The 54,974-nt window shown below is 35.9% G+C and overlaps 6 protein-coding genes across 11 annotated transcripts; 2 read left to right on the top strand and 4 right to left on the bottom strand.

Annotated features, from left to right (window-relative positions):
• The first annotated feature begins 6,261 nt into the window (after window positions 1-6,261).
• On the top strand, window positions 6,262-13,777 carry LOC113726862 (cationic amino acid transporter 9, chloroplastic). Of its 4 annotated transcripts, XR_011839226.1 has the most exons (10): window positions 6,262-6,762; window positions 7,813-8,219; window positions 9,204-9,380; window positions 9,498-9,722; window positions 9,805-9,981; window positions 10,319-10,555; window positions 11,399-11,488; window positions 11,586-11,675; window positions 12,060-12,172; window positions 13,304-13,777. XR_011839226.1 is itself a non-coding variant. In XM_072075354.1 (9 exons), the coding sequence occupies exons 1-9, from the start codon at window positions 6,516-6,518 to the stop codon at window positions 13,325-13,327; spliced, it is 1,674 nt and encodes a 557-aa protein (XP_071931455.1). In that variant the 5' UTR covers window positions 6,262-6,515; the 3' UTR covers window positions 13,328-13,777. The 4 variants fall into 4 exon arrangements, 3 of the variants coding, with proteins under 3 accessions (XP_071931455.1, XP_027106567.1, XP_071931456.1); XM_072075354.1 differs by lacking the exon at window positions 12,060-12,172; XM_027250766.2 differs by lacking the exons at window positions 12,060-12,172; window positions 13,304-13,777 and having other exon boundaries at window positions 11,586-11,973.
• Window positions 13,778-14,030: 253 nt separating this feature from the next.
• On the bottom strand, window positions 14,031-19,638 carry LOC113726861 (peptidyl-prolyl cis-trans isomerase FKBP20-2, chloroplastic-like). 2 transcript variants are annotated; one of them, XM_027250764.2, is made up of 7 exons: window positions 19,434-19,638; window positions 18,241-18,337; window positions 17,930-18,144; window positions 17,681-17,790; window positions 16,465-16,573; window positions 16,300-16,376; window positions 14,031-14,729 (listed from the first exon to the last, which is right to left on the bottom strand). In XM_027250764.2, exons 1-7 carry the CDS (start codon window positions 19,477-19,479, stop codon window positions 14,610-14,612), a joined length of 774 nt encoding a protein of 257 aa, XP_027106565.1. In that variant the 5' UTR covers window positions 19,480-19,638; the 3' UTR covers window positions 14,031-14,609. The 2 variants fall into 2 exon arrangements, with proteins under 2 accessions (XP_027106565.1, XP_071931457.1); XM_072075356.1 differs by having other exon boundaries at window positions 18,029-18,144; window positions 19,434-19,603.
• A 1,649-nt stretch (window positions 19,639-21,287) lies between these two features.
• Window positions 21,288-24,745, bottom strand: LOC113726860 (phosphatidylglycerophosphate phosphatase PTPMT2-like). Of its 2 annotated transcripts, none has more exons than XM_072075353.1 (6): window positions 24,584-24,745; window positions 22,996-23,118; window positions 22,545-22,638; window positions 22,149-22,231; window positions 21,946-22,035; window positions 21,288-21,846 (listed from the first exon to the last, which is right to left on the bottom strand). In XM_072075353.1, exons 1-6 carry the CDS (start codon window positions 24,602-24,604, stop codon window positions 21,472-21,474), a joined length of 786 nt encoding a protein of 261 aa, XP_071931454.1. In that variant the 5' UTR covers window positions 24,605-24,745; the 3' UTR covers window positions 21,288-21,471. The 2 variants fall into 2 exon arrangements, with proteins under 2 accessions (XP_071931454.1, XP_027106564.1); XM_027250763.2 differs by lacking the exon at window positions 24,584-24,745 and adding an exon at window positions 24,179-24,567.
• A 4,260-nt stretch (window positions 24,746-29,005) lies between these two features.
• Window positions 29,006-31,726, bottom strand: LOC113726858 (uncharacterized). The gene is made up of 2 exons (XM_027250762.2): window positions 31,470-31,726; window positions 29,006-31,290 (listed from the first exon to the last, which is right to left on the bottom strand). The coding sequence occupies exon 2, from the start codon at window positions 31,263-31,265 to the stop codon at window positions 29,529-29,531; it is 1,737 nt and encodes a 578-aa protein (XP_027106563.1). The 5' UTR covers window positions 31,266-31,290; window positions 31,470-31,726; the 3' UTR covers window positions 29,006-29,528.
• Window positions 31,727-32,777: 1,051 nt separating this feature from the next.
• On the top strand, window positions 32,778-36,713 carry LOC113726856 (actin-related protein 2/3 complex subunit 5A-like). The gene is made up of 4 exons (XM_027250760.2): window positions 32,778-32,971; window positions 33,069-33,141; window positions 33,287-33,387; window positions 36,406-36,713. Exons 1-4 carry the CDS (start codon window positions 32,880-32,882, stop codon window positions 36,539-36,541), a joined length of 402 nt encoding a protein of 133 aa, XP_027106561.1. The 5' UTR covers window positions 32,778-32,879; the 3' UTR covers window positions 36,542-36,713.
• A 1,092-nt stretch (window positions 36,714-37,805) lies between these two features.
• Window positions 37,806-41,581, bottom strand: LOC113726855 (homeobox-leucine zipper protein HAT4). The gene is made up of 4 exons (XM_027250759.2): window positions 40,933-41,581; window positions 40,180-40,460; window positions 39,983-40,062; window positions 37,806-38,762 (listed from the first exon to the last, which is right to left on the bottom strand). Exons 1-4 carry the CDS (start codon window positions 41,138-41,140, stop codon window positions 38,393-38,395), a joined length of 939 nt encoding a protein of 312 aa, XP_027106560.1. The 5' UTR covers window positions 41,141-41,581; the 3' UTR covers window positions 37,806-38,392.
• Window positions 41,582-54,974: the final 13,393 nt, after the last annotated feature.

Genomic DNA, 54,974 nt, shown 5'->3' with positions numbered 1-54,974 from the left:
GCCATCTCCTCTAGCATCGTTTCCTGGTTTCTGCTGATGCATGCAACCCCGCAATGATCATCAGTACCTCTGCTTCCCAGCCAGTTCTATTTTGCTCTCTCCCACAAATCCGCCTCACTAAATTGAATATCCAACAAGGCCACCATGATCCACAGAGGCAATACATCCCATGCCCTTCTTTTTACTCCCTTTCATCCGCTAAACATCCTAGTCTGGGTCATTGACTTCTGATGTTTGCACATAAGAGTTCAGTTATGTTGGAAGCCCGGAGTGAGTGGTGAGGTCACATATGGCTTCCTCTTCCTGTTTTAATCAACGACAGCATTGATGGACATTTTTAGCAAATAAAGGTTAAGTTTTTCCCAGATTCTTGATATCAAGGATATGCTTATAAGCCTCAAGATTCTTGACTCTGATGTTTATGCTCATAATTGTTGCAATATTTTCCATTTTATTTCTCAATTGAAACGCAAGAATGGCCATGAGGTTAGGGTGGGTGGTTTCATTGTTCATATACATTGCAAGTTGGGTTGGGAGCAGCGAGGCTTGAGAGAGATCCAGCTGTAACAAAAGAAAAAACGAGAGAAGGACATATTGTAAGGCTGGTAGAAATTAGTCAAACTTTAGGAAGGATAATCTAGACATTTTAAGTGGCAATATCTCCCGCTTTTATTTTTATTTTTTTTATTAACATTAAAGATATGTATCCAATGTATTTTAGTTATCTATGGTTGGTTTAACTTTTATTTGTGAAAATTATAATTTTACACCTGCAAACTACACATCAAGTTACTTTGAATTGTGAGTATTGAAACAAAACAATAATGATATTTGACATTATTATTTCCAGATTGAAGTATTTATTTCTTATCTCACATTAGGTCCATTCTAATCTTACAAATAGTAATGTCTAGACATTTCGATTGTGTAAAGTAAAGTCTTAGCATTATCCAAAATGGAACTTTTGCACTCACATCAACTTCTTTGTGTTGTTGTGTGCCTTTTAGCTATTTGTGAATTAGTGCCAATAAAAAAGTTCAATGAAATAAAGGTAAAAAGTCACGGACAAATAGAACTGTTAATGGAATCCGACCAGTATGAACTCGACCCACTTAACTCGATGAAAAACCTAATGAGCATAACTTTTCATTAGATGGAGCTGAGTTTGGATTTAAATATTATGCTCGAATTAATATGAGTCAAGGTTGGGTTTTATTAAACTCAAACTCGATATAGGCATGACCATTTAATCTGTACCTATTTATATAATTATCTATATAATACATTTATACCTTGGTATAAAAAATTGTATCCAAATAAATATATAATTGGTCAATACTAATACTTATATGTCAAAATATATTAATATACATACAAAATATTAAATATAAACAAATACCAGAACTTACAGACCAAAAAACTACGAAAGCTTTAATCCCTATGGTTTCCCCCCTCACCCACAGTCACAGCAGCCTCTACCTTTCCAATCTCTGCTCCACCTCCATGATTGTTGGTCTCTATAATCTCCAATCTCCACCTTCACAAAGCAAACGTTGGTGGTTTCAATGACAAATCATGTATTTTGTACACTTTACTAGTTTAATCTTTACTTGAAATATCACCATCATTGCTTGGTATATTTTCTTCTTTCCTGTAGGTTCTTATATGACTCATGAGACAAATCAATTTGTTTGCTTCTATTTAGATTCACATGTTGTCGTTCTATTAAAAAATGGGCACTGTTAATAAAGGGAGTGGACAAATATTAGTAAGAATAAATTGACAAAGGCTATGGAGAAGTTCCAACCTTTGAAAATCATATTTTATTACTATTGTCAAGTACTTTGAATGAATTAGATATAATTATTATTGAAATAGACTGCTACCAGTTCATGTATAGTTTTAGTGTTGTGGATGTTAAATTAGCTTTACAACTTAATAGTTATCGTAATTACATTAAAAAAAATTAAGGAGTAATAAGTGAATTTCGGCTAAATCCGAATTAGACTCAAAATTCGAATGCTTTGTGAGCCAAATATAAGTTTCACATTTATTAACTTGAAACTTATGTCATGAAACCCAAAATTGTTACTATTTTTTTTTCTTCTAACGGCAACATCCAAAACTGCTACTAATTAGATAAGTCGAATATGGACTTATTAAAATCTAATTCAGATGTCACAATTGACGGGTCTATGGACGAGTAGAGAACAAATTTACAGCAACTTAAGCATTTTTTAACAAGACGAACAAGAAAAAGGAAATAAAATTTTAAAAAATGGAAACTAGGGTATTAGGGACGATAACGGGTAAGGTAAAACCCAATACCTGTGGGTATCCAACTCGATAATTAACCTAATTTACACAACCAATGGGTTTTTCATTATGATTTGGTCTTGATGAGAAATTACCAACAGATAACCTAATAGGGTTTGGTAAAAAAATTCTAAAACCCCAATACTCAATACACACACACATATGAAGAATGTTGATTTAACTCTTCATTAAAAATTGATTTTGTTCCATGCAAAAGTTCTATGGGTTTACAATACTTTAAAACTCAATATAATGTGTCAATTTAATATGATGTATGTATTGATTTTAGTTTGGTAAATGTTAGTTTTCCTTTTTTGGACGGTTAAACTTAGTGGATAAGGGGTGTCCGATAAGTAATCCGAATCCACTAATGAGAGGGTTTGGTAATGAGAATTAAAACCCTATAAGGTTTGGTAAAATTCTTCTATATGTGAATTAGGGTTTGGTAAAAGAAATTTTTGAAGGTATCCAACCTGCTGTCATCCTTATAAGGTGTTGACCTTTTTCTTTTAAGATTTCGTTTTTAGTGTTCCCTTTTTCATTACGCCAAAGGTTACGTACCAATACTATGAAAACCATTGATCAAATTTCTGAAAGTCCATTCATGTCTAATGAACGCAAATGGGTGTAAATTTAATATGAAACTATAAAAACCATTGAGCAAATTTCTAAGAGTAAAGTCTATTCATGTGTAATGAATGCAAAAATGTGTAAATTTAACATGAAGCTACGTAGACTTAACCCACCCATGAATATTCATTTTTAAGTTGATTTCTAAAACTGAAATTTTCATAATCTGTAAGTAAATTGATAAATTGTTCACTATCATGTGACATTTGGATAAAAACATTGGTGCCATAAACACGTCTCATTATTAACACAAGTTGTACTAAACAGAACATATAAGTTTTGCTTATTCCACCAATAGAAAATAAAACCAACTTTCCATTATAGGTTCCTTGGCCTAAAATTCACTTGTATTTGGTGTATTTGTATATAGGGTTAATCATATTTTATCCCTTTAAAGAATACCTCATTTTTCAGTTTACCCTCTAACCTTTAATTTTGCTCACTTAACCCCATTTAGGACAAAATTGCCCTTGCATTATTTTGACTTTTCATTTACCTTATTTTCCTTTCTTTTATTTCTTTTTCTCTTTCTTCTTTATTTAATTCTTCTTCTTTCCCACAAAAATCTTCACCTTAATGATTGAAATTGAAAAAGAAGAATTGCAGAGATCTATCTTCTCATTAAATGATTAAAAATATATTCAAATCACTTTCGTAAAATACAATTTTTTTAGTCTTTCAATTCTTTTAATTTTAGGTTTTCGTCTTTCCTTTCTAGTTTCTCATTTTATTCCCAAGAAAATATCTTAAGATGAAATTGTGACCTGATTAATAATCATCAATTGAAATTTATGACACGTGGCATCATACAAAAAATCAAAATTAGTTTTTGATGTCTTTTAAACCTTCACCTAGAAATCTGCAATTACAAACTCAAAACAAAAATTTCGTTGAAATGAAATTTCTATTGGGAAGGATGAAAGAGAGAAGAAAGAGAAAAAAAAATAAAAGAAAGGAAAACAATTTCATCTTATGATATTTTTTTAAGAATAAAATGAGAAACTAGAAAGGAAGAGGAAAACCCAAAATTAAAAGAATTGAAAGGCTAAAAAAATTGTATTTTAGAAAAGTTATTTGAATTTTTTTTAATCATTTAAAGATAAGATAGATCTCTGCAATTCTTCTTTTTTAATTTCAATCATTAAGGTGAAGATTTTTGCGGGAAAGAGGAAGAATTAAATAAAGAAGAAGGAGAAAAATAAATAAAAGAAAGGAAAACAAGGTAAATGAAAAGTCAAAATAATGCAAGGGCAATTTTGTCTTAAAGGGGGTTAAGTGAGCAAAATTAAAGATTATGGGGTAAACTGAAAAATGAAGTATTTTTTAAAGGGATAAAATGTGATTAACCCTTGTATATATCATATCCATAATCAGTAAGTTACACTAAATTTTACACAAACACTCAAAAATATATACCATTAAAATGGAAATTTTTTTTTGGGAAAATCGTCCAAAACGTTCCTCATATTTTGTAAAATAACTTTTTTCGTCCCTCACTTTTAAAAGTGTAATTTTATATCTCTTACATATGAACATCGGTAAAATTTAGTTCCTAACTAGATTTCCGATCATTTTTTAGCCGGAACCCATCATGTGCAAGGCACGTGATCATTTTTGAAGGGTAAATTTGTCAAATTATATTCTACATAATCTGATCTATAGCCCTCCACATTTTATAAAATAAATTTTTTCGTTCCTCACATTTTATAAAATAATTTTTTTCATCCCTCACATTTCACAAAATGAATTTATCCATCCCTCACATTTCAAAAAATGAAATTTTCATTTCTCACTAATTATGTGTTAATACATTTTTTTAAACACATGTATATGTCTATTTGATTTTGCTTAATAATAATAGCATAAACACATGTATGTAATTGGGCCCAACTTGTGGGTTATCTTCTCTTTTTGTATGATTATGACTAATATTTACTAATAGAATCTTAATTTGCATATTCTTATTGTATTTTGACCGAAAATAACTTTATTGGCCAACTTTACAATGAATGCAAGATTTTTTACTAGCTAATACCAGATGAAATCAAATGATCACGTATAATATATAGTATTCTTATTGTTAAATGAAATCAAATAGACACATACATATATTTATACTATTCGTATTATTAAGCAAAATCAAATAAACATATATATGTGTTTAAACAAAATGTATTCACACACACATACACACACACATATATATATTTAGGATTTCCCTCACACACATAATTAGTGAGGGATGGAAATATTCATTTTTTGAAATGTGAGAGATGGAGAAATTCATTTTGTAAAATGTGAGGGATGAAAAAATAATTTTATAAAATGTGAGGGACGAAAAAATTTGTTTTATAAAATGTGGAGGACTATAGATTAGATTATGTAAAATATAATTTGACAAATTTACCCTTAAAAAATGATCGCGTGCCTTGCACGTGATGGATTCCGGCCAAACAATGATCAGAAACTTAGTTAGGGACTAAATTTGACCGATGTAAATATGTAAGAGATATAAAATTACACTTTTAAAAGTGAGGGATGAAAAAAGTTATTTTACAAAATCTGAGGGACGTTTTGGACGATTTTTCCTTTTTTTTTTTTTTTTTACAAATTATACATTAAAATTTTATACAAAAACCAAAAACCACACCAATGAAATGAACCCATTGATCGTGCCCTAATAATTACAAGGGATAATTTCAGAAATCTCTCATGAGGTTTCTAATAATTTAACTAGCCTCCTCTAAAATTTATAAAATTACACAAACCTCCCATGAGGTTAAGATTTTGATAACAAATTTTGTCCAATTAAAAAAAGTAACATTAAAAAAGTAGTTTAAGGAGAGAAATGAAAATTTTATTCCATAAATACCTCTTATGCATGTACACAAGTCGTATTAGTAAAAAACTAAAAATAATTAAAAATTAGAAACAATTAATACACACGTTTTACCACTCAAAAAGTTCAGATTTAATAAATTAGACAGCACAGATAAGTAACAAAACTACACTAATGATTACAAGATTCAACAAAATAAACTAAACATCTCTTTTAACATAATGTTTGTTATGATTTTTGTAATTTATGGAATAAAAGTTTCATCTCTCTCCTTAAAGTACTTTTTTAATATTACTTTTTTTAATTGGACAACTTTGTTATCAAAATCTTAACCTCAAGGGAGGTTTGTATAATTTTACAAACTTCAAAGGAGACTAGTGAAATTGTTAGGAGGTTTCTGAAATTATCCCTAATTACAATGGAATGGTACAAATAAAAAGGACTGGGTGCATCCTGAACATGGGATGCGCCATGGAATCACAGCACACAAGTCAAAATGGTTTGCGACAAAAGCGTGGCAAAAATCGCCGACAACCTGTTTTTCATTTTTTTTTTTCTAATTTTACTCATTTTTTGGTCAAAAAGTAAAAGGGGAAAAAAAAGAAAAAACTTTTTTTCGCGCAAGTAACGTACTATAAATGTACAAATTTGATGCAAAAGTGGCAAAGGTCCCTCTCATTTTGCTGTTCTCTGAATCTTTCCACCAAACTTGGGATTATTCATTCAGAATATGAGCAGCAATGATCTTTCATCATCTTCCTCATCGCCGATGTCATGCTTGGGTCACTTCTGCTCATCGGCTCTCAGAGCCAAACCTCTGGCTCCGCCGTCGTCGGAGACTTCCGTTCGTACAAACTCTGGCCAAGGCCTCATCCGTCGTCTCAGCCTCTTTGACATGATTCTCCTAGGCATTGGCGCCTCCATTGGTGCCGGCATCTTCGTCATCACCGGCACAGTTGCTCGCGACGCTGGCCCCGGTCAGTTCGAATTCAATTATACCGTACACTACTCTACTTAGTTGTCTCGCCTTCCTCAAATTTATTGGTATTTTTGTATTGATGTTGGCCATGAAAGTCGAAGCAAATACCAAAAAGATATTAGTCCAAGATCAGTTGGATAAGCATAAAGCCTGAAAGTTACATATAAATTAATGAAGCTAGTGAGGGATAGGAGCTAAGCTCGATAAAGTTTGCTTTCGGCTGACACATATAATCAAGTCAAGTTAAAACGCGATCTTAATCTCCTGAAAAAGTCGAACTAGATTTGAATACAATAGCGTTTCGTAAATCTAAATCTGGCAATTTGCTAGTGGGTACTAGTACATGAGTATATATAGCGCTTTGACGTCATTTGCGAGGTTATGTTTCCGCACTGTTTGCATTTTTTCTTCACATGTAATTTTAAAGGGTGTTGGCAGGTTAAATTGGGCTCAAGTCATTTGTGAGTGATTTACTTTGGTCCTCATACATGCTTCGAATCAAGAAATGGAGCTGCACTTCAAATTTTGGCTTATTTTCATGCTTTAATAGTTAAAAGGCCTTATTTATATCGTTGGCATGAAAAGGCTATCTTTCAATACGTCTGTTTTTTATTTGAAAGATTTCTTTGGACCTTTTTAATGCATAAAAGTATAAAGTTTTTGACAATAAGTGGAGCTTAATTACCTTGCAACTGTGGCTCTTAGCATGAAGTTCAAGCATTGAAATGAAGTCCCTGACGAGCTAATTTTAATGTGAATTGGATATAGTTGAGCCAATTATGTGGTTAAGAAGGTTTATAGCTTCAACACAATCTGATTAATAGCTTCACCTAGTTTTGCTGTGGGATCGTTTTGCATGATGGGTGGTGGACTTCAATTCTGAGTTTTGTTATAACGCTTGGGCTTTTGTAGTGGTGTCTATGTCCTATCATAACAGGCTTTATATTTGATGTAGCAGATCTCACTGCTTGATTGGAGCTGACTTAACTGATGAGTACAGGGGTCACAATTAGCTTATTGATGGCTGTTTTTCACTTCTTTCTCACAGGGGTCACAATTAGCTTCATTATTGCTGGAGCATCTTGTGTGCTTAATGCACTCTGTTATGCTGAGCTAGCTTCTCGATTTCCTGCAGTTGTTGGAGGAGCTTACTTATACACCTACACAGCTTTCAATGAGCTGACTGCATTTCTCGTGTTTGGTCAATTGATGCTTGACTACCACATTGGTGCAGCCAGTATAGCCCGTAGCTTGGCAGGTTATGTAGTTTCATTACTTGAGCTCATTCCATCTCTCAGAGATAATATCCCTGCCTGGGTGGGGCATGGTCAAGATATTTCTGGAGTATTATCTATAAATGTGCTTGCTCCGATTCTGCTAGTACTTCTGACTATAGTCCTATGCTGGGGCGTAGGAGAATCTTCTATTGTAAACTCTGTCATGACGGTCACAAAGGTTATCCCTTAAAACTTCATCTTCATCTTCTTGTTTTAAACAATAGAAACGAGCAATATAGGGTCAGTAATTTTCTTTCTACAATTAGATTTATATAATTGAGTAACCAAAACATACCTCCCTAATGTCTTTATTGTGGAATGGCGTCACTGCCATCTTTTTTCTCTTCAAAATGAATACCTGTGGATTACAAAATTTTTTACCTTGAACTTGATACTTCGAAGGTGAAGTTCATGTATGTGGTGTTCCATATAACGTCTGCACTTTAAATGGAAAAAACCCCAAAGTTCCTCGATCTAAGTACATTCAATATCAGTAACTTCACTATTAGTTAACTACAAGCTGAGATTTTAAGAAGGATAACATTTCTATGATGATAGTTGAGGGGTGCGTGAAACTTGAGGAGAGTGTGGGACTGAAGCTTTAGATAAATATCCAGTTAGTGATGATATCAATCATGACTAACCAGAATTTATATTTTCACCTGGGGACTTAAATATTTGAATTTCTGGGTTCTTCTTGAATTGATTAAAAACTCAAGGCAAAAGATAGATATATAGACTTTGTCTTTATAAAACTGTGTTGTATAATAGCGCTGTTGGTCTTGCTACATGCACCAACAGTGTTATATCTGCTTCTAGTCTCTAGCTTCTAGCTTATGGTGTGCATATTTTGACATTGAAGAGGTGGTTGCAAGCATGCTTTTGCACATGCTGGATTTAACTTTCAATTATGATATTGATACTGGCATGTGACTGAGCAATCCCTTCCTGTGTTTATGTCATGATAGCTTTAAGTGCTGTTTTCCATTTTTGCATTGGTATCCAACCCTTCTGGAATTTTGGGTCCAATTGGGCAGGCGGGGGAGGGGGAGGAGTTGAATGAGGAGGCAATTGGATGAGCACTTTAGCTTATGTTAATTGATGATTTCAATTATGTGAAAGTTAAGATTCCTTTGGTTCATTAAAGGTGAATTTATTGCAGGTAGCCATTGTTTTTGTTGTCATCATTGTTGGAGCTTTTAAGGTGGATGTTTCAAATTGGACGCCTTTTGCTCCAAATGGTTTTGGAGCAATACTGACTGGAGCAACTGTTGTATTCTTTGCATATGTTGGATTTGATGCAGTTGCTAATTCTGCTGAAGAATCGAGGAGACCACAGGTTTGTGTATATAGAATCCAATTGATTCTTTTTGTTCTGCTTTAGCCAAAGCTGATGTAGGTTTTATTTTAATAGCTTTCTAGTAATATATCTCTACTTTTTGAATATCATGTTTAGCGGGACTTACCATTAGGCATAATGGGGAGCCTTCTCGTCTGTGTTGTATTATATGTTGGTGTTTGCTTGGTGATTACTGGAATGGTCCCTTACCAATTTCTTGGAGAAGATGCTCCTTTGGCTGAAGCTTTTAAATCCAAGGGCCTAAATTTTGTAGCTGTCCTAATCAGCTTTGGTGCTGTTGCTGGACTGACTACCACCCTTCTGGTTGGGCTTTACGTTCAGGTAAATGGCAATCACTTATATGCAACTACGTTACTCATGTTATATGCATAATAACTAATTATAGATAAATGTTTTGTATTAGTCACGACTGTATCTTGGGATTGGAAGGGATGGCTTGCTTCCATCAATTTTTTCTAAAGTGCATCCAACTCGGCATACCCCCATTTATTCGCAAATCTGGGCTGGTATTATTGCTATGGTGTTGGCTGGGCTCTTAAATATACATGTACTCTCACATATTCTCTCTGTTGGTTCACTGGTAAGTTATTGCACAGTTCGCCTGTGTGTATTTATTGAGCTTCATAAACTGCCTTTTCTTATAAAGCTGGCTGCATATTCTGGGAATCTATTACTTTAGTGCTTTTATGTAATATAAAGCACGTGAGTAATAATAAAGCACATGACACTGTAGACTGAAACAAAAGGAATTGACATCAAAGTCAAAGGCATAAATGATGTGATGGCTATGTTAGTAGATGCATAAAGTTCATTTTTTGGGAGTGTATCTTTTGCATGATTAGATAATGTTTTCAGTGTCTCTGGTATTTTAGAACTTTATCATGTGCAAATGATACAATTCTACTGGTTTGTTTCAGACGGGCTATTCTGTTGTTTCAGCATGTGTGATAACTCTCCGCTGGAAGGATAAGAATACAAGTAGGTTTTCTACTAGGTGGATTTCAAAGAGAGGAGAAGGAATCATTTGCCTCGTAACAATAGCCTGTTGTGGTTTTGCTAGTGGTTGCATTTTCCGTTTTGGTGCTTCATTTATTTTTGTCATTGTAGCTGCAGTTATCGCAATCCTTGCTGCTCTTGCTCTTCACTTCTGGCAGGTAAGTAATTGATAGCAAATTGACCACAAATCAAATTGTCAAATATCTTTTAATTTTATTAAAGAAATCATAGAAGGATAGTTGTTTATGTCAAGAGTGATTGATGAGCACTGAAAATAGTGATAACCATGACTTGTCTACTTGTAATGCTTCTAGGAATAGAATGATTTCTATCTAGAACAGTTAGGCTACTTAGAGCTAGCCTGTTCCGGACCTCTTATGATTACTAAAACCTTGTTAATTTGCCTGTGATTTTTACCCGTATCAGACAAGAAAGTCATGTTATTTATTTCTTTTAGGGGATTGACTTTCATTGCTGTTAGGTCCAGGCAGGAGCAACCTGAACACATTTTACATGCGGTCCACTTAGTGTGAAACCGCAGTCTGCCAATGGACCGGTCAAAATGAGTAACAATTCATTTTCCTTTTTGATAGTCCTTTGTTGGCTTTGGTTCAATAAGACCATGACCTAGTCATTAGACCAGTTTGACCTCAGATCCAGGTTTAAAAGGCGCAAGTAATTTAAGGTTGGTTAGTTATAGCTAATGCTTGATATACTCAAGTAAGAACGTCTTTCGGAGTACCAGTGAGGTCACCTACGCTGCCTCAATTTTTAACCGACATCTGAGTTTACTGTTGTGTTCTGGGGTTATGTCAATCGCATGCCAGCATAGTGTCAAAAGTGATTCATTTTGGTTGATCTTGAGTACTTTTGTTCATGAAAGACCATAGCCGGTGGGCTATAAAATTATCAATGCATATCAGCGCATCTTCTTCTTATTTATCTATTGTCTGTATGATGTATTTTTCCACTCACCTTTCTTTTACCCCCGAATGGTGCAGATTTATACAGATCCACCTGGTTTTTCTTGTCCTGGAGTTCCTATTATGCCAGCTATATGCATTTTTCTCAACATTTTTCTGTTTGCCCAGGTTTGCATGCCATTATTTTATTATATCGAACACTCAAACTATAAGTATGATAATTACTTGGTACCATAAGTTAATTTCCCTTCCAATTTCTTTGCAGTTACATTATGAAGCCTGGGTCAGATTTGTTGTTCTGAGCATCATTATGGTTGGTATTTATGCATTCTATGGGCAGTATCATGCTAATCCTGTAAGTTCAGATACATCAATTGTCTATCATAGGGCCCCTGCAGAAGAAACTAAATAGCTCTCTGTAGCAGTCAAATTATTTTAGATGTATAGTTATCTCTTGTAATGTTTGCCTGTATATCCTGAAGAGTTCCTGTTGTACCACATAGCGACATTGCTTTCATCCTTCAGAACAGAATTTGTTGCATACATGAGGAGGTGTTGGATGAAAAGTACATAAGCTAGGTTTCTCCTTGTAATCACATGATTTTCCTGTAAACTACTGCGATTTTGATAAACGGATTTTATTCCATGTAGAACTATGCTGTCCATACTATCTTGTATTGTTAATTTTTGCAGATACATTAATGTCTGTGCAGTACTAAGGGGTAACTGTTGATTTCAGTGACATGATTCAACCAACTTGGTGGTCATACATTTTGTAGTACTACTACAGGAAATGTACTTTTGGGGCTTGGATGCTTTGCTTGTGAATTCTTAAGAACAACATATCTGCAGGCATATCTTCTATTTTGCTTTCATAATTGGTCCATCCTTCAGTCTTTATATTGGTAGAGAATAATAAGCAAAGACATTTGAACAGTCAAGATGGTAAGCCATATGTTAATTCATTATCTGTGCCTATCCTTTTGAAGAAGAAAGCAACTAATGATTGGACTCTATATATTGTACTTGTGAAGTCTAAGAAAACATAAAGCCTAACCTGGAAATCCATGTCTTTCTTCTGTGATAAGGTTCTGCACAAGAAGATTTGCTATTTTATCTTTTGTGCAGAAGGTGAAGTATTGTTTACTTGCTTGCGTGGTAGTTTTCCATCTTCTTATTCACTGTGAGAAAACAATGTGTTCTTGATTTTCTAGCTTAAGCCGGAATGCATAGCAGATGGAATTTGCATCAACCATCTATGATATTCTTACTGTGCTCTTAGTTGTCTTGCTTCCTGTAAGACCATGTTGCAGCTTTACTTGGCATCATCAAGGAATCCGTTCACAAGCTGGGTTTACACTCATTCGTGAAAATCTTCTTCTTCATTTTTTTTTTCTTGGTCAATCTGCAATTTCATTCCATTTAAAGCTTGACAGTCCAAGACCAGTTACAAAATAGAGCCATTGCTCTCCTATCTTCCTGGGCACATTCTTTAAGCCACAGGTGGAATCTAATTCCCAGCTAACATCATGCACAAGTGTAACAGCAAATTGTGCTAATTTATGAGCTACTCTGTTACCTATTCTATGGACAAATGAGAAGGAACATTATTCATTCGTGAAAATCATGTGAAAAGATTCGGTATGAGATCTTGGCTACACATGTAATATAACACATGGGAGTTTTATGAAGCCCGAAAGAGTTCTATTGGGCCACGAGAAGAAACACAATACCAAAACTAAAAGACATTCATAAACTTTAACCGTGATGGGCTGATAAGGCTAATAAACTCCAAAAATTATAGGATAACTTTCAAATGAGCGGCCCTTGTTAGTTATCTTCGATATACTGCAATCATTCTCATATTAAGAAATTTCTAGGATGAAAAATATGCTAATTCCATATATCACTGGTTTAAATCTTTGATCTTTATCATGTTTATTCACTTAAAGTACACTTAATATTTAATTTTTCTTTTTGCAGGAACAGGGAGTTTCACTCGTTTAAAGGCTTCTTGATCTCCTTTAAAAGCACTGACCACACTTCTACGTACTCTACTAGCTCAAAGGGAGGGATGTTTTTATGGCCCAACAGAGGAGCCGAAGAGATCTGTCAATTTTGGCAGTCCTGCCTTCTGTGCCCAAGGATCCAAGGCTGTGCAGCGTATGCCGTACTCGAGCTACTCTGGAAAATTTCTTGCTCCTGACTGCCAGTATGCTAATTAAGCTGATGGCCTCAAATGCTATTTCTGTTGTCTGTAATGGATGGACAAGTGAAGTCCCATGTCATTTTCAACAGGTTTTGTAAATACTTGTATGTGTTGCGAATATAACTATGATATGATCTATAGTCAATCTTGTCCACTCCCTTGTTGGATGTAGTCTGCGAATGCTTGCCGGGTTTCTGAAACTATAAAAACTGTCAATGGTGATAGAATTCACACCGAATATTTTGAGATGCCCTCTGTCTGAAAAGGAATTATTGCTGCAATGCATATGTTAAAATCACATGTTTTGGATAGCTGAATTTGGTTGCTTGTCCCTCCGTGTGGCTGCCTTGCTCAAATTGTTATTGCACATCTCTATAAAGTGGACTGAAGCTGGTTACCCATACTCTGAGAACGCCAAGGCCACAGTTAGCATCCAGAAGGACAAACCCAGACAGAACACTATGATTATACTGACATGGACAGAGAAACTCTAAAAAAGGATGAAGAAGCAGCAGCCATGTCCTGGGGCCATTTCAATATATGGAGAGTATTGCATGGAGGATGATACAGGTAACTAAATCATTCAACTTCAAAGTCCATCCTGCTCCCAGGAAGTGTGTGTAGCTGAATGCCTGCAGCCGGAGCTTGGCAACCTCACTTTCACATTTCCAAATTCCAAGTCCCAAAAAGAACGAAGCAACAAGGTTAATTGCACTATGCTTATTGGGTCAGAAAGCACATAATGTGAGCGAGGTGGATGCGGATGTATACGTGTGTGTTTGTTCAGGTGTGTCCATTATATAGGTGGATGCATGAATTGGTTATGTCTACACACATGGTAAAACAAGGAATATAGGCTACTATAAGCTGACAGGGGTAGCTAGGGACAAGCTAAAGCTAAACCTTGAAAAATGGGTCCGGCTTGGCATACGAACAGGTCTTAAGCACCCTATCGTGCTGTCTAATGTTTGCCCGCATGCCACCTTTTATACCCACGGTGTCAGGAACCTCTTTTTCTTATCGGTTGTGCAATGTCCAAAGGAAACATACCACCAACATTTGAAGGAAAAGCTTCATCATTCAATTACAAACAAAATCGGAGTAAAAACCAATTGTCCTCCTTGTGCAATCTTGAATGCTAACCAGTTCCACATCAAAAACCTCAAATTGTTTTGAGCTGAAAAAGGTGGAAGGTCCTACCTGTGTAAACGAGTATCAAGTAATAACATCATCATTGGTAGAAACAATAATGTTGGAACAGAATTTCTGAGACAGAAAAGAATGAGTAGAATGAGAATCAAAGCAAAACAATCTTTTTCTGCTAATTACTCAGAATTAAGGAACCCATTTAACCTAAAAATTTTCCAATTAAAAAAATAAAAATATGTTTAGTGTCAAATGGCTGCACAGGCATCCACAGAACATTCTGTGAGCAATGAGAACAGAGTACAATGCATAGCACCACTACGTTGTAATTAAAATTGATGAAAGTCAACCTAACTCATTTTGCCACTAAAGCTTGTATAAAGGTGACGTGTAGTTTTCAACACGCACATAGAAATTCATGACAAAGCAGAAGTTTTTTAGCAAATATTTTCTTGCAGAACTTGGCATTTGAATTGCTATGGAAGTAAGAGCAATTTAAGCTAGTTACAAACAAACGAAAACCTCCAACATCATTAACAGTTCAACATAATGTGAATGCAAACTGAAGCCACATGGTGTTTGCTATCTAGGGCTCTAAAAAGGTTTCTACTTGGGATTGATGAACTTTCTAATGGCATTAAAGAGATTTATTAACTGAAATGTCCACATTTTAATGAAAGTCTTAAAGGACACTTTACACCCATTGGAACTCTTTTTTTCAGATTGTTCCTTTACTAGCATATACAGATGCTAGAGGAACAAGGGAAAGACTACCAAGTGAAGCAATTCCTCAGATATTGCTAATGGCGTTTGGTAGGCTGGTTTTTTGCTTGTTTTTTATTAAAAACTGTCGCTAACTTATTAAAACACCCCAAGTTTAATCAACCCCAAAATACCAAAAACACACACCTCTTTCCTTGTTCCACTACCACTCTCCCTTACCATTTCACCTCCGCCCACCACTGCTGCCACTGTTGCCACCCACCTCTCCACCACCGCTGCCCGCCACTACTCTCCCCCTCACTTCCACCACCACCACCTCCTCCTCTCCCTTTTTGCAGCCACCGCCTCTCTTCCTCCTCCATTCTCCCTCCCTCCTTGCTCCCCCACTTTCTTGTCAGTGGGGGGCTAGGGAAGAGAGGAGAGAAAGGGGGGTGGCAGCAGAAAGAAAGAGGAGGAGGACGTGGTTGCGGTGGTGGGGAGAAGAAGAGAAAGAAGAGAGGGTGGCGGGTGGGGGAGGGGTGGGGGTGGTTGCTGGTGGCTGTCATGGCCCGGTGAACAGTGCGTGGAAGGTGACGGAATTTTATAACTACCCTCCAAATACTTCTAAATACACAAAAGGTTTTTGTAAAAATTTTAAAGTGAGCTACAATAAAGTTTTAGATAAACACCAAAAAAAAAAAAAAAAAACCATCCAAACAGTACACTAAAAGGTGAAGAAACTAAGGAAGCATCCCACACTTCGTCAGCATTAAAAGGTGGAGCCAAATCCTACATCCCAACTGTTCACCTTTACACATAAGAACAATGAACAACTAAAAAACATTGTGAACTGAAAAAAAGAAGGAAGAGGAAAAGGATTCAACCAACAAAATAAAATGCCAGCTGCATAACTGACACTTACTGGCGGTCCTAGTTCTGGGGGAATTACAATTCTCCTTTTTCCACCTGGTTTCATGTCCCGGATTCCTTCCTCAAAACCTGTGTCAGGTTTTCTCCATTTTAGCTCCTAGCTCATTCATACTTCAGAAAACAAGAAAAAAGAAAATATAATTATCTTCATTTTCACCTGGAACTAATGCATTAGTACCCATTCGGATTTTTGCCGGAGTACCCTGTACATATGAACTGTCAATGCGGCGGCCTGACTCATTATAACCGACATAGTGAAACGTCACCTGCCACAAACAGGGAGAGGGGACCTCAGTTTAAGTACCTTTCAGATTTTCACATAGATGTTATTAGACATTGTTAATGTAGCCTTAATAGATATATCGATTTCCTTATTTTTGTTTTCCTAATATTTTCCAACTTCATTTTGACATTCAAATTTGTGCACCTTTCACTACAAATTAAAACAAAGCTGAAAAACACACACACAAACAGACAGAGAGCACCAATAATGTGCCCGTTTCCACTCATATAACATAAAAATCATAGCATAGAACACTTTATTCAACTTCTGAGGTGTACCATTTTTCAAATCTTTCCCTAAATTAAGGATGCCAGCTTTTAAGGTAGAGATTGCCTTTTATTCCCTTGCAGATCAAAATAATCACTTGTTCATATGCTAAGAAATCACATGTTGGAAACTGACAGGAGGTGTGTTGGGGGAGTGGGGGAGAGGGTGTTCTATGTTACAATTTATACCCGTTCAGAACATGTTGGAAACTAACAGAAGGTGTGTTGAAGAAGGGGGGGGGGGAGGAGGTTGTGTTCTAGGTTACAATTTATGCCCATTGAGAATACATTCAGCACAGGTTATCAGAATGACAAGTAGGGAAAAGCTCAAAAAGAAATTGGCAGACTGACGTCTATAACTGGTGGTAATAAAAACTTTAAGCAACGTACCAATTAACTCAAGCATCACAAGAATAAGCTCAAGTCTTCCAAAGGAGAACAAATAAAAAGTTTCTCCATCCTAAGTGAAGTTCAAATAAGTCAAAACTAGTTCTTTTCTTTGTAGGATTGTCAAACTCTATCAGCTTAGTGAAGAGTTCAATTTTCAAACATGAGTTTCAATAAGTCAAGGCACATTCTTTTCCCTCTTAGAATTGTCAAACTCAGCATGAAATTTCAAATACGTCAAAGCAAGTTTTTTCTACTAGAATTGTCAAACTCCATCAGCATGTTGGGAAGTTCATACTTTCAAACATGGAAGTAGAAAAACTAAATAAAACTGAAGCAGAATGCTGGTTCACTAGCTGTTTCTTTTATCAGAGTCCGCTCATATTCATGCAAAATCAAACCAGCTCTTTTAGGTAAAAGTAAAACAAAAGGAAAACCTGCTGACCAGCCTTTGGAGAATCACCTTTACCAACAGCAATATCCCACACTACAAGACCTGAGTCACGCTTTACATAATTCTCTGATGCCACAACTTTTACAGTAAATCCTGTACCAGATCGAGCAACAAAATTAACTACTTTGCAACATTGTGAAACTACCTAAACAACTAGTAGACAACTTTTGAAACCCAACATCCATGGGAGAAAAAAGAAGAACAAGAAGGAAAACTGAATTAAAGTACCAACCTTCTCTGACAAAATTTGGGAAGTCTTCAGGTGCATTATTTTCTTTTTGTATGCGCCTGTTTTGCTCTAACAAACGTTTTTCATCATATGGGTTTTTACCTTTTGTCTTTCCATAAGATGGAAAAGCCAGAGGTATGCTTGAAGTAACTAGAACAAGTAGAAGATTTCTCCTCCTCAAGTTCTCCTCCGAACACAAGACATTTCTGTTCTCTTCTCTACCCATGCGAAGACAATATCATAAGCAACAAAATCAACTAATGCATGAAGTTCGTCAGAATTCCAAACTTAATGCTGAGAACTACTAGACCTACCGATGAGCTTGCAGGTAGCTACCAGCCTGGCACTGCACTCTGAACATTTTCTGGGTGGAAAATACTCCTCGAGCTTGGCAAGCAAAAAGAGTAGTCTCTGAAACAAATTAAAAACTTTTACTGGTCATAACAAGAAAAGCTGATGACTCCGTGATAAAAAATGAAAACAGGGAAAAATATTATCTACTGCCAGTTACATTTCTCAGTTAAAAGTATAAAGTTCATAATGAGTGTCATCTTCAATATATGGGTAGTCTCCTCATAGGAAACATTCAATAAATGGCAAATTTCAGCATTACTGCTTAAAGTTGTCTGCTTTCACATTATCAAGACAAATTCTTAGCATATAATTGGCATAGATTATGTGAAACATGTAGAAATTAATTCCAAGACCATTTTAGGAGCAGATGGCACGGAGTTAAACATACAGGCAACAAGAAAAACTCAACCGAAAAGCTATGCCAAAAAATTTGACCAGACCAAATTGAGCTTGAAGACTATGATACCAACTCATGAAAGGATTATGGGAACCCTTTACCCCTATTCCATTTCACCATTTTTACAGGAAATTGATACCACAATAGCTGATATTCCCGAAGTTAAGGTACCAAAAACGAGAAAAGGAAAAAAATTTAGGACATTTAGACCTCAAGCAGTGTCAGACATTTATTATCCAAGACAAGAAAAACTTCTTAAGAGGTACTAAACTAAATGACAATAAAAACTAAAAAGCCTTGCGCTGGTCCTTCGGGCCTCAAACCTCTGAGCTGGATAAATTAAGTCAAGGATGGTTATCGTTCATGAAAATTAAAGTCAATTAATCTTGTACAGGTACATAAGAATATAGTAAAAGATGGCTACATTTCGTATAAAAGCACTCCTATTTCAGCTCAATTTTCCCAAAAGCTGCATAAATGCTGTAATTACAAAAACAGCTGTGAGTATTTAATTGAGGTGTAATTTCCGTCCTGAGTGGCAAATACTATAGAAGCATTAAAATGTGCAACAAACAAGATATTCATGAGGACTTAAGGCATAATTTATGGGTTTTCTCTACTCCAATTTCTTGAACAGTTCAAAGATTTGATAATCTAAATTTCGGGTCACATAGTACATGTCAATATGTCTCTGTCTGTCTGTCTGTCTGTGAATTTGTTACACAAGGGAAAGAGAGAGGGAAAAAAGAGACTTGCCAGAAAAAGAGAGCTTTGCACGAAGAGGAGAACAGAGCAGCAGCATGGCTTTGTTCAAGTCAAGAAATTGAAGCCTTCAGACTCTGCCCGGCATAACTGCTTTGACCTCTTGTTTTCGCAGGACGACGGAGAGTTCAGTTGAAGATAACTGCTTTGAGCTCAGAAATAGTAAAAGCAGTTTATTTTATCATCAGCAGGTCGGTTGGTCATAGCCAAGAAATTTTTGTTTGACAAGGAAATAATTGCACTTCCATTTTTGTTAATGACTCTCTTACTAACATTTTAATCATATAGTTTTCATTCATCAAACTATATGATAAAATAAGTAGTATAAATACGAATAACAAAAAATAGAATGCAAATTACATTTTCTTTTTATTAAATGGAATCTATTTCCTTGTTCTTTTATTAATAAATGAGTAATTTATATATATATATTGTCAGTATATACACTGTCACAGTTGGATGTATGACATATGAGCAAATTTTAAATTTCAAATTCAAATTTTGCACATGTGTGATATATCTAATGGTGATAGTGTATACATTGACGGTTTATAAAAGATTAATCTTTAATAAATTGAAGCAAACTTGTCCAAGCGACCACTATTGCCGTTAGAGCTAAATTCCACCAAATTGACATTTAAATAATGAAGCGCAACTTAATTGATAAGATATTCCGCCCGTAAACATTGAAGCAAACTTGTCCATGCTACCACTATTGTTGTTAGAGCTAAATTCCACTAAATTGACATTTAGATAATGAAGCGCAACTTAATTGATAAGATACTCCGCCTGTAAGCAACAGATCATGAATTCGATGATTCATCAAAAGGTTAGTGTGGAATCAGTATTAATCCCCTTTAAAATAAATGATGAAAAAGAAAAATACTAAATTAACATTTACGCATCTTATGCATTTAAGAACTAAAAAGACATTTTGGTGGTCAACCTCAACAAGTGCCCATTCAGGGTGGAAACAAATGCTGTTGTTTATCCTCCTAGATTTTCAGTAGATACAAGATAGACAGAAAATGTTACAATTATCACTAACCTGTTTTGGATTTCCTATTTTGACGACTAATCTTTTTTATTTGGACATGGGCAAATGGAAAAAATTCCATCGACAATAATAACTGTTGCATACAATTGCAGGTGTAACTATCCAAAATCCTGTAGTATAACCAACCAAGTTGTGGAATCATATGCTAGGCTATATAAACTGCATTACCTGTCCTATGAGTTCTACAACAAAAATGTGCAAAGTGGAGAGGAAAAAATGGGAAAGCGGTATGAAGATACGCTTAGAATATGCTGGAGGTGCAAAATATTCCCCTTTCCATGTCTACAAATGGCTCACTTTCCGGACCCTTTACAGTCCAGGAAGCGTACGCTTCTGATTTGGTTCCGTGGTGGGAATGGTGTCATCTTCTTGTACATGCAAACCAAGGAAACCAAACGATAACAAAACACAATCTGGGGAATACCATGCCACCGGGGGCTGATGATGAAGAAACATCATAATGGAAGTGTACATCAACAGTTTCAAAAATGTTTCAAAGAGGCAAAAATATCAAAATTTGGAAACTCAGACAGGTCGGAATCAGCTTGCCAACAGACTCAGTTGTGATTGCCAGCAGGCTGCTGGAATGCCCTGCCTCCAAACAGGAAAGCCCATAAACCTGAAGAGCAAGCTCCGAGTCTTTAATACATCGTCTTGGGTTCCTCAATGTCAAATCCATCCATAGCAGATGGCTAGAATTAACTTCAAGTTGGAAGCCAATCTACAATTCCATGTACACTCTCCTAAGATACAAAATTTCATGTCTATACTGTTCAAAGCAAAGCCTCAAATTTTCAAACCAATACCATCTCATATAGAAACAGATTTTACATAGTTTTCCGGACTCGGAAACTTACAAGAAAGAAAAAGGCCGATGGGAAACCTGTTACTATTAACCATTTTATTTTTGCCACCTAAGGCCAGAAAATAGAGGCAAAAAACGATTTCAACTTCTCTGACTGGCACATGACATTCTTAATAAACATGGATGTCAACACCAATACTCTGTAGCTGACTGCTTGTCATGGAGCTTCCCAGCTTCTTTGACACTTTCTCACCTGTTTGAGAACGAACCCACAGACACGAAAGCCTGGCAACAGCTGCCTGACTAACAAACTGAAATCTACATGCTAGGTTTGACTCAGCCATAATACTCTTACCCACTACACCTGACTCGTGACTTTCATCATATCCATCAAGGTCGGATTTGGTCACTAAAACAACAGATCCATCATCAAAAGCTGAAGAGTCAAGTGTTGCTGGGAAACCTAAAATAGATATTGGTGATCTATCAACCACTGAGATGTCATTTTCAGTTCTCTTCAGATGGATGTAGAAATTCTCAACAGCCTGCAGTTTGACATTAAACCAAACATAATACTATAAGTTCAAAAGAAAAAGCCATTTGCAAGCATCTCAAATACCACCATGGCAATCAGTCGGTGATACCTGCCGCTGAGAAGAGGCCAATAGCACCCTTGGCCTAATGGACCTCACATGTTCATATGCAACTTTAGGTGTCATGTCCTTATGTTTAACCTGTAGAGAGAGAATCATTATCAGCAAGAAGTAAAGGAAGGGGACGGTCGAAGGAAGAAAATCTCATCAAAAGTAAGTCAATAATTTATGAGATCTGAAAATCTAGTGCCTACCATGTAACAAAGGACAATGGTTGTGCTGCGGCCCCGCCCTGCCTTACAGTGAACATAGGTGGTTTTCCCACGAGATGCATTTCCTTCACATCAGAGATGGGAGATAATGAGGAACAGAATATGCGATTAAAATTTAATCTGACAATTGAAAGTTCAAAAACTGCCAAGAAGAAGAAAAAACTGAAAACTAAAGACCAACTTATGTCAACTATTTTAAGCAGCTTCTTCCACCTAAATGTTAAAATCTAGAACGTTCATTCTAAGTTTTTGAAAGGAAGAACAGGAGAGAATGATGCAGCATACATCTTCCACTGCTTAAACAACATCAAATTCGAGAATTTGAGGCTGAATGGTTAACTTCAGAAAATCTTCAAACAACAGTAAAAACATACTTACCATGGATGAAGTCCACAGCTTGGCAAATGTCATCATTTGTTGGAGCAAAGAGATAATCTCTTGTAGGAATTACCAAGTGGTCAATATCATGGTCCTACAGCAAAAAGCAAGTCTTTCATCATCATAGATGATAAGGTAATTAAAGCAGTGATCTTGAACCAACAAAGTTTAGAGTAGTGGGAAGTGGTAAATCAAAACTGAATGCAGATTAACTCTTATATACATAAGTTGAATAACCAAGCTAAACTGTGTCGTCATTTATCAGCACAAAGGAAGAAAGGGCCAAATTTATGCATAGAGACCTAGTATGGCATGTGAGCATTCTTTGTAACACCCACAACTTTGATTACTTATAAACTATGGTGACCATCTCTTCCTTCCTTTTTTCACAATCAGAAAAATGGAAAAGGTAAGAAATTCATGCAAGAGCTGCGAAATAGTTTAAGCTTACATGATATAACGATGTTGGGACCAATGTTTCATATGGTTCGTTCAAGGTAACCACTCCACAGACACCTAGTTCTTTCAAGTGAGGAACATCAGCAGGAAATGGAACAGCTCCTAACAAAATAAACTGATGATACAAGGAAATGAGAACTGCAGTCATAACGACAATGTCAAATAAGATAACAATTTCACATTTAACATATTTTTCATTCTAAAGAACCAAACTTATGAAACTAAGAATGTTGTCATCATCTCAATCTGGGCCAAGAGATACTTCAACCATATTTGAGGTCAGCAAACTACAGTAATCATCTGAGAATCTATCCAAACCTACCCATCATTCAAGGATAGGAACACAAAATCACTGCCTATCTACTTTTCCTGTGTCCAAGTATCCAGGAAAAGAGCTCTACACGTATTTTTTTCACATAATGGTCTCAAGAGTGAAGCCTTGAAATATGACTTCTCCAAATTAATCTCAAGCTGTGCACAAAAATTACAAGGTGGTTATTTATATTTATTTATTCTTCTTCTGTTTCTGAGGAGGTGAACAATTGAAGTTTCAACAGTACAAGCTCACTCAAAGCTATCCAAATGCAATTTCAGTTGTGCTTACCAAGGCAGAAACATCTCACTGAATTTTACAGAATAAGCAAGTCTATGTCCATGTCAAATCAATATCACTGTAGTTAATTAAAATTTCAAAGTATCCAGCAGAAAGATGTAATGCTGAGCTATGTCTATACTGAGGAAAAAAGAAAGATCACATATAATATGAACCATAAAAGCCTTTATTAAATGAAAGAAAGAGTACTAGGAAGAGGTCAAGCTGCGGAATTTGACTGTATTTTAGTAAAACCTGGAAAACTCCAGCCCACATGCAAATTGTAAATAAAGCCAACCGTATCCAAAAATCAAAATAATACTTCTGAAAGTCAAGGCCTTAAAAGAATTAATCACACTAGCATCATTCCAACAACATCGTTATTAGGACACATACAAAATTGATCCTACCTTTGGCCTAATTTGTTAGCAAGCGTATGAATACATCATCCATTACAAACAGACTAACAAGCATACCTGATTATCAACTTAAGTCCTTTAAACAAGTTTTTGCAAACCAGATTTTGAAACTAGAAACAACTAAAACATGTAAATAATTGAGTGTTTTGCCAATATGTGCGTACCTCATCAACTTTGTCCCACCAGTGGAACTCGGATTCAATCTTATTTCTCACAACATTGTACAACAAGGTTGGATAAAAGAGAGCACGAGCACCTGCCCCAACCAAAGCCCTTTTTGCATCCAAAACAACAATCCTACCTTCTCTATAATTACCACAACCTTGTCCCTCCTCTCTATCAGATTCCCCCTCCTTCAGTTCCTCAATATGCATCTTTCCAAGTACAATTAGAACAAGCTAGACACTCTACACTTTAAATAATTAATCACCCAAATTACTCACAAGATTGAAAGATAACAAGAGCCTTTTAGGCCTGGCCTCTCAAGAATCAATAACTTAAACTAATAACCAAAGAAATCCATAAAGAAAAAATTCAAATCAAGATTGAGTTCAAACAAGAAAAGTTACCAACTTCACACCAAAAACCATCAAATATCCGCCGTCCAAAATCTTCCAAAACCTCAAAATCAAAGCCCAAAAAAAAACCAACAAAATCTTCAAGAAACGCCAAAAACCTTCTTATTTCTGCATCAACTCCACCTCAAAATAATGGAAAATAGATTCGATTCAAGAATGTAGCGAACCTCGATCAACAAAATAATATCAAGAACCCACCAAGGAAAGCAGAGGTTAATTTAATTAGCCAAGAAAGCCTGAAATTGAAGGGAATGGGCTGAAAAGTATATAGCATTGCCTAAAGAGCAAGGAAAAGCCAATGCAAAGAAAGGATCGATTCAAATGGTTGAGCTAAAGCGTGAAGAAGGCAGCTGGAAAGCCAGATTAGTTCTTCCTGGGGTTTGTCATGTAAAGTAAAGTAATTGTAACGTAATTTTGGTTGCAAAAAGCGCGTGAGTGTGTGTGAGAGAAAAAGAGTATGGAGCCATTGGTTGGCGTCGGTCCAGAATGGGGTAGAAGTAAATAGAAGAAATGGAATCTCTCTCCACCTTTCCTTATCTCTCAACCAACTTCAGAAAACGAGACCAACGCTACAGAGAGCTTCGAAATTTTAAAAAAAAAAAAAAAACACCCAATAAGGCAATCACCAGATTATTATATTGGGGTAAAAAAAAAAAACCCTGCATCTGAAACCGGGTAATGGCTTGGTAGCTCCTGAAACCGGTGGAGTCCCCTCGGATTTTTAGTAATGGGGGCTGACCGAAGGCCGATCTAATTGGACTCGGGGCATGGACGGTTGCAGGTGTAACCGTTTCTGGCAATTTTGGTCATTATCAACTGCGCGTAACTTTCCTTGTACATGGGATAACTTTTTTTTCACAAAATGTATTTTCACAACAGATAGTGGTGGGTCCCACACTTGATGCGGAAATCGAGTTACATGGTGTAATCTCAACCGCACAAAATTTTGAGGGCAAATCTTGGCCTTAACCATGCAGGGACGGTCATACCTGCCCCAAATCCGATCTAATTGTAGCTGCTACATCAGCACCTGATGGCTAAATAGAACCGTTAAATACTGTACAAAGTTGTCAACATCATCAATTTGGCCTAAACAATAATTAATTATCCTATCCTCTACATTGTGATAAGGTATTTAATTCGATTTGAGGCATGAAAAGCTCTGATTTTTAAAGTTATCCTATCCATTCCGTTATGTTCATATTTTAAAGTGATCAGGTGTTTAATTTGGATTCAAGCCATGAAAATTTTTAGAGAAAAGTCATATATGTATGTTCTCCCTTGTCTTAATCAGATCCGTTTGAATCAGCTGTTTTTGTGGGTGTTTTTGAAAAATTTTACTGTCATAGTATTTGTGAAAAATTTTTATTATAAATATTTGATATATTGTGTTGGGTTCTGAGAGAGCCAAACTCGGGGAGAATTTAACCATGAATTAGAATAGGAACCATAACCATGGGCTTGACACCACATCCAACCCAAAACCTTAAGGCATTGGATCTATGGATCATTCCCACTTATATGTTCCTTATTCTACTCATCTCTTTCCGATGTGGGACATTGATTCACACTTGATATCCCAACATATTGTATGAATGAAATATTTTTTAAATTATTTTTATTTGTATAATATTATATTTAAAAACTTATTTTTGACAAAATTGCCAATCCAAACAAACCGCTGATGACAATGTCAAAATTTCAGCAATAGAGAGGGTATTGAATGGCCTCCACGGGTTTAGTCACATAGTAGCAGCGTTCCCTTGGAACAATCAGGTCCCGGGTTCGAAACTGCACTATGAGGACGCTTGTGTACTTATCGTGCCTTGGTCGGGTTGGAGCGCCGGGCTCGGGTTGCAAGGGATTGGTCGGGTCCCGTAAGAATTGACCCGAACACCCCTGTGTCGACAAAACAAAAAAAAAAGAGGGTATTGAATGTGAGATGCTTTCTTTTAGTATTTATTATTAGAAGTTTGTAAGACTTTTAGGAGATTTATTTTTCCTTGGACATAAGATGGTTGGATTAAAAAAGATTTTTTTTTCATATTCCCATTTCTCCTTTACATTAAAAGGGTTTGAATTTAAAAATCTCAATAGGGGGATTCGATGGAATTGAACAACTTCTAGACTAGATGGGTGGATGATGCACTAGCTGATGAAATTCTAAACCATAATTCAAAGAATTCTTTTGAAGTATTGACCAATAACATTGCTGATAATTTTCGCTGATTTGGCTCTCAGTTTTTTTTGTTTTGTTTTGTTTGGGCTAAGTTAAACTAGTAATTTAAGGAACACCCGATGTGTATGTCTAAATTAAATATTGTAGCATCCCATTAAATATCATATTATTAATTGTGAGGATTATTACGAAATAAATTTTACCCAACTGTAAATATTTTAGTGGTAAATGAGAAGGGCCAAGAATAACTGCCTTATCTACATGCAAGTGATCTTTAAGCGTGGCTAATTACCACAGACTGATCCTGACACATTTCACACTCTTGACCATCAATACGTTATGTGGACCAAAAGAGCAGGCAAAGTGATTGGAATTTATGGCTTAGAATACCCTCTCAACCTCACCGATAGTGGCTGTAAATTTTTTTCGCGTTTGGATTGGTTAATTTTTGAAAAACATGTTTTTCATATATAATACTATGCTAAATGCACAAATAAAAATAATCTCAAAAATATTAAAAATACAAAAAAAAAATCTAAAAAGCAACCTCATTTACGGTAAAAATTTTTCACCTACATTGTTACAATAAAATATTTAAAAAACACTCCCAAAACCAATTACTCTTACACCATAAGCGTGCTTAAGCTTTATATAATGGTAAATCTGCATATGGCATCTGATTTGGATCGGTCTTTTAGTCATCTTCTGCAAAACTTTGGTTCCATTGTGGTTGTATCTTTTCAACTTCCTATCTAAGAAAAGGGGTGACAAAACACACAGCAGACAAAGAGCTGAATCAACGAAATTCACAGACACTTCTCATCTACTATCCTGCGATGCATAATGAACCAATCCAATGAAAACAGAAAAGGGTTCACTTAGCCCCTGTTGAATTTCTCATTTCCAGCACATTTCTCTCAAATGTCAACGAACTCCAGTGGTAGAATAAGCATTCGCTATTATTTTTTTTGAAGACGATAACTATTGTATAACCTATTCTATCCTAGATTAGAGGGGAAGGGGGAACTTGAATAGACTTGTGTTAGGGACTAACAGATACACAGACCTTATTAGATCAAAGAGATGCTTTGGCACCACTTTTAGATTTTTTTCGCTGCAGGTGAGATTTGAACCCCGCTTACAATCCAAGGAAGGATTTGGATCCCTTCTCCATAAGAATTCATTAGGACAACTCTCTTCTCAATACAAGGACAATCTAATTCTACCAAACTAAGATGGAAAAGACCTCGTTTCATACGCTACACGGAATTGGAAACACGAAAATGAACTAAGTAGTTGAAGGTGTTCATTTGTTGCAGGGAACTTCGGAAAAATGGATAAAAAAAGGGACGGGATGACAAAGGAACACCATATTGTAAGAGGGATGCAGTGCTACACGACACTCCCAACCGCCCTTCTGAAAAAAGCAAAAAAGACAAATAAGATAACCAAACAATGCAACGAATAAATGCGGCCATATTCAGCATAGGCAGAAACAATGAACATCTCCATGCAAGCAGGGCATAAACAATCAAAGGCATACAGGGCATTCTTTTGTCTTATAACATGAGATGCATAAAAAGTCTTTGTATTTGAGATTCTTACAGACAACTTATAGTTGTCAAATGTTTCATTTGATCACTAAATGATGCAGAAATCTCCTCCAATTCAGCCAGCTCATGTTTTAACAGTTGTTCTAGTAACCCAAACGAGGAATTTGCAAGCTTATGAGTTTATTGTTGGTGACAGGTGATCAAGGTCGAGGATGTTTTGCTGCTTGTTTTTGTTTGGTGGAAGAAATTTTCTTGCTTATATCAAACATGAGATGCCAACTATCCTCCCACTGCTTGCTTCCTTGTAATTGGTTTAGCATGTTAGAATGCATACACCCCAAAAGAAGCCAAAACCTTTTTCTTGCCACAGAATTAGATACTTGAATTAACCATTTGCACCGCTTTTCTCAGGACAAGCTTGCCTCCTATACTTTGGTAGAATGCACTTATAAAATGATAATGAATAAGAAAATTAGCCGTGACTGAAATTAGATTTTCAGTAGCCGTTCATCCAATATTATGATTGCTACGGCGCAACACTAAATTCTTACACGCAATGTCAGCTCAAAACCCAATTTATCACTTGGCCAAATATGATCGTAGAAAACATTATGCATTTACAAGGAGATCGAAAATTTGGAACCAAATGGAAAAGCACGATTTGACCTTTCTCAGCAATGATAGTCATAAAAGTTTGGTGAGCTAGCTATCAAATTCTCATAGATGCAATCAAACTGGATTCTGTGTGTATCTTTTAAACCGGCCCAGAACATTTACTTTTCATACCACCTTAGAAGCTGGGAAATTTGGTGATATAGTGGCATCATGTGGGCAACAAAAATAGTTCGAGAAATTTAAATCAATGGTTTGCCACTATGCTTTAACTACAGGGTAATAACAAGTGGGTGGAAAATGAGCTGAAAAAATACAGCTTCCTGCTATTCAGTGTGAAATACCTTGCTGCAGCGCAAGACTACAGCTTACCCAGACTACTAACTACCAATTTCCGTATATCTGTTTAACTGCCATCTGATGTGCACCAAAGTGTGATTAAGGCGCAAACCACCAGGCGAACCCAATCTGGGCACCACAGGTCACATTAAATTGCCGCAGCTACTCATGATTTGACGAACGAAGCCTACAAATATCCATAATCTTAATTCCTCCACTTGTGCTGCAAAGCCTTTGCTACTAGGCTCCACAGCTATGCCTTTTTGACTGATGCAATCTTCTGAAGCCTCATTTGCTCCCTAAACTTGGCTATAAATTCATCAGCTTTCCTATCAACCTCACTTCCTTCAGCTCCTGAGTTATCTACTAGGTCTGTTTCTGATTCCTTATCATCTGAACTTTCTTCACAATCTTCAGGCTCACCCTCCAGCTGCAAGTCACTTTCAAGTGGCAAAGCACTATCAGCAGTGTCCTGTTTTTCATCACTCTGAAACTCAGAGAATGTCTCCTTTGGCACAGGATGCACCTTCCTGGAATTGTGCTTTTGGGTGTGGACTGGGGGATCTTTTGTTTCTCCTCCTCTCACTTTCTTTGCCAAGATGGGTGCTTCAGGTCGGTCACTCCTCGCTGCAACATTGTCATCTATTTGACTCGAATTCTTCTCCTTCGTTTTCAGTTCATCAGAAGCAGATAAACTAGATCTGATTGTTCTAACGGATCTTCCCCTCTGTAGAACCTTAGCTAACTTTGAAGGTTTAGCATCTGATTTCATAGAGTCGCTACCTTTCTTCCCTCTGTCCAACATATCTTGCATTGCACTTATATTAGAATCATTAAAGTAGCCTTTAGAAGTCGGCATGTCCAGCTCCCTGGAGGATCCAATGCTAAATCCCCTGGCCTTAGTAGGAACTGATGCTCCATCATCCACAGATGCTACAGTTGTCCGTGAAAACATGTCCAAGAAAGCCTTAAGATCTTTTTTTGGCTCCACATTTTCAGTTTTCCAGTTTGACGGTTGGGGCGAAACAGAACTGGTTCCTGAAGATATCGGATGCCTGACTGACCTTGACTTAACATTCTCAATCTCAAAATTCCCACCAGAGTGATTCCTACAATGGCATGGGGGTTGAACATTACCAACTTCTTCTCTCATTTCCATCCTATCAGATCTTGACTGCCAGCGGATGGTGGAAGGTCCAGCGACTTCATCAAACTCCTTCTCCAAATTAATAGTAACCGGACTTCTGAATTTCTGAACCTTACCCTTAGTATAATCACCGAAAGAACCCTTCAAACTCGTAGATGATGCATTACTCGGGCCAAACTCAGTTTTCTCAGCATCACCAATACTTGACCTAAGGCTCCTGACAGGAAGACCTAAGGGTTTATGTTCATCAGAAGCATAGTTCCCATCAGCCACAACCACCAAATTTTCCCCTTGAAAATACTGAGAATTCCAAATATGGCCAACGTTTTCCTTATCAGCCTCATAAATGTACTTGACGCCGTTTCCAAACTTCAAAGATCTAATCTTTTTACCATCATCTACTGAAGGCCTTGCTTTACTCATTGATTCATTTTTCAAGTACATAAAATCCCAATTTTGGGTACTCTTTGTCTCATCGGAGTTGCACATATCTTCACACCCATCCTCAAAAAATGAAGATACATTCATTACCCCGGGGAAATATGCATGAGGACTATAATCATTTCTAGGCTGATTATCGACCTCAATATTGGTACATCTTCTACAGAACAAGCCATAAGAAACAGCAATCCCAATAACCAGAAGGTGAAAAAGTTCCCAGAACTTACTCAATATAGATTGGCTAATAAAATCAGGAGCTTGTGCGGGAAACAAGGGTATAACAAGAAGAACAAGAATAACGATCAGGGACTTACAGAACAAGTCTGCGTAAGACCTACTTGCAGGTTTTTGATGCGGAACTCGGCAATGGGGATTCCTGAATAAGGCTGGAGAAGCTGCCATTGTCGAGGACAGGGGAAGAAAGAACCTGTGGGGTTAGGTGAAGAACAAGAAAGGAACATTTGGGTGATCAAGAAATGGTAAAGGTAAGGTACTAAAAGGGGAGTGTGCCTTGTGTGTGTTCTGATGAGTGAGGGAAAACGGAGAAAAGGGTTGTGAGTCATGAACAGAGGGAGTCAGAATTCAAAAAGTGGGTCATTACTTTACCGTTTGTCTCCGCCGATTGAATTTCTTCTTTTGCCATAAATAAATACGGTATGCTGTTACGACTTTTGAAGGCACATGAGGCAACTGGCATTCAATTGGCTAACATAAGATGTTGTACGCCATTCACTACTGCCATATTTTGAAGAAAAAACTGCATGCATATTAGTACATTCGTTTGTTGGCAGGAGGAAGGACCAATTCTTTCCACGGCAGTAATTGACTAATTGGTGCTGTTGTCTTGCTATATGGAAATTTCTTTCCACTGCTTCAGACTACAAAAACACTGGGAGAGCACATTTTAGTGACCAATAGACAGAAAAATGGAAAAACTAGCGTAGCAAAAGCATCAAAATTTCACAATAAAATTGTGTTGTTTGATAAAGTTTTTGAGTCAGATAACAAGTCGTGTTATTTCATTCAGTGAGGAGCGCATTGCTTAACAGGTGCGTGCAAATTGGAAGCACACTAATTCTATGACCGACTCAGTTGAGAAACTTTTCAGCATATGGTCGGTGCAGCATATTAGCTTTTTTGTTTCCTTTTATTTTAGGATAAGTGTAAGGTTTTGAATTGAAGATGTCCTATGTACAATATCTCTCATCTTATAGCCTATTAATTTTGTGTCTATGCGGGCTTGTACATAATCTTCTTGTGAATGTGAGACAATCAGTGGGATGCATCTTTATACAATTATGAATTATGGGTTCACGACTCGTTTAGTACTATTCTAATCTTATTAATTTTGTCACAAAAAGAAGAAAAAAAAATCGTTCAAAACGTCTTTCATATTTTGCAAAATGACTTTTTTCGTCTCTCACTTCTAAAAGTGTACTTTTACGTACTTTACAAATTCACATTGATCAAATTTGATTCCTACTTAAGTTTTCTATTAGTTTTTTGTCGGAATCCATCACGTACACGTGATCATTTTTTAAGAGTAAAATCATCAAATTAAAATTTACATGATCCAATCTATAATCTCTTATATTTCATAAAATGAATTTTTTAGTCTTTGACATTTCACAAAATAAATTGTTTTGTTTTGAGATAAAAAAAAAAGACTAATACTAATATTCAGGTTCACCATTCAAGCTCACAAAATGTGGGCAGTGCACGATTGGTTGTGTTCATTCATTTTTAGCAAAAGGTTAACCTTTGTTGCAAGAAAAAATGACTAATTTCATCTCGCATATTTTATAAAATATTCTTTTGCTCCTCACTTTCTTTAAAATTTAATTTATTTCGTAAAAATATTATTTTCGTCCGCTACTTTTCTTGACAATTAATTTATGCAGTGAAAACTAATATATCAATCCTCTTTCGAGGCCCGATCCCACTTCCCTTGAATTTCACTCTCCCCCTTTCGCACAGTCTGTGTCTGACTGAGAGAGATCCAAGGGGATTTAAAACATGGCGTCTGAGCATGTGGAAGCCGATAATGCTGAAGCCATCATCGCCAGAATCGAGCACAAGTCCCGCAAAATCGAGAGCTTACTCAAGCAGTATCAATCCCCCCCTTTTCATTTATCCTCACAAATACTAAAAATTTGATCTTTCTAAACCAACATTTTTTTTTGTTCTTATTTTTCTGATTGGTAGGAATAAACCAGTGGAAGCACTCAAGACAGCTCTTGAAGGGTCCCCTCCGAAGACCAAAGATGAGAGGTGTAAGGTCAGTAATCACGATTCCAGTTCTATCTTCAGCTGTATTCTCTTGGGAATTTTCTTTATTTGACTGTATTTTTCGGATTTTTTTTTCATTTTTCTTGATCTGATATTGAGTCCTATTTCATGAATGAGCTTTGTTGAATTTGTAGTCTGCGAACTGGATAGTGGTGCACAGGGCAATAATGGCAATCAAAGATGTTGAAAGCTTGTTCTTTGCCTTGGATCCCGAGTATTATGATATTCTCATGAAGTAATCACCTTTTCTTTCCCTTTATGAAAAACTCTCTGACCCTAACTTCCTTGTTACTGCAATTTATACAAAAGATTCAACCTTTTTTTTTTCCTTTTGTGTACCTTGGATGTTGATTTAGGAGTAAGACGTGGTATCATGTTTAACTGATTCGAAGTGTAATTGGAACTTCACCATCAAATTTTCATGATGGACGTGATAAGTTTTCTGAATCTGGAAAGTCTAGCGCTTGGAGAGTATTTCATATGTATCTTTGTTAATATACCATTTCAAGTACCAGAAGACTTGATAAATAATGCTTGCTGAACTTGTAGAAGATTCACACCTTGTTACAAATGGTGTTAATACCAATTTCAACCTCAAAACAAGATGTTAATATTCAATAGGATGACCTCTTTGGATACTGATGTCGGAAACTATATGTGTTCTCCACATGATTACTAAGTGTTGCATATCGATTGTGGATTCTCAGCATTGGACGAAATTACCCTTGGAATTTTATCTATCACTTGTTATATGAGGCAGAGTTTCAGTTAGCTGGTTACTCTATTCAGAGTTTAGTTGGACATCTTTTTCCGTTGGTGATTGGTTTTGGTCACCAATCTCTTCACCTTCATGTTCTATGTGCAAGTAATTTTGTTAGCAACAAAGTTCGGATAATTGAGAAACTGAATGGACAATAAAAAAGTATGGAGACAACACAAAAGAGAGTGAGGCAATAAGATTTTTGTTATTCAGTCAATGAGACCTATGTCCATGGGTGAAGGATGAAACATCACTACTATGAAGAAGAACATAAAGCTTGGAAAAATTCTCCAAAAGCCAAAAAAAAAAGAGAGCAAAACATGAGAAAACTCAAAAATATTGAAGTGTGAACTTGTACCAGTTTGAACTTTCTATGTTTTTTGTGTAGATTGAGGCCTTCATAAGGCGCTATTTATAGCTGACCTTGACTAAAATTCGTTCAGAATATCAAATCATTTGCAGCAAAGTTTGAGGAAGATCTGCAAGAGTCATGGTATAGAATGGAACTCCACCTGCCACTGACCAACACAGCTCTTCACCCGACAATTCTCCACCTTGGCTTGTATCTGATTTTTGAAGAAGAAAAAAAAAGATGGAATACTTGCTCTGTCTTCTCCACAAGCCTTTAGCTATCTTCCCTTGAGCAGAAAAGGGATGGTATCGATGAAACGAGTTAATATCAGTTGAACAGCTCATTTTTTAGGGGGTAGTGGAAAAAGAGGTTGAGAAAATAGAAAATAAAATCCTGAATCAAAATCCGTATATAAGAATTGGTTTTGCAATTATGTCACAAGAAGAGGGCGTATTAAATCTAATTCCTTTTAAGTTGGAAATGAAGAGAATGTATAGAGAAGAAAGATTATAAAATAATGAATTTGCTGAGGCTAGTGTTGCTGCTGATGGGATTGCTGGAATGGCAACTGCTATCAGAACCATGAAACCTAGGTTAAGTACCAGCAACCGCTATGACAATAACAAAGTCCCATTCTGTAGTTTAACCTAAGTGCCAAATTGAGACTATGATAGTTCAAAATGGAAGCAATCCCGACTGAATTTGGATGGAAGGCTTTGTCCACAATGGAGAAATTATCAACTTAAATGATTGGTAAGGAACTTGTTGACATAGATGAGAAAGCTCATTCAAGTATCGTATTATATCTCTCCTATGAGGTTTTGGCAGAAGTTGCTCAAGATTAGGCAAAAGGCTTGTAGAACAGTCTATCATTGTTTTATATGTTTTATGCAAGCCAAGTTGGACATTTGTTAGCTGAGGAGTTGTGTAAGAGGTGAAGGTGGCTTGCCATCCTAGCCCACTTATTTGGAATGAATTTTACAAGCTTCCGACCCTGGATTTCTGTTGTCAAATTTCAGCTGCAATTGAATTCCTATAACCTACAAGTTTCAGCTGAGTTTCAACTATAAGATTGGCCTTAGAGAAGGCTTCAATCTACATGAAAAATAGAGTAAGCTCAAATTGGGTCAAACGCAGCTATTTTTATATCTCAGGTTTTCGTAATTTTTGTTACTACTCTCCTTTCTTAGTAGGTAATGCTGTCTGACCTACCGTTGACTCAGCTTTTGGAGATTTCTTTTAAGCTTTGTATTCTTCTTCCTAGGACCGAAGATTTTTTTCCTCCTTCACCTTTTGATTGACCTAACCACTCACTTTCTTTTATATTCTTCTCCATATTTCTGCGTGGGCTGTCAAGTGACTTTGTCAAATTCTTTTAGAAAAAATAAAATAAAGAAGATCTGGCAAATTTTCAGAAGTCTGTTCTTGACAAGCTAATGGCAGAGCTGTGTTTATGATATTGGGTTATGGGTTAGCAGTTATCTCTCCTTGGTTTAGATCATTTGTCCTCTTTGGCATAGGACCATTGACCACGGGTCCATTTGTATTGGTCTGATGAAGAGGTTGGGGATCTATTTGTGTTAGATGAAGAAGAAGTAGGCTTGCATTGACTGCTAACTTGAACTTGAGAGGGGAGGGGGATTGTTTTCAATAGGATGGTCTACCCGTGTTAGGTCTATTGGCTGGTTGGAATTGTTACACTGTAGTTTGAGAAAATCAAATGGACTGCTTAGTGCCTGAGTTTGAAACCTAAGGCATAAGCTTTTAGGTTACAGTTGGACTCCAGGTTGTATGTCGGGTCTCTTCTGTGGTCTCCTTTCAAATTAGAATTAAGTTGTTCACATGTAACGAATACTGTGGCTTTTTAAAAAAAAAAAAAGAAAAATACTATGGCTTTTTGTTTTTGTGAACTAGGAATATGTCTTAAGCTACCAGGGCATGTAAAGGGATCCTTAACCAGTTCTCAAAATACTATCAAGAAATCTTTGGAAACATCTTACCAGTTAAAGATGGTAGAGAGAACAAATGTAAGCAGGGAAATCCTTTTGCCTAGTTGGTGCTTTGTCCATCTCCCCAGTGGTGTGGCACTTGTAAATTTTTGCTATCTTTTTGACAATCATTGACTGCGCTATTATTTTCAGGTATCTTTACAGAGGCTTGTCCACTGGTGACCGTCCAACATGCGACCAGTGTTTGAGGATTCATGAGAAGTTGACAGAAAAAGCTGGCTTGGGTTGCATACTGCGTTCTCTTGCAGATACTGTAAATACTGTTTGATTAACTGATAACCTCTTCTTGCTCATTATTTAGATGATTGAATGGTAATCATTTGTATAGTAGAGCCAGCACTGTTACTCATGAATGGTGAGAGTTATTGATTTCACCACCCTGTACCGCCTCGAGCAAAAGAAAAACATGATAAAGAAACGCTACTGCTTAAGGTCTTGCATTTTCGACTGTGAAATTAGTCGGGGTTTTGGGGAGCGGGTCTAGCGTATGTTATTATGCTAGCCGTTATGTGGTGGTGATCTTATCTTTTTTGCGTTGAATCTGCCAGTACGGGCAAATTCGCTGGCTAAGAGATAACTGCAGGATTTTTGGCTGAGCCTCTAATCTGTACTTGTCTGAGAATGAAGCTAGACATATTATTCCAAAACTTTCCAGCTACCTGACAAGCAAGACAACCCAGCAAGGGCTAATCTTTATTATTATCTTGTTGGACTTATTCTTGGTTGCTGTTGCTGTGTGTGTAAAGTTTGAAGTTCTTAAGAGTGGATTTCTTCTTCTTTTCTTTGTTTTTCCAAACGGTAAACATCGATAGCCTATTCTATTATATACTCTTTAAGGGGTTGAGGATCTCAGTTGGATTATATGAAGAGGAGCTAGAGAGGAAAGACGTATACAGACTAGAGGGGTACACGACTTATGTAGACAAGAAATTTGTACTGTTACACTTTCTGTGGATCTTTTTAACTGGAGGTGCAGGAATTTGAACATTCAAAGGTCAAATTAGAGCTTAAAAGGGATTTTAAATTCTTTCTTGGTGGCTAATTTATCAAAGGCAAGTTGGTCATCGAGAGTGAGTGCATGGAAGAAGAACGATCCTTCTACGTCCATGGATTATTCGCAAAAAGAAAAAGTGTGATTGCTACACTTCAAGAAATAGTTACGAGGTGCGTGTGCTTCTGGTCCTTAAATTTCAATCCTTTCTTTTAGCTTGCACGTCAAACTGTGCTAAAGGAAATGGTTTCCTATGCTATTTGGGCCCGCTATTCATTTGCCCTTTTCTGAATTGACCTTTACCAATATATCAACTGAAACGTCTCCAAAGGTTTCAACTTTCTTCCACGTTTGCCTCTCTCTGAATATTTGCTTACAATAATATTAATCTGTTGGACTTGCTGGAGTGCGAAAATGAACTGAATGCATCATGTGGTTTGTTAGACGGTGCACTAGTATCAATCATTTATCAACAAACAAACAATAGTATGCTCTGTTTGTTTTTGGAAGTAGACTGGTAGAAGATTCAAGAAAGTTGAAATGATAGGAAAAAAATTGAATGCATTATATCATATGATATATTAGGTGATACACTAATATCAATCATTTATCGCTAAACAATACAATGACAGCGAGTCGTTTCTTTATCTCCTATCTACTAAACAAATAATGGCCCACCATAATACTTTGATGATGACTTTTGATTGACGTTAGTGTACTGTTTATACCACAGCCTAACCATATATTTCCCTGGAATTAATCTATACAAGAGAAGTACGTAGGTCATCATGACTAACAATATATCTTACATTGGAAACTAATAAAACACTAGAACAACAAATAATGTTCCCTTCATTTCCGACATTAACCACACTTGTATCTAAATTTTAATCATTTGTCATTTGATAAACAAAAACGAAGATACTCGGATTCCCTTCTTTTTATCCCAACTGATCTACTCTCCGTTTTATGGACAAAGCTCTCCCCACAGATGGACCACCTGTTACCCTTTACAAATCTATCTTCTCGAAGCAAAAGCTGAACTTCTTCCGCTGCTCCTGCCATTTTCTTGCTACACCTATCCTGCTATCCATCTTTCCACGAACATGATGAACTTTTTAAGGAAATTTATGACCGGGGCTGGCGGACACCATGCGATTGATTGGGGAAGATTGCAGCCCAAGGATTCTTTGGCATTGAATGTTGGTTTGAACCGGTCAGTGGGTTCTGTTGACGAGGGATGCCAGTGCTTGTCGCAGCTAGTGATGTTGATGCTGCTGCAGCTGAGGACGATGAAGATGCTGAGACGGCCACTCTCTCACACTGAGGGCACATAGTAAGGGTGGTCGGGGGATTCATGTTCATATAGAACTGTGGAGAAAGCTTGAGTGCTCTGAGTTCGTTCACCTCCTTCTGCAATCTCCTGTTTTCCTCTGTCAGATTTTCACAACAACGTTTCAAGTACTCACAGTCAACTTCTGTTTGCTTCAACTTTGTCCTGCAGCATGAAAACGTTCTATTCACACTTCAAAAAGGTTGGTCATAGAAAGATCAACGATGCTGAACCACAGTGACATCTATGGCTAGCATTTAGACTCTAGACTTCCATTGAAAATGGCCACCAACTACCTGTTACTTTGATATGAAAATTAAATGTCTACTTCCTTTCCTAATCCATCATCCATAAGTTTTAGCTAACGCAACACAAAGAAATAGATAACAGAATATCTAAGCTCTTTGGCAATTTACGAATTTAAGCGCTGAAAAAGCCATTTTGATGGAAGTGCAACAAGTCTGTTACCCCCATACAACTCAAGTTTGAGAATGCAATGACCAGTCTGGTTTTACACAAAATCGATCCAATGAGTAATTTTTATATCTGAAATTGAGATTAAAAGAAAAAAAGGTCATGAAATTTACTTCTTTGCTACTGGTCTGTCCTCGCCAACCATTACTATTTGGAAATCCTAGTAAACGACCAACTCAAGTAAATTACAATCCTTTGCACTTCGTTAAATCGGTTAAAAGATCAACAAATGCCACATAGCTCCATCTTTAAAGAGTTGCTATAACATCTTGTAGAAACTGTGCAAGGCACGTGTGTCTCAAACATTTGCTGGCAAATAATACCCTTTCCAAAGTATCAATAACAACTTAGCAACAATTAGCTAAAATTTTCACCTTGCCTCCTCCTACAAAAACAGTTGATTCAATGGATAGTGGACTCTCTCAGAAATTTTCCGAAACATGTATATGTTGTACCCTAAGTTGATTTCACTAAAAGGATTTCCAAGCGAGTAATGTCTTTGCCAAATGATACCAAGAGTAGACTTGCATCAGCGGAAAGCCCAGCTTGCTCTTGTATTTCTAACAAGTCATGTACACCTTTAGCTTTAGACTGAGCTGTTTTGTTTCAGCGAATACTATATCCAATGGTATGATATCTGGTACTCTATTCTAAGTTGACCTTCAAAGAGCACCTAAGATTACTATAAATTGTTCTTATAATAGCATGGATAATGCCATATGGATAGACTTCCCTTCTGCTTTGAAACATAAATCTGGTTGTCTATGGCTCAAGATTCAGCATCCTGTTATCGGTAAAGTCAGTATTTGGTTCTTCTTCAAAGAAAGTTCAATACAGATATATTTGTGCTAAATATATCACCACACTGGTTAAATGTTACTGAAACCAGAGACACACAAGTACTGACTCACCTTGCCCTTCTATTCTGAAACCAGACCTCCACCTGTCTTGGCCTCAGGTTTAGCTGTTTGGCTAAAGCCAATTTTTGCTTCTGCACAACAAGTAAACATAGTACAAAACACCAACTCAGCATGAGTACAAAACAGAATAACTCCTATCGAGAAAAAAACCTCCAAATCACCAAAAATTTACCAAAACTGCCACTAACCGGATTTAGAGTGTTGTGCTCCTTGAAGGTCTCCTCAAGAAGAGCTGCTTGTTCCTTGGATAGCCTCAACTTCTTTCTCGCCGCGTCGCCACCGTCATCCTCCAGAGAACTTGAACCCCTTTCTGCCTCATTTTCTTCCCTCTCGCTTCTCTTCCCACTCACGCTTGACACCGTACTGTTTGGTGATGACACCATGACTTCTTCATCACAGTCTATCACTGTTGCCGGTCGATTTACATCAATTCCTCGAAGAGATGATCTGGGCTCAGCAGCATTTCTTTCTATAAATACAAATCAAGAAACAGAAACTCATTACTATCAGAGAAGATGGGAGGGAAAAAATGAAAAGGAAAAAACAGTTTTACAGCACGGAAACAGAGATCAGTTTGCGCTAACAGTTGCCTTGTTTTCATTTTCAGTCTCTCTCAAACAAAAATGGAAGCTTTAACGAATTTACCAAATGATGTAACAGAACAATCATTATGAGCCTTTCACAGTTTAAAATATGCTAGAATAACAAAGCCATTTCATTAAACAAACATTTCAATTTTTGTTCTTTTACCGTGTTAGCGTAAACTGGTAACAATTTCTTGAAATTGTCAAAAAGAAGAATGAACGTGTTACTTTGCAATAAAACATCAAACATGCTCAGATTTGGTCAAAGATCAAGAGGAAAAAATAAACGGACATGACCAAAGTCTTACACAAGGAACTGAAAAAGGAAAGATACAATTTTGGAAAGAGGAAATCTACCAGAAGATGATGGAAACGCATCAGCAAGAAAGGAGGACTTTTGCAGCAGCAGCAGCTGCTGCTGGTTCCGTTGTTGCACGAAAGGCAAAGTAGACCTCATGAGTTTCAACGGGAAAGGTTGAGGTGATTGACTTATCTTCTCCCGCTTTTCATCATCTCCACATCCCAAGCTCAAACTCAACCTCAAACCATCATCTTTCTCACCCATTTTTCTGTTTCTACTTTCTCTGCTTTTTCTCCCTTTCAAGTGTCAACTCCTTAGAAGAACTTTGACGCTTTAGAGGGGGTCTTAATTAGAGGATTCCCAAAGGAACAAAGGAGGGGACAGAAAGAAGAGATATGGGCTGGTCTTACTTTTGTATCAGTGCAGAAGGGTTACAGCTTTTTCTTTTTCCCAATGGACAGAGTGCAATTACAGATGAGGCAAAACAATAGGTCAGAAGCTACATATGAATACTAGTGCTCCTGTACCTACTTGCTAGTGTGATGATACAGGTGTGTGAAAGGAGGGGGGAGGGAGAATACCTATTTGCTAGTGTGATGATGCAGATGTGTGACAGGAGGGGGGCGGGAGAGTGAGGGAGGGAGAGAGTGTGTAATGGTAATATAGCTGCAGATGTTCAATGATGACTTGTGTCAGAGGATGGCTATTGGTTCAATGATGACAAAGGGATTGGCTTTGTTCTCGCTTTTGTTGTTTTTGCACTTTGGCAATTTGCCCCTCTGCATGGAATGGATGGCTTCTTTTCTTTCTCTCTTTCCTTGTTTCTTTCTTTCTCTCTTTCCTTCTTTCTTTCTTTCCCTTTTTCCTTGATCAACTTCTGTAACGGTGGATGAACATGATGGGGGTCTTGGTCAAAACCTTTTCGTACTAGTAGTAACTTCTACAATTACTACTACTGTCTCTCACAAAAAACAAAACCTGAAAAAAATTTACAATTGTTCTGTATTCGACTTTGGGCATTATGGGTGTCTGTCTGTTAATTAATATCTGCCGGCTGTAACTCTCTTCTCTCTTCTCTCTCTCTCTCGATACTGTTGCAAGTGTTGATGAGATGAGATTTGAGCATGATACTCTGGGGGTAACTTTTGTTGACCGAATGGGATTTTCTTTTTAGCGTACAAACTATAAACTGGTTTCAATCTTCTTTGTTTCAGAATTGTAACATGTGTGTAGTACCAATGAGCTTATCTTTAATGCATATTATGCAGACGGTTGTGACTCAGAGATTTTACTAGTTTTATACGAAATAAAAACAAACCCAAAAAAAACACTCTTGGGTACTTCTGTTAGTTACATATTTTTATACTAGATTTGTTTGAATATCTTATTTTTTTCAAATAATATTTCACTAATATCGTAAATATATTTTTAATTTTTTTTATATTTTTAATCACATTTTTATCATATATACGTTATATCTTTTTTTTTAAAGAAGAAAACTTTATTAATAATAGGTGAAAAATACAGGGAAAAAGTCTACGACATCTGTCGACCTATTGCGTGGCCATACTTGGCCTCTTGGAAAATCGAAACCGCCCGATCCGGACCTATCAATCGTGCATAAAAAGTGATATAATAATTATTTCAAATAATACGGTATCCAAACAGACCCAGTGTCACAACATTTAAAATCTTCTTAATGACGCCAAATTGATCATCTATTTGTTGTTTTGATCATCCGCGTGTGACTTATACATTAGTTTTCTCCTAATGTTTTCTCAAAGTTTATTGGTCACTTTGATAAAAGATAAGGGATTAATATTGGTAGATGTCGATCATAATAAATCATAAAAAAGGAACTACATTAGCCAAAACCCTACAAATTAGGGATTAAAATAGTGATTTTTTTTGTTAAGAGTATTGATAAAAGGGAAATCCCAAATTATGAACTTTTAGTCATTTCAAGTTTAATTTATTTTTTCAAGTTGTAGAAAACTAATTTCTAAGATATTAAAATTAACCTAGAATTCGCTCCATTAAAGTTAATAGTAGCATGATAAAAGCAAATATGCATCCATGGGAGTGAGAAAGAAAAACAAAACAAAATGGCTTCTTATGTCCACAAATGATACTTTGAATTTGTAATGGCACGTGAATTTAGACATGTTTCTTTATCTTGCTATTTTTTTTTATGGATAGGCGGCTTCAATCTATAAGGCTCCTATTTTTTAAGTATTGATAAAAACCATAGCATTTCCCAAAATTTCAAATTTATCATCTTCAAGATCTATCGACCATTTTTGTCAGGGTTTTGCAGACCCAACGGGAGCTCTTTTTTTTTCCCCCCCTAATGCCAGCGGAAGCTTATGTATGAGAAAAACTGATTTAATCGTCAATAAGCATGAAATTGGGGGGAGGGACAGATGGGTTAGGTGATACAGACGAGATGTAAATGAGAGTTTCGGTTTCAAACTATTCCACTTACACTAAAAAAATTTAAAAAAAAAAGCATGAAAATAAGGCATAGTTATAAGACCATGTAAATAGTGATGCAAATGGTTAATCTATTGCTGAATTTACCATGTTGAAATTTACTTGGTGTTGAAGTAATCCATCTAAAGAATGAAAATAACTTCAGTTTTTAGTACCTGTCTCCCTCTAAAATCGATCATTTGAAGGTTCTTATTGCAGGTAAAAATACTCATGTGATTGTGAATATAAAGTAACCAAATAATCATTATTGGTTTTTATTATTTTTTTTATTTTATATATATTACATCATATATTCCTTCGTTTATTATTTTTTCCAATAATAGAGAGGAAGAAATTTTAAACCTAATCCTCAATTCAACTCAAAAGGCAATTGCTCCATTCGTTTACTTTTTTTTTCCCTTCGGTTACTTGTTGTGGTGGGAAACTTGAATATTACAGTTTTTTTTTTTTTAGGTAATAAAAGTACGTAAAATGTAACTTCTTCTTTGTCCTTTGTTGCCTTCGAAAACTTCTCTTCTTTGTCGTTTTTTTTTTTCTTTTTTTTTTTTTGAACCTTTTAATTGTCTTTTTACTTTTCTCTTTTTCTGGGGAAATCTCTCAAGTCTCTACAGGTAACTTCTCGTTGCAAAGCAGCTTTTTCTATCGTTGACCGCTGACTGAGTTGATTCTCCTTCTCCCGTGAGAGGCATCAGGCAAATCTGCACGATCTTCAATCCACGCGCCGCTCCAAAGTTTGTGAAAATAATACTCCCTCCGTCCCACTTCCACTTTGATAGCCCTTTTTTTTTTCACACAGTTTAAGAAAAAGTAGTTAACTTTGTTAGAAAAGTAAATTTAGATTACTATTTTTCTAAAATATTCTCACATTAAATATGGTATAACTTTACGAGAACTTGAATTGATGGTAAAAAAAAAATCAACTCTCATTAAATAGGGTAGATTTATAGTAACAACAACTTACATTGAATAAGGGTATTTTAAAAAAATTAAAATACAACTACATTCTTCAATTAGAAAGTGGACTATAATTTGGGACAGACGAAAAAAGGAAACGGGACTGTCAAAGTGGAACGGATGAAGTACTAAACTAAACAGAAACAGGGGCTCTATGGAGTACCACAAAAGGTGGGCCCAGCGATGTGAAATGCGCGTGAGACGCGTAGGGTCTGCACTAATGCCCATGAACTACATCAAAGCGAGGAATTGAAGAGCGAACATAATTGGAACAAAATAGTGCTGTTCTGTAATTCATTGCCCAAGAAGTCACATAGCCCAATTTTTCTGCTTGGGGAAGAGACAAGAGGAACACCTAGCAAGCAAGGCTTTAAAAGAGAAATCATACTACTTTATATCAAATCGAATTTGACTGGGTAAGAGTTTTGGAATTTAATTTGTTAACTATTCAAGTTAAATTGAATAATATTTTATATTTGATAAGCTTTTAAAATTTATTTAATTTTGGTTTGATTAGTGTAAAATTAAAGTTTATAGGTAAAAATTTCAAATTATTTGAGTTTAATCCGAGCTAGACTCTGATGAAAGTTACCCTTACATTCAAATGGTGTTTAATAGGATTTTTTTTTTCATCTATATAATCCAGTGTTTATTGGTACATCCCAAATTAGACCAAATTATTTATTTTTCTCAAAATAGAAATTTCACTATTTTAGAGGGCAATTTTAAAGTCACAATCGAAAATGAAATGGTGGCTTTAAAGTGACTTTAGGACCATCAAACTAAAGATGATCAAGGGTAAATAATCTAAAATTATCCTTCCAATAGTCAAAACTTCCTTTTTCAAAAATAACTCAAAATTTTGGACCACTTTTGAGACCCCCCAGAATTAGAAGTTCTAATTTCAAATCCTGTTATTCGATTCCGCCTGTTAAGTCCTACTTTCCTACTGAATAAAAATTTTAAAATAATAGTTGAATTATGTAAATAAATCATCTATGTTGAATGCATCATAAAATATCTTTATCTCTATTTTTCTATAATGTATCTGTCAAGCTTACGTTCAAGAAAGTTATTTGGTCAATCGCAACTCCCTCCGCCTGCCAATATATATATGTGACCATAATTCATGGTCGTTAATAAAAATCTCAATTAGCTATTTATTTGGCTCGTCAGTTAAAGCGAGAAGTTGCACGTAGGTTCAAGATCCATTTGGTTTGTGAATTTCAAAAAAAAAAAAAAAACTTTTACAACCACCTTTTTACCTAAAAAACTTCTACAATGTATGACAAAATCATTTTACATTATACCATTTCTTGGATGCATTTACAAAAGAAAGAAAAAAGAAAAAAGAAAACAGAAGAATGGTCTACTTATGACTTGATTGTAAAGAGTGCATTAAGATAAGAAAATAGCTAGAAAAATGTATTAAATGTTTTTTAAAAAAAAAATAACCCATCTGAAGATCTTGGTTCCATTCAGGTGATGGTTTTTGGATGTTCTAGCAACTTTATAGGGAAAAATATTCGAGATAAAAAGATGGTCGGAGAAAATGATAAAAATTTAGAATGTTTGAAACGTAATGCAAACAAATGAAGCCAATATTTTTGTACAAACTATTCTAAAAATTGTCATCCATATGTATGTATATGTACTGCATTTTGATGGTCCTTTTTTTGAGATGTTTTAAGAACTCTCACTGTAAAATTCATAATTGGAAAATGTATAAATTAAAAATATAGTTGAAAAACGTATTTGAAGTGAAAAAACAAATATATATATATATATATATATATATATACTTTTTTTTTTTTTTTGGGTGAAAAACTGGTCAAAACAAGCTATACCAAAGGGGCAGAGCTGGTTCTGAGTGAAAAGGATGTAAGAGAGGGACAAAGAAGAGAGAAGGTCAAGCAGGAAAGCTGCAGAGCTTCACGTGCGCAAGCATGCAAATGCATGCCCACGTGGCAGCACGTCGGACCCAAACTCCTACCCCTCGTGCGTGTCACTCTGTCGAGTGTTGACCCGACACACTTCTCTGTACAATCATTGGATACTCTTTCTTTGAATCATTTCCCATAATTTTGATCCAGTTTATCCCATTCGCACTCGCTAAGTCGGGCTCTACGGTACACGCGTTGATGTTGGCAGCTCTCGCTTTCTTTTTCCTCCTTTCACCTTTTCCTTTTTCTAAAGTAATTTACTCCTTTACTTCCCCTTTTTATCTTTCGCAAGTCAAACCATACACTAACAATAGCGGGAGACTGGCCGCATATGGCCCGGACGTTTGGTATTTATGACTAGAGATAATTTTTTATTGAATAAATAATATATATTTTGAAAAAAAAATAGTCATTAAATATGACAAAACTAATAATAGTACATTTTAATTGCATCACATACTTATATATTTTATTTTATCAATACTTTTATAATTTTATTATTCTCAAAAAACTCCTAAAGATGTCAGTTGAAAATCGTCCAAGAAGAGATATAAGCTGTTTCAAACAAAGAAATACCCTCTAATGTCTAGTTATAGTAACGTGTTAATTGCACAACGTGTTGATATGTCTTTGTATTAATTACACAATAAAAGCCATACTTCAATTAAATGTGTCTATAACACCATTTCAATAATTACACCAACACATAAGTTTATATGAGTTGTACTCGATGCAAAAACGATTGCAAAATAATTCAATATTACAGAAATATCTAGATGTCTCCATAAATCAAAATTTTAAATGTATCAAAATGAGGACATTTCGGTAAATATAACTAAACACATGCTGCCCTTATTTATACCAAAAGTTTTAAAAAAATTACACAACATTTCATATTTTCAAAAAATCATATTCATGCGGTTAAAATTCAAACCCCCTTTGACCACAATTCATTCTTATATAATACTACAAGAATAAGAATGTGGGTTTGCTTTCTTTTTGGTTTTATTGTCACATTCTCAAATTTTAAGGTCTTGTTTCGAAATAAACAGGCATATGAGAAATGTAAAAGAACATTTTAAATACTTTCCCACGAAAACTCACAATCAAAATGGCACCCAATCTCTGTGCGACTGTAACTTTTAGTACTGTTGATTTGTTGTATCATAATGACTTTGGTTTCATGCTCAGGTCCTAAATTAATTAGCAATTAATCAATTATATAAGCTTCTTAAAATGTACTAACTTGAGGGGATGGTATATTGATAAAGGATGTGGAACTATATCAATATATGTATAAAACAAAAAATAATATCTCATCCCATGGGACAAGAGATTACTATACTATAATATATCATCAGCTTCGGATGATGATAACTGAGTAGCACAGACATGCTAATCGGCAAATTGGCATAGACACCTGTTAACGATGGAATGTTCCCACGTATGGCGCCATTGATCGAGAGATCTTATTTTTCTTCTTCGTTCCTGTAAACACAGTTGTAGTATTCAACTATTCAGACGAATTCTTGAATCATTCTGCCATCCAAATCCGTACTAGCTAGTATACCAGCTTGCAGGTGACAGCCATATGACTTACTATCTCACACCTCCTTTTTTTTTTTTTTTTTTTTTGCCTTTTTGGGGATGTAGGGTTTTGGGGGTTTATATATATTGGAGTAATGTGGGAGAAAAAAAAAGGAAGAAATTAAGAAAGGAAACAAACATTTATTAGCACGTAGCTCACAACTCAAGACACTCACAAGGCACCACCTCAATCTGGGAAATTGTACGATGATTCTTCAAAGGAGGAAACAACACAAAGTAACTTATTACTACTCGCTCCCTTTTTTTATAACTGACGTTTAAGAAATTTGCTCTTAAGTATTTTTATCTGTCGTTGTATTATCCCCATGCAGCATTAATTATTTTTTCACAATTTTACCCTTTTATCTCTCTTTTCATAATTAGTGGGAGTTAGTTTGCATTGCTTTTAGTCTAGTAAAACAGTACCATTTAATACTCTAGTGAGAAAAAACATGAGTGAATTGGACAATTAATGAGGGTACAAAAGAAAAGTAGTGTATAGATTTAAACAATGAAAATTTTTTCTTAATTGGTGTGCAAAACCTTAAACGTCAGTTATAAAAAAAGGGAGGGAGTAGTTATCTAGGCGATTATTTAGAATAGATTATACGACAGTTATCATTACAAAAAAAAAAAAAAGAATTTCTACGGCTACCGTGCAGGTTTTCGCATGCATCCGTGTAGGCTTAATACTCAGAGTCGATAACCATGCAGGCATGTTCAATTTTGCAATCTGAGACATGCATTTGGCAATGATTTTCATTTTCAGTTGCTATAGAATTAGCAGCATGGTGGGAGTGCCTCCAACTTTAGCTCAAGCATTAACATTTTAGCTTTAACCAGGACCATATATTTTTTTTGTTATTAATTAGCAACAACACGACTTAATTAGCGAAAGGACGGATCATACATATTCATCTAGGTAATTATTCGTTAGAGTCGATTGTGGATAATATTTTGTAAAATTTTACCACTTTTTTTTTTCTTTTTGTCTTTTTGGTACCTAATGAAGCCAATTACGATTGGAGCTTGGCATTTTTTGTCAGAGTAGATGAAGGGTTGCACGTTCTTATGGAATTGGAAGCCGAAGCAGGAGGAGGAGAAGGATGAAGATCCAGTTTTTTTTTTTTTTTTTCTTTTTAAGAAAACATGGGGAGGGGCGGGAGGAATGAGGAATCTGGAATGAATGGAGGAGAGGAGGGGACTGGGATGGGGATAGGGCTGGGGGTTCACGTGGGAAGTAGGGTTTTGAGTTGAGTAAAGATGAGGAAAACCAGGCAGCGTTCACGTGAGTGTGGACTTTTGGTGCCGTGTGCGTGCCCACAGCCCGGGCGCAGGCTGAGGCACCGTTTCAATATGTTGAAAATAGATTTTCGATAGGCGTGACGGGACACGCTTGGTCCCATTCCCGACTTGTTTTGTGTCATCTTGTCTCCTCTCCACCTACATCCAATCTTCTCCAATCATTAGTCTCCCCTTCCTATTACCATTCCCTTTTTTTTTTTTCTTTTTTCTTTATTTTTCCAATGCATTTTGAAGAAAATCTACACGCATCATTGCATTCCACCGCTCTTGCCAGATGAAACTCTAGTAACACATATAGAAAGTTTTGAGTCCTACTAGTTCTATAACCATAAAAGGTTATTTGGATTAATGGATCTTCCTTCTAATGTACATGCAAATGCCTTTTTATTTAAATGCTTGGCGTTTTCATGATTTTCTTTACTCCTTGACATGTTCCGTAACAATATTCAAAATGCCCTTTGTTCTTATGATTCAAATTGCCCTTCACATAATGCCAAGATATGTTTTAAAAAAGTTTTAAAAATGAGAAGAATAGGATTTGAGAAGCGATAAAGGGGAAAAAAAAATTAGAACACAAGAAGGTCTCTAAATTTTGGAGTTCCCATCTCAACCATTAGACCTAAGGTTTTCTCGACATGTTTTTTGTTCAGTATTACATTCATATTTGGAACAGTTGTCTAACGAGTGCCATATTAAGATCAAGTTTTATATATTTTTTAAAATAAGATTAATTAAAAAAAAAAGTAAACAAATACAAAAGAGAGTAGATAAGATTAAATAGAAAAATTATATAAATATAAGAGAGGATACTAATTATGAAAAAATATATAAATACAAGGGAGAATAATAATTATATTCAATGTTAGTACGTGCATATATATGGTAGGTTAGGTGTGTTAGAAAAAACCCTATTTGAAATACATCTCTGATCTCTTCTCTTGAGGGAACTACTCGCTCTGTTTCTCTTTTTAAGGACAATAGTAATTCAAATTTTAAATGATGAAATTAATACAATCTAAAATTTTAAAATACTTATTCCACTATCGATTATCGAACGATGATTTTAACTTGAAACTATAATCCTTAAAAGGGATCCCAAAATCTCCCACGTACTTGTGAATACTAGTTTTCGGGTGCCACGCAAAGGCGCGGCGGCAATGCCCAGGTTTAAGCTTGGCATGTATAATTTTAGGGTTCTATTTATAATGCAATGCATGTAATGGTTTCCCAATGGAAATTCACGTGCATGTATTGCGAATATTTGTCTATAATAATGATATATCTGTCATTGAATTTGGAGTAAATATACTTACATGAGAGATAATTATGTATTAGGTTTGTTATGCCTAAATGGATATTAATTAGTTTTTGTTTTTGTTTTTGCCGCTATAAAAGCGTGGGCTATTTAGTGTGGAGAAATTATTTCTTTTTTTTTTTTTTTTGCTTTGTGGTTTATTGTTATGGAACAAAATTTAGTATCTATCAATCAGTTGAATGATGGATTTCGCGGTTGGATTGTCCAGGTTGTTATTGTTGAGAAGAGTCTTATTCACCGTAGCATTAATATGGGTCAACATTATCAACGATATGTTTTTGCTGATAATTTGGTAAGGATTATTTTGTTTTATTTTTTATTGTTCCTTTGATATGTTATAATTTCTTTTATGAGTTATCATGTTTGTTTGGGCTCATATAATATCCATTTTATATGGATAGGAATTCCATAAACTATTAGAATCTTAGTTAATAACTATTACTTCTTATCTATTCATAATCGATATGGATCTAGAAAAGAATAAAATAGAATTTTAAATAAATTATTGAATATTATAGAGCACAATGATTAATGTAGCGATATAGAATTTTGATTTTTTATCTGTCGATTAAATTCTAATTATCATCTACTATTCGATAGTAAATAGTTTTAGTATCGTTAAATTAGTTAAAATTTTCAGTTTTGAATTATTTTTTATACTTATATATATATTTGATTTTATATCATATATTTCTAATTCTAATTAGGAATGATTAGTTCCTTGAATTGGCCAATATTACACCAATAACCGATCTAATGTAACACCATGCAATCACCAACAAATGTACAACTCATAAACCATTAACATAACGAAAATGCCCTTGAATTGGCCAATATTACACCAATAACCGGTCCACAATCAATTGCAATTGAGACAGTACCCACGCTTGGTACTTTTATATCTCGTAGATATGCAAATTTACTACTAATTAGCTAGTGACAGTGGTCAGTGGATCTTCTTCAAAGGTAGCTATCGAATATCATTAACGCCTTCCTCGAGTACTGACTCTTTTGATGGGAAAGATAAAAGACATTATTAATTGAAACTTGTCATGAATGACAAAACCTAATAAAAGTTATTCAGTAGTTGATCTATTAAAGATGGTCGCCAAACTTAAAATGGCAAAATCAAGTACTTCGTCAAAAATTAATGCAGTATAGAATATTATTTGAAATAATTACTATAATATTTTTTATGATATGATGTATATAAAATAAAAAGATGATTGAGAATATAAAAAATATATTGAAAAATATGTTTATGATGAAAACGAAATATTATTTGAAAAAAAACCTGCTATCCAAACACTCCCAGACCATGAAATTCTTTTTCTCACGACAGACTCCTAGACCATGAAATTCTTTTTCTTCACCAAGATCTTTCCACAACACTATCCAATCTACGAAAACTCTGTGCTTCTAAAAGCTTATAGTAATAAGCCGTTCCAATGAAATATGAGTAGTAGAAAATGTCTGTGTATTTCTTTTAGATCACCTTCCTAGCAACCAGAGAAAGACCTCAAAGAAAGATTAAAAAGACCTTTAGGAGTGCTTATAAATTAAGGGCAAATTATCTGATTGGCCCTTTAACTCTTTGTCCAGGTAAAATTAAGCCCCTCAACTATTTTTTGATGACTTTAAGCCCTTGAACCTGTAAAAGTGGAAAATCGTGGCCCTTTTACCCAATTTCTCATGTTTTGCAACCGGAGGACCAATTCACACGCATGCAAGTGTGCTTCTTCAAAGGGCATTTTTGTCCGCCTGTTCTAATGGCGTGCGATGGGGGCGCGCGATGGGCTTAGTCGAGCGAAATGGCGGCGGGCTGCTCGCGCGAAGGGAGAGGGGGCTCGCGACTGTGGCTTTGGGAGTGAGCGGCGGCGGCACAGAGGATGGGGCGCGGCCGGCTGGGGTTGCTGGTGAGATGGCGGCGCGCGACTGGTCAGCGGCAGAGGAGCAACAGCAGATGCAGGGGGTTCGTGGGAGCAGCAGATCTGGTGGCTGAAGAGTTTAGCTGGGGCAGAGGTGGCGTCTGGAGTGATGTCGAGCTGGTGGTGGGGAGAGCGAAGCGCGAGATCGATTTGGAGCTGGCGGCGAGCACGGGCGGCGGCACAGAGCAAAACAGAGGCAGCGGGAAGAAGAAAGAAGAAAGAAAAGAAGAAGAAGAAGGAGGAAGGAGTTGTGCCCTTTTTGTTTAGAACAGGCGGACAAAAATGCCCTTTGAAGAAGCACACTTGCATGCGTGTGAATTGGTCCTCCGGTTGCAAAACCGGAGAAATTGGGTAAAAGGGCCACGATTTTCCACATTTACAGGTTCAAGGGCTTAAAGTCATCAAAAAATAGTTGAGGGGCTTAATTTTACCTGGACAAAGAGTTAAAGGGCCAATCAGATAATTTGCCCATAAATTAATATCACAGCATCAAATTTTCAGGATGAATTTTGTTATCAGTGATGGGGGGATTGATATTCCAATGATTGGGATGATGATGGCCGTGTGCAACAATATATCTCGCGCACGTGGCAGCGACCCACAAATACTAATTGATTGATTGATTGATGTTGTTATCTAATCTAAGGGTCACATCACCCGTTAATTCCCCGTACACCGAAAGAAAGAAAGAAACATCATGGCTTTGCTAGAGCGTCTCCATGTGAAGGTCACGTGATAATCGCCCCAATCTCCCAACTAGTAAGTAGTATTTTGTTTGGTTCCATTTTGGCTTTTTTGGACTGGGTTCAATTTTCATCCTCATAATTCTGAACCCCACACAAATATTCAGATGGATGGAATATTTTGCATATCTTCAAGAGTCACAATGTGGTGGAATATTTTTGTTTCTTTTGCTGTCACAAATTAAGATGGTCGCTTTCTAAACCAAGTTCGTTCCGTGCAAAAACTAACCCTAACATAATTATAAAATTTTCTAACGAGTGCCCTTAAAGCATTCGTTAACATACTCAGTATTAATCTAATCTATCATATATAATTATATATACACACATACTAATAATTATTATTTTTTCTTATATTTATATATATTTTTTATTTAATCTTGTTTATTCTTTTTTATATTTAATTATTTTTTAATTAATCTTATATTTTTAAAAATATAATACTTGAAATATATCTATGTAAAACAAGTAAAAGGGGCACGCTCTTGTTGAAGCACGTTACCCGCCCATCAACTGTTCGAAGAAAGCATTGCATGTGAAACAATAATGGAGAGGATCATTTCTTGAACAGTGATCGAGAAAAGACCATTTGCCAATGCAAGATTTTTTTCAAGTCCATCTTTACATGAAAAGCTACTCTGTCAACTCAACTTCCTGACGAACATATAGCTCCTGTTGGATTGCAAATGTTATGATTTGTAAAGTCTAGTTACCATCTATTTGAGAAGCTTAGTAATACATCAGATCCTAAACAGTCTAATCACCATTTGCTTGACCAATGTGGCTGGATGGAGAGACTCTTCTTCACCGACTTGGTTCCTGCTTACAACTGCAGACTACAATTGACAGTCTAGATTACATGAAGATGTTGCACACTTGATTACTTGATACAATTGCAATGTACGATTAATGGTCTAAATTGGTCTGAGTTGATTTTACATGTTATCGAAAACAATAATTAAAAGAAAAAAAAAAGGAAACGATCCTCCAACATTCTTGTTAGAAAAATGGAGGATCTATTCTCTGTTTTTTTTTTTTTTTTGCCAAAAATTTATTTTGGAGATTGTGTAACTAATGCTTACTCTCAAGTTCTTCGTTTACACGGTAGTGATATTTTTTGTTTCTCTCTTCATTTTTGAATTCCTACCTAATGATCCCGGACGTAATCTTGGGTGTGAAGAATAAAAGGGATTTTTTTTATATTTTCTTTTTCTTAGTAGTTTATATGTTTAAATAAGAGAAAAAGATTTGCAAAATTTAAAAAAATTAAAAGTCATCAACAGAAACAAAAAGAGAGGAATTCGAACACTCGGTATGAATAACTCACATGATAGATTAGCAATCCGTCGCTTTAGTCCACTCAATCTTCCTTGTTTGGAAAAGAAAATTTGTTACGTTTTTCGTAAATATATTTTTTAATCACTTTTTTTACCTCAAATATATTAAATCGTTACAATAATTTTTTTATAAAAAAAAAATTCAGAAAAATACAGTACAAACATGACCTTATTTTTGTACATTACAATTGTAAAGTGGAATTAACGGTTTAAACTGGTTTGAGCTGAGCTGACGTTACACGTCGGATAATGTTTCAAAAGAAAAAGAAAAAAAGATAGAGAAAGGAAACGTCCTCCAACATTCCCTGTTCATGTGACGCGTGCATTGATATCAAGATTGCAAGGTGGATTGCACGTGCTGACCCGGCAACAGCATCCGGTCACACGTGCGCATCCCAGGGTCAAGCTTTTAGATCCATTCTTCAATCTTCAGCTCCTTTTATTCTTTTTTTTTTTTTGAGTCCAATCATTCGGTTGGAGGTGTAGCGAAACC

This window comes from Coffea arabica, chromosome 2c (assembly GCF_036785885.1).
Source record: "Coffea arabica cultivar ET-39 chromosome 2c, Coffea Arabica ET-39 HiFi, whole genome shotgun sequence".
NCBI classification, from domain to species: Eukaryota; Viridiplantae; Streptophyta; class Magnoliopsida; order Gentianales; family Rubiaceae; genus Coffea; species Coffea arabica.
Note: the sequence above shows the minus strand (reverse complement) of the source record. Positions and strands in the feature narration are given on the sequence as shown.

What these genes read in the sequence shown, in the direction of transcription:
- LOC113726860 (XM_027250763.2), bottom strand. Translation starts at nt 24,388, where the DNA reads ATGCATATTGAGGAACTGAAGGAGGGGGAATCTGATAGAGAGGAGGGA. An exon ending in GGTGGGACAAAGTTGATGAG is followed by an intron (nt 23,119 to 24,178) that starts GTACGCACATAT and finishes TTGTATCATCAG; the next exon opens with TTTATTTTGTTAGGAGCTGT. An exon ending in TGGCCTCTTCTCAGCGGCAG is followed by an intron (nt 21,847 to 21,945) that starts GTATCACCGACT and finishes GTCAAACTGCAG; the next exon opens with GCTGTTGAGAATTTCTACAT.
- LOC113726855 (XM_027250759.2), bottom strand. Translation starts at nt 41,140, where the DNA reads ATGGGTGAGAAAGATGATGGTTTGAGGTTGAGTTTGAGCTTGGGATGT. An exon ending in TGCGTTTCCATCATCTTCTG is followed by an intron (nt 40,461 to 40,932) that starts GTAGATTTCCTC and finishes TTGTATTTATAG; the next exon opens with AAAGAAATGCTGCTGAGCCC. An exon ending in AGCACAACACTCTAAATCCG is followed by an intron (nt 40,063 to 40,179) that starts GTTAGTGGCAGT and finishes CTTGTTGTGCAG; the next exon opens with AAGCAAAAATTGGCTTTAGC.
- LOC113726861 (XM_027250764.2), bottom strand. Translation starts at nt 19,479, where the DNA reads ATGCTGCTGCTCTGTTCTCCTCTTCGTGCAAAGCTCTCTTTTTCTG. An exon ending in AGCTACCTGCAAGCTCATCG is followed by an intron (nt 18,145 to 18,240) that starts GTAGGTCTAGTA and finishes TCGCATGGGTAG; the next exon opens with AGAAGAGAACAGAAATGTCT. An exon ending in CCCAAATTTTGTCAGAGAAG is followed by an intron (nt 17,791 to 17,929) that starts GTTGGTACTTTA and finishes GATCTGGTACAG; the next exon opens with GATTTACTGTAAAAGTTGTG.
- LOC113726856 (XM_027250760.2), top strand. Translation starts at nt 32,880, where the DNA reads ATGGCGTCTGAGCATGTGGAAGCCGATAATGCTGAAGCCATCATCGCC. An exon ending in ATCGAGAGCTTACTCAAGCA is followed by an intron (nt 32,972 to 33,068) that starts GTATCAATCCCC and finishes TCTGATTGGTAG; the next exon opens with GAATAAACCAGTGGAAGCAC. An exon ending in CCAAAGATGAGAGGTGTAAG is followed by an intron (nt 33,142 to 33,286) that starts GTCAGTAATCAC and finishes TTGAATTTGTAG; the next exon opens with TCTGCGAACTGGATAGTGGT.
- LOC113726858 (XM_027250762.2), bottom strand. Translation starts at nt 31,265, where the DNA reads ATGGCAGCTTCTCCAGCCTTATTCAGGAATCCCCATTGCCGAGTTCCG.
- LOC113726862 (XM_027250766.2), top strand. Translation starts at nt 6,516, where the DNA reads ATGAGCAGCAATGATCTTTCATCATCTTCCTCATCGCCGATGTCATGC. An exon ending in AAGAATCGAGGAGACCACAG is followed by an intron (nt 9,381 to 9,497) that starts GTTTGTGTATAT and finishes TATCATGTTTAG; the next exon opens with CGGGACTTACCATTAGGCAT. An exon ending in TTCTCTCTGTTGGTTCACTG is followed by an intron (nt 9,982 to 10,318) that starts GTAAGTTATTGC and finishes GGTTTGTTTCAG; the next exon opens with ACGGGCTATTCTGTTGTTTC.